This window comes from Hyaena hyaena, unplaced genomic scaffold (genome assembly GCF_003009895.1).
Source record: "Hyaena hyaena isolate Hyena2069 unplaced genomic scaffold, ASM300989v1 scaffold_1648, whole genome shotgun sequence".
NCBI classification, from domain to species: domain Eukaryota; kingdom Metazoa; phylum Chordata; class Mammalia; order Carnivora; family Hyaenidae; genus Hyaena; species Hyaena hyaena.
Genome location: NW_024082268.1, coordinates 7,114 through 78,710, shown reverse-complemented (window position 1 = coordinate 78,710; position 71,597 = coordinate 7,114). Strand labels below are relative to the sequence as shown.

At 45.1% G+C, this 71,597-nt stretch overlaps 2 protein-coding genes across 3 annotated transcripts in view; both read right to left on the bottom strand.

The window, feature by feature from the left end:
* The window catches only part of PYGB (glycogen phosphorylase B), a 65,205-nt gene extending 48,119 nt beyond the window's left edge, over positions 1-17,086 (bottom strand). Inside the window, exons 1-2 of the mRNA XM_039224427.1 lie at positions 16,736-17,086; positions 1,859-1,960 (exon numbers count right to left, since the gene is read on the bottom strand). Of these exons, the coding sequence (XP_039080358.1) occupies positions 1,859-1,960; positions 16,736-16,978 (345 nt within the window). The 5' untranslated portion in view covers positions 16,979-17,086. The remainder of the gene's footprint in view (positions 1-1,858; positions 1,961-16,735) is intronic.
* Positions 17,087-34,699: 17,613 nt separating this feature from the next.
* ENTPD6 (ectonucleoside triphosphate diphosphohydrolase 6) lies at positions 34,700-69,391 on the bottom strand. 2 transcript variants are annotated; one of them, XM_039224429.1, is made up of 15 exons: positions 69,249-69,391; positions 66,899-66,989; positions 60,778-61,098; positions 58,271-58,347; positions 56,290-56,433; positions 55,083-55,158; positions 54,397-54,432; positions 53,418-53,506; positions 52,646-52,725; positions 51,970-52,034; positions 41,592-41,693; positions 39,009-39,149; positions 37,308-37,364; positions 35,976-36,088; positions 34,700-35,864 (listed from the first exon to the last, which is right to left on the bottom strand). In XM_039224429.1, exons 3-15 carry the CDS (start codon positions 61,067-61,069, stop codon positions 35,766-35,768), a joined length of 1,371 nt encoding a protein of 456 aa, XP_039080360.1. In that variant the 5' UTR covers positions 61,070-61,098; positions 66,899-66,989; positions 69,249-69,391; the 3' UTR covers positions 34,700-35,765. The 2 variants fall into 2 exon arrangements, with proteins under 2 accessions (XP_039080360.1, XP_039080361.1); XM_039224430.1 differs by having other exon boundaries at positions 39,009-39,146.
* Positions 69,392-71,597: the final 2,206 nt, after the last annotated feature.

Genomic DNA, 71,597 nt, shown 5'->3' with positions numbered 1-71,597 from the left:
TGGGCCAGTCTTCTAGGGGAGAAGACTCACTGCCCCAGGACTGAGGCAAGCATGACTGGGAGGGGCGGTTCTACCAGGGTGTTGGGGGCAGGACTTGGTGCAAGCAAGTTACCTAGCGAGTGTTGGCACTGTGCTGGTTTCTGCAAGTGGCCCTGTGCTTATGCTGATGGGTAGGGGACAGAAATGGTGCCTGCCAGTTCCTTTGTTCTTAGAGGGGCTTCTGTGAACGCTATGCTCTCCAAAATGAGCAAATAACCTCCCCACTGTGTGTTACAGGTCCTCTTCAGATCATTATTTCCACACAGTATGTCTGCAGGTATTTGTCTGTTTTTTCTCCAAGAGCAATTCAATGCCTCTAGGTTTTATCCCAGCCAAGCACGTTGAACTTTAAAACTCCAGCCTTTAAGGGGTGCCGGGGTGGCTTAGCTGGTTAAGCATCCAATTCTTGGTTCGGCTCAGGCCATGATCTCACAGTTCATGAGTTCAAGCCCTGTGTCAGGCTCTATGCTGACAGTGCAGAGCCTGCTTGGGATTATCTCTCTCTCTCTTCTTTGCTCCACCCCTCAAAATAAAGAAATATTTTTAAAAATTCAGGCTTTAAGCCTCACCAGGCACAAGAAGTCATGAAATTGGGCCTCTCTCGCTTTCCAAGTCAACTGCTGTGGGGATTTGTCTTTCCCATGCACTCCCCTGTGTGCTAGTCTATCTCCTGTCCTTCTGCAACTGTGCCTCCCCTCCTCACCATAGTGGGCAAGATCTGATTCGTTTCTTTCTCAACCCACATCTCTGTGGCCTACCTTCTTCGATATGGCCTCTCCTCTTCCTTTAGTTGTGGAGTTCGTTCTGTCATTCTTCAGGTCCCTCTCTGGGGTGTTTAGGGTGATTTGACAGTTACCTAGTTGTGTTTGTAGGACAAGGCAAGCCTAGGGTCCTCCTCCTCCAACATCCTCTTTCCTTCCAGTCTCTTTATAGATACTTTTCAGCATACAATTTCCACTTTTGGGGAGTCCAATTTTTTTCCAAATGTTTATTGTATCATGCCTGAGACCCATGTGAGGTCCCCACCATGCCACTACCAACAGGGCCCCAGGGTGCCTCACACCCCAAAACTGAACCAAAGCAAAGGCAGTGGAAGGTGCTAGGGGAGGAAGACTCTGGTGAAGACCCTGCTATGTACGTGCAGGAGGGCAGGAGTGCTGCATAGTCACACCCTAGAAATTATACACTGAGTGTCCAGTATAGGAGGAAGGTGGTGTCCAGGGAGGTGGGAACAGAGCCGAAAACAGACACGATGGATTCCAGCTCTGCTCTAAAAACACAAATGAGCTGTGGAAGGAGTCAGCCTCCAAGTGACTAAGTGTTAATTAAGACTCCTTAAAGCAATGACAGTTTTTATTCTGACTGGGGAGAAGGGGCAATTTTATACTTGACAGTAAGATGAGCACAAAAGGTTGCCTGGGGCAGGAGAGGGGTCTGAGTGGGTTACTAGTTCAGTAGTTCAGTATGGCAACTACAAATGGGACAATACCAAACACTTCTACGCTGCGGTAAATCTGCTCCTGGGGTGGATGTGAGGAGTGCAATAGCTCCTAGAAGCCTTGAAACCTTAGCACCACAATGAAATGCCATGCTTGCACTCCCATGTATTAGCTTTCCATCCAATCCTTACTTTTTCCCCTTGAGAAAGGGTGTCGCTTCCCAACCCATTCTCCCCCACATAGGACAGACTATGCCGTTAAGTCACTACTGGCTCCAGATGGCAGCAAATCTCAACATCAGTGTTCACATCTGTGGGGCCTGGACTAAAACTCAGTGTGCCTCGAGAGGCTACCCAGCAGCCCAGCCCCAAGCCCTGTACCTGATAAATGGCTTCATCACAAGCATTTTGAAGGCCCAGGTTCACCATTGTGTTCTGCAGTGTGCGGCCCATGTAAAATTCCAGGGAAAGATAATAGATGCGCTGAGGAGACAAAAGAAAGCATCTTAGATGTCTTGTTCCATCCCCACACACAAGAAAGATTAGGGTGATGAACAGATTCATAAGAGTACCCATTTAGGGGTCTTATTTAGGCTACCACAATCCCCCCTAAATGCACTCACTCCTTTTGCCAAGTCTTGGCCAAACTCAGCTTTCTAAAGGCAGCCCACCTGGGAACTTTCTATAGCAAAGCTCTGCTCACTGCCTGGATATAAGCTGGCATCCCTAGACGGCAGGAGGCAGGGCAGGGCAGCAGTGGGGAACAAGTCTCCCAGAACAGATGGAGCCAGGTCTGAACTTAGCTTGGCCTCTTTCCCACCATGCACTCTTGAGCAAGTGACCTCTTCACATCTCTAACACAGGACAAAGCAACTCTGGGGAGGGGGGGGATATTTTCAAGTATTCACAGCTTCTGACACCCATGTTAAGTACTTGGTAAACACCACACAGTCAACACAACTGGATGGATGAATGGATGGACACAAGACAGGATAGTGCCTGCTTCCTACTGGCTGGCTCTGGGGGACTGGAATATGCAACATTCTATGTAAACAAGGAGGAATACTCTGGTTTCTCTTCAGATCCCATAAATCTTTCACCTTTTACTATGTAAACAAGGAGGAAGACCACCCACACTCACTGGGAGCTGAGTGGGGTTCAAAGCCCTTCCCTTGCATGGTACCATTTACTCCTCACAACCTGGCAGAGCCACAATCTGGCCCTCAGAGTCTTGCTCTTACACAGGACTCCATGCTGCTTCCTGCCATCAAAAGTAAAGCCTGGGAAAATAAGTGGGGAAGAAGGGAGAAATACTCCTCATAGATTAATTCCAATGAATGCATACAGATGGAATGAGCAAGACAGAAAATCAGCCTGAGAACAGCACAGTGTAATTGGTGCAGACAACAGCCACTGCTGAACGCTGAAGCCAGCAGACACAGCTTTTCTATCTGTGCAGCCTCGAATATTTCCCCCCAAATATTTATTCATTACCATGGTGGTTTTAACAAATGTCAAAAAATTCTGATATCCTTCACCCCAGCAGGTGGTGCTCAATCCCCTCCCCTGCAGGTGAGCTGACTGAGGTGACTCCGATCTACTACACAGAGCTGGGAGGGGAAACTGTAACTTCACAGGGGAGGAACCTGCTGATGCCACCTTCCCCTGGTGACAAGGATAACATCACCTGTGAGGGGTTGTGGTGATGTACTATGATGAGAAGGGGGATCCACTGCTGAGGTATTCTTTCCAACCTCCCTAGCCCACACTAATCTGGAGAAAACCTTGGATGGACCCCAACTAAGGGTCCTTCTAAGAACTGCCTGGCCAGTATTCATCAGACTGTCCAACACTGTGAAAGACAAGGAAAACCAACAACCATTGCAGATGGGAGGAGATTAAGGAGATTAAGATAATAACTAGGGGGCTCTGGATTTGATCCAGGGACAGAGACAATATTAGAGGAAAAACTGGTCAAAATGTGAAAAAAGTGCTGAGCCAGTGTTAGCTTACTTCGGTAACTATGTTGTGGTCATGCAAGACACTAATATTTGGGGAACTGAGGGAGGGCTACATGGTGCTCTACACTATCTTTGTGACCCTCTGCAAATCTAATGTCCCTCCTAAAGGAAAAGTTAAAAAAAAAAAAACAGATCTTGAAAAAGGGTGTGTCTGAGTGTGCACACAGCACAATGATGAGAATGTGTCTTAGATTCAGATGTGAGTCCACAGAGAAATAAATACTGACTGTACTATGGTTTTAACTTTCCTGCGGGTTAAAATGTTCAAAATACAATTTTAAAAAATCAGTTTCCCTACTGTTGCAGAATGCAGGGAGAGAATTCACTCTCCACAGACTGCAGGGAGGACCTGTCAGGCCAGGGCTTTACTGGGATGCCCACAGAGTGACCTGCCTGAGTGGCTTTGGGGCCCATGTTTCATGCAGTGACCCTCTTAAAGTGTCTTTTTCATACTCCGTTTAGAATTCTGACCAGTGGCTGACTAGAAACCTTTTGAGGAAACTCCATGGCCATCTGCCATCCACTTGCTGCTCTCTGGGTTTTTATAGCTGCATTCATACCATTACTTCACATTTTACTCCTCAGAACCATGAAGCAGCCATAGAGGGTGAGGCAGGTAGAAAGCAGCTCTACATTTGCAAAGTATACAGGCAAGGGAACTAAGATAATGGGGAGACACCCCATGTCAGTGGACTGCAAGGCTTAACATTGTTAAGATGGCAATACTCCCAAAATGGATCAACATATTCAACACAATCCCTGTCAGAATTCCAGCTGGCTTCCTTTCAGATTGACAAACTAATTCACTGGGTAGATTAGGTGGATCCATTAGATGGAAACGTGAGGGATCTGGACTAGTCAAAATAATCTTGAAAAAGAAGGACAGGGGCGCCCTGGTGGCTTAGTCGGTTAAGCGTCCGACTTTCGCTCAGGTCATGATCTCGCGGTTCGTGGGTTCGAGCCCCGCGTCGGGCTCTGTGCTGACTGCCAGCTCAGAGCCTGGAGCCTGTTTCAGAGTCTGTCACTCCCTCTCTCTCTGACCTTCCCCTGCTCACGCTGTCTCTCTCTCTCTCCTAGAAATAAATAAAAAATTTAAAAAAAAAAAAAAAAAAGAAGGACAAAGTTGGAGGACTCACACTTCCTAATCTCAAACCTTATTACAAAATTATAGTCAGCAAGACTGTGTGCTACTGGCATAAGTATGGACACGCAGCACAATGAAATATTGGGTCCAAAAATCAACCCTCAAATTTATGGTCAACTCAATTCAAAAAACATGCCCAGATCATTTAGTCAGAAGGATAATCTATTTGGGGCGCCTAGGTGGCTCAGTCGGTTGAGTGTCCGACTTCGGCTCAGGTCATCATCTCACAGTTCGTGGGTTCGAACCCTGCGTCAGTCTCTGTGCTAATTAATAGCTAGCTCAGAGCCTGGAGCCGGTCTTTGGATGCTGTATCTCCCTCTCTCTGGCCCTCCCCTGCTCATGCTGTCTCTCTCTGACTCTCAAAAATAAAAAAATAATTTTTTTTAATTTAAAAAAACAAACAAAAAAAGAATAATCTCTTTAACAGATGGTGCTGAGACAACCGGATATCCGCATGCAAAAGAATGAAGTTGGACTCCTACCTCACATCAAATACAAACATTAATTCAAAGAACATCAAAAATTTAAATGCAAGAGCCAAAACCATTCAATTTTAAGAAGAAAACAGAAGTTTGGGCGCCTGGGTGGCTTAGTCGGTTAAGAGTCCGACTTTCGCTTAGGTCATGATCTCGCAGTTCGTGGATCGAGCCCCACGTCGGGCTCTGTGCTGACTGCCAGCTCAGAGCCTGGAGCCTGTTTCAATCTGTGACTCCCTCTCTCTCTCTGACCCTCCCCTGCTCACGCTGTCTCTCTCTCTCTCTCTCCTAGAAATAAATAAAAAACATTAAAAATTAAAAAAAAAAAAAAGAAGAAAACAGAAGTAAATCTTCCTGACCTTGGATTAGACAATGGTTTCTTTTGTATGATACCAAAAGCACAACTAAGAAAAAACATTAGACTTCACTGAAGATTAGACTTTATTGAAGTTAAAAACTTTTGATAACATGAAGAAAGTAAAAAGGATAACCCATAGAATGGGAAAGAATATTTGCAAATCATACAACTGACGAGAGAAGTTGTATCTAGAGCACACGTACAACTTAGAGACAAGGTGGGGGCGCCCGGGTGGCTCAGTCGGTTAAGCATCCGACTTTGACTCAGGTCATGATATCATGGTTCGTGGGTTTGAGCCCCGCATTAGGCTCTGTGCTGACAGCCAGCTCACAGCCTGGAGCCTGCTTCAGATTCTGCGTCTCCCTCTCTCTCTGCCCCTCCCCTGCTCACTCTCTCTCTCTCTCTCTCAGAAATAAATAAAACATTAAAAAAAAATTTTTTTTAAAGACAAGGTGGTTGGACAAAGGATCTGAACAGACATTTTGGTAAAGAAAATACAGAGTGCCAACAGGCACATGAAAAGATGTCCAACATCACTGCTCATCAAGGAAATGCAAATCAAAACTACAATGAAACATCAATTCACATCCAGTACATGATGGCTATAATCAAAGTTATCAGATGAAAACAAATGTTAGCTAGAATTTGAAAAAAAATCAGAGTCTTCATACATGGGGTATGAAGGGAAGGTTGTAAAATGGTGTAGTGGCTGTGGAAACCAGTCTGGTAGGTCCTCAAAAAGTAAAAAGGGGGTTACCATGTGGTCCAGCAGCTCTCCTCCAAGGCATATATCCAGGAGAAACAAAAACCTATGTCTACTCAAAAACGTGTATGTCAGAGGATAGAAACCACTCAAATGCTCATCAATTGGTGGGATAAATATGTTGTATATTCATATCATGGAATATTATTCAGCCATAAAAAGGAATCAAGTACTAATACATGCTACAACAAGAAGGAACTGAGAAAGCATTACACTAGATGAAAGAAGCCAGTCACAAAGGACCATATATTATATGATTCCATTTATAAAATATAGGTTGCCTATGGGGCGCCTGGGTGGCTTAGTTGGTTAAGCATCCGACTTTCGCTTAGGTCATGATCTCGCGGTTCGTGGGTTCGAGCCCCGCATCAGGCTCTGTGCTGACTGCCGGCTCGGAGCCTGGAACCTGTTTCGGAGTCTGTAACTCCCTCTCTCTCTGACCCTCCCCTGCTCACGCTGTCTCTCTCTCTCTCCTAGAAATAAATAAAACATTAAAAATATTTTTTAAAAATATTAAAAATATATATATATATAGGTTGCCTAACAAGGTGGGGATAGGAAGTCTGCAGTGAGTGATAGCTATTTTAGCTGTGGGGTTTCTTTCTGGAATAATGAAAATGTTCTAAAATTGACTGTTTCTGTGAATATAACAAAGTCACTATATTATGCACTTTAAATGGGTAAATTGCATGGCATTTGAATTTTATCTTAAAGCTGTTACCAAAAAATATAAAATAGTAGACATAATGCACAAAATTTTGACTGATTACTGTAAAATAAATGTTGTAATTAAGTAGAATACTTGTAGTTGTGAAGATGGTGGAATAAAAGTCCCTCTGCTCACTTCTCCCAAAAACTCATGGACAGAAAGTTAGGACAGTTAGGACTAAATTAGAAAACTGGCCCTCACGCCTCTTCACCTCCAAGCTGCGGGGTGGGGGCAACAGTGGCTGTTCACTGCTGGTCTCTGCTTTTCTGAAACCAAGGAAAGAATAAAGTACATTATACTCATATGTATGCACGCACACACATGCACAACTACAGATGCACACACCTGTGTGCACAGCCACACATGTGCATACTTGCACATGCATGCATGCATTCACACCTGTACACAATTCACTAAATCGTACATGTGCACTCACATAAATGCACTCACATGTGTGCACACACAAACACATGCACACATTCATAAATCTAGGACTCAAGGAAGGGCTGCTGGCTCTAGGCTGCACACACAAGACCCTTCCTCCATTATCCACCTGCAAACGGCGGGTTCAGGAAGAATTCCCTCCACTCAAGGAAATGGAACTCAGCATCTACATCCTGAAATTTAAAACAGGAAATAAAAACAGGTAAAGAACACCTAGCACTTACCAAGGAGCAAATACAATTTGTTAATACAGACTAATTCAAGACATCAAGAAACACTAATAAAGTAACAAAAGAACCACACTCAGAACAGGGAAGTAAAATAAATAAGAGATAAAATCACTATAGAAACGGAGGCACCACTGAATGCAAAACGGGGAAAGCTGGCAACAAAAACCTGGCTGTAAAAGTGGACAAAATGGGGGGAAAGCATGAAAAGGATTGGAGAGGAAAATATCTATCTGAAAATTAGTGTCCCTGAAAAAAGAAACTGAATAAAACATTAAAAACATTTTTGGGATGCCTGGGCGGCTCAGTCAAGTTAAGCATCTGACTCCAGCGCAGGTCATGATCTCACAGTTTTTGAGTTGGAGCCCACATCTTGGGAGAGTGCTTGGGGGATTTTCTCTCTCTCTCAAAATACATAAATAAACCTAAAAAAAATAAAAACATTTTTCACTATATAACTGAAGAAAACTTTCTATACATAGTTACAAAGAACATGCATACATACAAGTTCAGTCTTTGACAGACTTTTCTCACTTTTTCAATCATTTGAATGTATGGCTTCTCAGTTACTGCCCAGATTCCAATGTCCTTTAAATCACAAACATGGCAGTGCAGTGAGTGAATCCACAGCCACTCTGAATACAGCTGCTGTCACCACTGCTCATGGCCCATTGCTTCTTTCTGGTCGCTATTTACTCTGCACTTGAACTGAGTTATTGTCATATGGGGTTTCCATAGCACTGTGCCGCCCCTCCCTCCACACAGGGCTTAGTAACCACTGAGAACACACTGAGCCCAACAAAACTCAGCTGTCTGAGAAGAGTGTAAGTGAAAGTTCCAAGCACAATCATGCACTTTTCCTATGTACACAAGAAGGCTCACTTCTTCCCCACATACCTACTTCTGGGGTTCTCCCCCAAGAGGTTGTATAACAAGTTAGAAACTCAGAAATATGATCAAAATGTTTTTATGTTGCCTTTAACTGGAACTTCAAATACACAGTATTTGAAAAAAATTTTTTTAAGGACAGAGACATAGCATGAGCATGGGTGGGGCAGAGGGAGAGGGAGACACAGAATCCGAAGGAGGCTCTAGGTTCTGAGATGTCAGCAGAGCCTAACGTGGGGCTCGAACTCACAAATCACGAGATCATGACCTGAGCCGAAGTCGGATGCTCAACCAACTGTGCCACTGAGGCGCCCCTGGAACTATGTATTTTTAAAGCTGTAGTTTGATCCCTGCTAAAGCTTTGAACTTTTAACTGGCACTATGAAAAGAGCTTGACTATCTTTTTGTAAGGCATAAAATGTTGGGTCTCATCTTAAGATCTTTCAGTCTTGGGGTACCTGGGCAGCTCAAATGGTTAAGCATCTGACTTCAACTCAGGTCATGATATCATGGTTCATGAGTTTGAGTCCTGCATTGGGTGAGCTCGAGCCCTGCTTCAGGTAAGCTCAAACCCCACTTTGGGCTCGGCACGCGCAAGTTGAGCACAAATGTCAAGGGCTCAGCAGTTTATTCAATTCTGTGAATAGTTTCAGGCAGCCTCCTAATGCACCTCTGCATACAAAGGGAGCAGAAGTGGTGGCATCAGGGCTCCCCTGGACAGTACCCACTCAGAGAAGCCTGGCTGTGGTTGGCTCTCAGTTAGGCACAGCTGCACACTTGCCCAGCCAGAGCCCTGCACTCTGGCCTGTGGTGTGTTTTCTGTTGTTGTTGTCTGTGTGATTTGTTACAAGAATTTTTATAACTATAAAAACATTTGAGGAAACGCTTCAAATGTGTTGAATTTCTTTTCCCCAGTTTCCTTAAGATGGTTCAGAGTAAAACCAAACTGAAGAAGGCTTGATGGCAGGGCTGCCCAAGATGATGCACACACTTTTGAACCTTGCACGCTGGGGTCTAATCCTGGTTCCTGGCCTGGCCAGCGGGGTGGCCTGGATCCCTTCACCTCTCTGAGAAATATAACGTCTACCTTGGGTTTTAACACAGGGCTAGCTATGGATTCAGTAAATGTTGGTCCCCTTGCTGGGCCAGATTTTTAGGGAGTGTAATGGAACCTAATTAGCAGGGTGGCAATTCTGGACAGAACTGCCTGAGGGCACAGGCTTGGTGCAAGAAAAAGCACAGGGGGCTCACCTGCAAAAGGCCAGCTCCTCTCTGTCCCCTTATTCTGCTGCTGCTGCAGGCCCAAGGCCAACCCAGGCCTTCCCCAGTCTCTTTCCACCCCTTTCACCCCACTCCCCAACTCCCCAGTCACCATCTGTGCAACTGTGGACAGGGTATCCCAGCTGAAGGAACTCTGGCCAAAGAACCTGATGCTCCCCTGCTTTAGCATCAGAGTGACAGGGATCCCTGTAACTCTTTACAGCAGTTTTGGGAACCTGTGGCCCTGAACCAAGATGCTGACCTGTCTTGTATGGTCCATTCTTGCAATATGACTGTTACACATTTAAGTGGCTTAGAGGCAGCCTTAATATTTTTTAATTCGGTTTATTACATGCAAAGTCTACACCAATAGGTAGCATCACAGAGAAGCAAAAAAGAAGCTTCTTCCTCAACGTGAAGAGATAAAAAGATGACCAACACAAATACACAACATAGTAGTTTCCTAAAGACATTTTAGGAGTTAAGGAACTTGAATTCTGGAACTGGTGCTTAAAAGCAACATGCAGAGCCTCATTTTGCTCTTTACACAATGGAGATTTGTGAACAGAACTGGACTTTTAGAGACCTCCAATTTCTTTTCCCTCTCCAAACAGGATGTTTAGAATCTTTGTTTAACTGAAATTGCTGAACACCCTGAAGGAAAAGAAATAACTCCAACAATCAGGGCAACAAAACACAGACTTGTGCAACTGTTTTCACCAAGAGATGAACCTGTTTCTACAGGCGGATCTGGCCAGAGATGTGTCATCCTGCACCCAGGAAAAGGCAGCAACACTCCCCCATCCATCAGATTCTGTCTGTACTATGTCTTAACATGCAGGCACAGTGGCCCCCACAGAAGACCACCAGCTCCCTGCCAGACAGAGCTGGTCTGGATAGGACACAGGGACAGAGACCACTGGTCCAACATAAGGCCACTTCTGGTGAGCTCCCCAGCCTTGCCAAAGGCACCAGGGGGCCCCTGTCCTTGCCAGCCCAGCGAAGGGACTGCTATGGGACAGTAGCCTTCTCACCTGCTAGACAGCTAAGGCTCATCCTCATCTTCACTGGCCATCCTGCTTCACATCCATTCTGCCATGTCTGAGAGGCTTTTGGAGGATCACACTGACAACAGCTTTATGAAACCACCACTGTGTTTGCCCTAAGGATGCTGAACATTTTCTACCCATCTCTTATACTCTTAGCCTATGAGGTCATCTCAAGCACATTCTTTTAGAATTAAGTACCAGGGAAACTTGGCTTCTGGTGAGTAACTGGCAGATTTCTGTCTCAACGTGGATCACAGATTTCCTTTTCTACTTTAGGTACTGGTACTGAGGATTAGAACACAGGTCTGTTTGCTCAAAGTCAATTTGGAAAGTGTAAAATATAATAAAATAATACAGTTTGAGAACTTACAGAGATCACAGAGATCACTCAGCTCTGCAGGGAACAAATTTATTTTGTACTCCATGACATTACTTTTTTATAATTCTCTACCTTCTACCTTCTGTGGTGTTATGCTCTACAAAATATCTCCTCTCTCTCATCCCCAAGCCAATCACAGAAGTCATCACTGCCAGAGAAGCCAGAGCCTAATCAATTTATGTTAAGTGACCTGGACTATATCAAAGTATATTTATAACTAGTGTGGTACTAGTAAGCATTTTCACCTTGAGCTTCTTTTACCATTTCAAGGCCAAGAAGACACTCAGCTAGAACTGAAATCACATATAATTCCTACTCCAGGAGATCCTGTCAAAGACACTATTAACCAAACTCTTCTGTGGTCTGATTACCTCGCTAACTTTATATTCATGTCTCTTCCCTTCACCAACCATGTCTTAAGAACCCCATTCTGTATAAGGTAGAAAACAAGCCAGCTATTGTTGCTTATTTGCTTCATGTCTCAGAATGTTTCTAAATGGCTCTAAGCTTTGGTCTGTTTAATGAAGAATTAGATACAACCCAAAAAGACATAAAGTTCTCCCAATTTTCTTATTTGTATTTCTTATCAGTGGGGCAATTGGCAGAGCTATACAAAATCTGTAGGTGACAGCACCATGTAGATGTGCATGTCCTGGGTTTAATGTTCACAGTGTTTGTCTAAGAGAGGCTACCTGATTTTTTGGAAGCACACACTCAAATATTTAAGGGAAAAGGAGCATCGAGTCTGCAACTTACTTTCAATGGTTCAGAGAAAAATGTACTAATATGTATATAAAGGGACAAATGTGTTAAAATGTTTAATGCTTGGGGAGTCTGCAGGAAGATTGGGAATTTATTGTATTATTCTTGCAACATTTAAGTCTGAAGTCATGTAAAATACAACTTTTTAAAAAGCCATTTACAAAGGCCAGGGGGCAGCTGGGGAGAACCGCATCCGACTTCAGCTCAGGTCCTGATCTGTTTGTGTGAGTTCGAGCCCAGCATCAGGCTCTGCACTGACAGCTCAAAGCCTGGAGGCTGCACTTCAGATTCTGTCTCCCTCTCTCTCTCTGTCCCTTCCCCGCTCACACTTTATCTCTCTCTCAAAAATTAACATTGAAAAAAAAAATTCAATGATTCAGAAGTGAGGTCAGTTACAATATTTCACAAACTGTATATACAAAGGGTCCCTGCAGCCTCCATAGCACTGGGATATTAGAGATCTCCAGAGAAACAGAATCAACAGGATATGTATATACAGATTTATTTTAAGGAACTGGTTCACACAGTTGTGGAGGTCTGAGACTAAACTCTCAAGATTTTCAGGCTGGCAAGCTGGAGACCCAAGGAAGAGTTGCATTTGGAGCCCCAAAGCAGTCAGCTGGCATAATCCCTTCCAGCTGGGGAGGGATGATGTGGGGGTGGGGGGTGGGGGTAATCAGTCTTTGTTCTATTAAGGTCTTCAACTAACAGGAGGCCCGCCCACATTACAAGGGTGATCTGCTTCACTCAAAGTCTGCTGATTTAAATGTTAATCTCATCTAAAAAACACCTTCACAGAAACATCCAGAATAGTATTTGATCAAATATCTGGGCACTATGGCCCAGCCAAGCTGACGCAGTAAATAAACCATCAGAGCACTTAAGAGTACAGGCCAAATTGTCTTCTATGAAAAATCATGGCTTACACTCTGAGAGGCTCCTTAATCTCATAAAGTGATGGCTTAACCCTACCTTCCACTTGGCGAGCTGTCAGATTAATCAGCAACACAAAACATCTGTTCTTCGTCAAGCTTCTAGCCAGGGAAAATAATTGAGCTATCTGGTGTCAGGGAAGCCTGCCCATGGGATACAAGGTCAACTTCACAAGACAAGTGGAAACAAACCAAAACTCGGTGTGTTAAAAAGATTCCAGTGGCTGGTCTCACCACCAATTAAAAGAAAGTCTTGTAAGTGGGGTGGTGGGCAGACAAAGCTGCAAAAACACTGCGCTAGATGTTCTTCAGGGTCTAGATCAACTCCAGGGTCCAGCTAAACCATAAGAGTAATTGTATTCATTATAATTATCTTATCTGAAATATTTGAGACTGCAGTTTGGGTTCCGTGGTGGTGGTGAACTATTACTTTCTTTAATCTACTATTGTGGCTATGTCCAGAGTTTATGGGAAAAAGCCATAGTAAACAGACTCTTCAATCCATTACAGGGATGCAGCAGGCCAGCTGTCCACATTGTACACTATCCACTTGAAAGTCCCACATAAGATATCTCACACCTGCCCCTTCTAGAAGCTATCACAGAGATCCTATGACTCCCATAAGTAGACATGAGCTGCCATTTGCTCTAGTTGCCAGAACTTACGTCTGCACTTTGTGTCCTGACACTGCTCTTGAACGCAACCTGTTTCCCTACCCTTACTCTCTGGCCCCAATTTTCTCTTTGAGATCTCCTATTAATCTGAACCTTCTGTGTCACGCCTTGCTTAGGCATTCTTCAATTCTTTTTGGACAGAGATGGAATTTCCAATTTATAATTTCCAATTATAATTCCGATTTATAATTTCCAATTATAAAATGGAAACATTTTATAAGCAAAGACAAAGCCACAACTTTTTAGAATGGCAAGCGACTTCAGAAATGGACTATCTCCCTCCACCCCTGTCATTTTAAAGGTGAAAAAACTGAGGCCAAGAAAGGTTAAGAAATCCAGCCAAGTCCAAAGTCTCATAGACTGCATGGTAAAGCCAGGACTAAAAGGAGCTTGGACTCATATGAGCCATCCCTCACCATCCATCTCTTTTCTGTTTCTGAATTCAGAGTGGGGCTTCCTCCCAGACTCCTGACCTTGCCATCACCTCAGAGAATCTTGGGACCATCTTTAGAACTAAGCGCTACCTCTTGCCAAGCACCAACCCCTCAGTTTTAGTCAGATTTTTTTAACTTGATTTGCCAGGCCAGTTGGTTGCCTGAAAGTTCTTTCCCTGAGCATTTGAGTTTCATTTGTTTCTGCTATTACCAAAAACAGAAGGCTAAAAAGGGTTCTGAAGCAACAGGTACAGCATACTATTTTCTGTAATGAAAAGTATTTCTATCTTGGTAGAAAAGATGTAAAACACAAATGTTTATATCATTTATCATGTTTTTCTAGGTATTGCAATAATTACAGTTCATTTTTTCCATCTGGCTTTTTGTTTTCCAATTTTTCTTCCATCATAAGAACTTCCATAGTTGTTTGAAAGACAAAAAATTAAGTAAACGCATTCTAAAGTATTAAATATAGATCTTCAGGCTCCCCCAGTCAGAGTGCAGTGGGACAAATCCCTGACGCCATTCCAGGCTGGGGTGCAGCTTTGCAGGGTTTTTATTAGAAGCCTACCTCCCATCAGGCTTGGACCCTTGTGGAGCTTGTTTCTGGTCCATTACAAGCAAACATATCACTTCTGCAGGAAAAAAAAAGCTTATTTTTCAACATGAATTAGCCAGACTGAAGCACTTAAATTATAATTTTCCATTTTAAAATGGCCTTCCTACCCAGAACAAACAACTTCCCACTTACAGGTTGTGTGGATTCTAATGAAATTTTCTCTAGACAGAAAATTTTCTGCCTGTAGCCACCACAGCAGGCAATCAAAACTCCTCTCAATGAGGACCAGGAAAGCAGTTTTGTTAGGATTGATTCTGTTCAGGAAAGGTCATTTCCGTAATCCCTGGGCCCATCACTGTCCTTTTCAGGATCTAATTATACATAAACACTCTAAGAGGAACCCCAAGGTATTGGGGTGTGTTCTGGTCCAGATCCAGGGAAATGTCCTTGAACGTGCACACAAAGCTGTACCCTTGTCATCCGCTACCCTGACAACAACACTGATGTTGCAAATCAGAGCTCTGCCATCAGCAGGGAATTCTGGGGGAGCCACTGCCTCTTGGCCAGTTTCCCTGGCAAAGTCATCCTAAACCCTTGCTGTAAAAACCTGTTTTAGCTACTTGGTGCCACTTCTATGCTGTCTTGCATACTAAGTGTGAAGCAGCTTAGCTGGTATTCTAACAATTTTGTCCTTGTTATCATCTCTATTTTAGAAAAAAACAGCGCTCCAGAGTAAGTTTGGAAAAGCAATGAATATCACTCTTAACAATTATTAAACATTTCTTAATGCCTCATGAAAACACTAAAATATTATCAACAAAGCAACTACACAGTGCCTATATGTATACTGCAAAACAAATCTTTGCAAACTGGCTTCAGGCCTGCAAGTGTGTCCTTTCTTCACCAGTCACTCTGCCTCAGTAGACAGGAAAAGACAAAAGTCTGTGGTTAAGAACAAGTAAAAAAACCCAAACAAACTGGTAGTAGGTGGGTGGCCAAAACTATGACAGGCCTACCCAACTACCAATGACACTGACTTGGAAAACTTGAAAAAGTTACAAATGTGATGAGAAACAGAAAAATCACAAAGTTGTATATACAATATACTTTTTTAAATGTATACATATATTTAGAATAGAAAATGATCTGAAAGGACATACACCTTCATTTTAATCTGGTTGAGAGAAACAGAGTCACATTAGTGACTTTCTTTTGTGTGTATTTTTCTTCCATAAGCATAAATTTCTGCAAAATATGAAAAAAAGTAACAATCTCCGTGATTAATCTCCGTGAACTTTACCCCAACAATGTTCTTCATGGGAGGTGTGGAAACCCCAAAGACAGAGCCTTCTTTTAGGGCCTCTTCTCTGAGCTCCTGACCCCTGCTTTAGCAGGCATCCTCAATGATTTTCTTCCGATCACTGCCTAGCCAAAAAGAGCCCCACAATCCCCTGCAGATGACTGAGCTCACCCCCTTCCAACACAAAACTACCCAGGCCTGGTTCCAGTCCCCTTTTCTCTCACACTCTGCTGCAAAAAAACAAAAGGTGGGGGGCAGGGGCAGGGGAGGAGGAAGTACCGACTCTGCAGCCATCACGGAAGCACACGGCTAGAAACAGGCTGGAAAATTCCGCCAGGACTCCAGAGCTCAGGAGACGCGAGAAACAGCGGACCCCTGCAAGACCAAGCTCCTTGCGCAAAGCGACTGCGGACTTGATCGGGCCTAAACAGAGGAAGCCGAGGCTAGGCCCCCCGGCCCCGAGTGTAGACAACACCCTATTCTGTCTGTTGTAGACTACAGACCGGATCATCCGCTTTGCGCCCGGGATGGTAGGGCGGGAAGTACCGGGCCAGGCCTGTGCAAAGCTGGCTGGCCCACCCGGGGGAAGGCGGTGGGGGAGACCTGACCCCAACCAAAGCCATTCTAATCGGCGTGGACCACCGATGAGCTGCGGGGGCTGACAGAGGGTGGCCGTGCTCAACTTAAAAGACAGTCCGCAAACATGGGCCCTACGTGCATCCTTTTGGGAGAGGTGCATCGCTCTGTCTCTTCACAGGGGCCCGTGACTCGAGAGACACGGTACAAGGGCTGCCATTTTCCGGGGTGGGGCAGCGGGCGCGGCAGGACGAGCGCAGGGACCCTGGGCAGGCGACCCCGGCCTGCCTCGGGCCGCCTCACCTTGGGGTCGCGCTCGTAGTAATGCTGCTGCGTGCGGATCCAGCGGCCCACCAGATGGTCGCGCACCGTGTGCGCCAGCGCGAAGAAGTAGTCGCGGGGCGTGGCCACATTGCGGTCCTTCACCAGCGTGAAGTGCAGGTGCCGATTGAAGCTCTTCCGCACCTCCGCCACGTCTCCCAGCCCCGCAATGCCGCGCACACTGATCTGCTTCCGCTTCTCGCTGTCAGTCAGCGTCTTCGCCATCGCGCGGGCAGAGAAGGAAGAAGACGAGATGCAGATCAGGGACGACACGCCAACACGGAGGATGCTGCGGCGGTCTGGCGCCCGGCACTGCGGCGCCGCGAGGCTAGCACGGGCCGCGCCTGCGCGCTGCGCCGGGGCGGGGCCAAGTGGAAAAGAGAGGCGGTGATACGGAGGGGGCGGGGCCGCAGGAGGGATGGGCTGGCCGGCAGGGGAGGGGCCTCCGGAGAGACTGGGCAGGGCCCGGGCAAAGGCTTTAGTACTTGGACGTTGGCAGAGGTGTGCCTTTTTATAGATGTGAAAGATGAAGTCACCTGCCCAGGCCACCCAAGAGCGGGTGTCTGTCCCCAAGATAGCCAAACCGGCCTGGGGAGACGCGACTGAAGGAGGACTGCGGAGTCGGAACGTCGGTCCTGCCTGCCCCTCTCGCTCCCCAGGATCATGAGGGGGGACCCTGCCATCGTGGCTTTCGAGATTTCTGGGGCTGGCGTCTCTCGCCCGGTCAGGGTCACCGGCTCCCCGAGCCAGGAGTTTCCTGGGTGCTGGGGTGCGGTCACGGCCTGGTAAACGGGAAGGAAAACCGGATGCATGCTAGAAATGCAGGCGTCAAGGCCTGGTGGGCTCAATCTCCTGAACTCGGGGTGGGGTGGTTCTGAAAACACCAGGTAAGGATGTAAAACTTTGTTTATACTGAGAAAGTGCCAGCCTGCCTGCTACCCTCCAACTGAGATGACAGGCATGGCTGATGAACAGGAGACAGCATTCCCCAGGGGCGCTGCAGCCCTTAAGGGGCACAACTACCCCTGTGAGAGACCACCGCTCCTTACTCAGAGAAACCTTGTTCTTTAAATCACAGGCCCTCACTTTGTCTTTAAAATTCCGTCAAAAAAAAAAAAAATAAAATTCCGTCAGAAGAAGGAAACATCCCACTCTGGCCCAGAATCTGGGTCACTATGACAGAGACGCAGCCTCCTCCACTCCACCTAGGTGAGAGCCTCACATAAGGGGTTTCTGGACACAGCTTCCCAACCTGCTTAACACAGGAGTTCCCAGGGAAACTGCGCCTAGGCCCACCTTGCACGCATCCCTGCTTTGCTCTGACCCTGTGAGAACACTGCTTCATTAGAGTTTCACTTTGACCCCTTTCCCCCACACCCCATAAACTGCCTTTTCCTGTGTTCTTGAAATGCCCCATGGTCCCATCACCTGCAGATATTTCGTTGCAGTGAGTCAGTAAACCCAATTTGAGCCACTTGCAGGTTTGTAGTCGGTGGTCTTAGACTGATGGAGCAGTAAAGATTCTTGATGTACATGAAGGTCAAATTCGCCTGCAAAGGATGTCATGAAAGTCTAGGTGCAGGAATTTTCCTTGTGTGATGCTTCCAAAATTATCTCCTTACCTGGACTCTCTTCTAGCTGCATACTTCTGGGGGGACAATAAATGTGGAATGCCCTATCTGCCCCACCTATCCACACACTCAACTGCTCTAGGTGGCCACTAATATCACTGGAATGGGTAAATGAACTCCATGGTCATCTCAGCCATTTTCAGATAAATAATTTTTAATTTTTTAAAAGTTTGTTTATTTTTGAGAGAGACAGAGTGTGAGTGGGGGAGGGGCAGAGAGAGACCAAGACATAGAATCCAAAGCAGGCTCCAGGCTCTGAGGTATAAGCACAGAGCCTGGAGCGGAGCTCTAACTCACCAGCTGTGATATCATGACCTGAGCTAAAGTCGGAGGCTTAACTGACTGAGCTGCCCAGGAGCCCTGAAATAAGTAATTTTTATATAGCTATAAGTGCTGTGAAGAAAAGCACATTAAGTAGCCAGTGACAGGAGATGATATCTGAGTTGAGACTAAAAAATATATATATTAATGAGTAATGAATCTGAGGGAGAAGCAAGTACAAAAGTCCCGAGGTAGTTAGGTACCCACTTGGACAGTTCACAGAATAGCAAGTCCAGTGTAGGTAGAGCAAAGAGAGCAGCTGAGGGGTATGAGAATGTGCCATCCCCCAAAATGCCTTTTTGGTCTATGCATTATCTCGAGTTAAAAACCACAGAGAAAGAACAAAAACAGGAAAAGCTCTTAAAACAGGGCAGAAGTTTTCCTTTAATAAAGGAAATTCACATTTAAAAGTGTACTTCCATTTGTAGGGACCTTTCCTCTCCTGACAGGTCTGACTATAAGAGTTTACTAAACAACTTTTGTTCACTATACTCTGGTCACCTTCCCATAACTTGCCTTCCTGGCTAGAAGCCCCAAACCCTTTCCTTGTTTTAGCCTAGGATGATATATAAACGCAAGCTCTAACCACCCCTTTGCGTCACTCATCTCTGGGTACTTTCAGGTGTATGAGCTGCACATGCTAATAAACTTATGCGGTTTTTTTTCTCTCTAGTTAATCTGTCTTTGACCAGCCAAATTTACAAGGCCCCATGTGAAGAACTTGAGATGGATAGAGGAAAATATTTTTTCCTTGCCAACACAACCAGTACGTAGATTCAGATTAGAGGTAGGGAGCCAGGTCAAGGGGCCAAGTCAGAGTTGATGAAGAACCTGGATCTTCCAACAAAACTGTAGGCTTCTGAACAGACAAAATAGAAAGAAAGTGGGCTCATCTTTGCCCCTCCAAGGAAAAGGACTGTTTTTCTGGCAGCCTGGTCTTAGCTATCACCTGCCCTCCTAATGGGAGAAGGTCAAGAGGCCAGTCAGCTCACCTTGTCTGTCAGGTACTCTATTTTTGGGAGACCACTTTAAATATTCATTTACTAAGAAGTGATGGATATTGATCCAGGTTCAGTTATTTTTTTGTAATGAGCTATTCTGTATGTTGGAGATAAATTACCTTTTCAGTGCTTTCAAGCAGTTATTTAAGACGGTCTATATCTAGTTCCCTCCTTTGGAAACAGAGACAAAGGATGTCTTTGTGTGTGGAATGAAATGTTTTGGAAGTTAGAAGAAATTGGGTGTGGAAAACAAATTTTTGGTCTACTTAAGCTTCTGAGTGTCTCAACCAATAAATGTTTGTTAATTGAGTGTCTTGGAAGCTTCGCCAGCCCTTGTTGAGACTACTCAAGCCAAGGGTAAAGACTGCCAGGGATCCCAGAAACACCACTGGCCAATTTGTGATGGTTAATTAAATATTTGCAAATGAACAAAGACCTGGAATTTCAGGAAACGGGAAGCAAACAATAAATGCATTTTTTTGAGAGGTCAGTAATTGTAAACCTCAGTACAGTTAAGACCATCAGCTAGAATGGTGTTGTGGAATTGAGGCTCTCCTTTCACTGGGGTATGTAACAGATGCTCACAGTGACATTAATGTATTGGATTTTAAAAAGAAATCTATGACACCGGAGTGATATGAAAAGGAAATAAAATGGAGGTGAGGAGAAAGAAAGGAAGCTCTTCTCTATAAAATACCAAATAAATGTAGGCATGGATGCTAGGGCTATCAGTCAAAGGCTGTAAGGGAACAAGATATTCACACAGTCTCAAAGTATCACCCCACAGATTACCTTAATAGTTACAATACAGAGAAGGCACTTTTACAGTGAAGAAAGCTTCATGAATTGATCCAACCTGGCATGGCAAATAAAGGGACAAAATGATACTATGTACTTTCTGATTCAATGCACTAAGAAGGACACAGTATCACTTATAGAATATAATATAGTATACTATGAATACCATGGTAATATAGTAGAAAACCTAAGACTCAAGTAACAGAGGCACAGATAACAGCTAAGGCAGTTTCCCAGACTTGCTGACCATAACTCTCTCTAAGCACATTCCCAAAACCCCAAATCCAGAATTTCAACTGCCTAACTTCTAAGGCATTTTTTAAATTGTGCAAATGTGGGGATCTCTTCCCCAGGCAGCCTTTCTAATCCAGCACCCAGGACTCTGTCCTAGTAGGAATGCCATTAAGGGACTGTGGAGTCCTCCAGTGTGTGCTAGAAACGCTGGGCTTTCAGGTGTGTTCAGGCAGGACACTGTCTCATGCTCAGCTGGGCCTAGACTCCGCTACTCCTTTTATTATTTTTTTTTAACATATATGTGTTATATTAGTTTCAGGTGTACAATATAGTGATTCAACAACTCTATACATTACTCAGTGCTCATCATGATGTGTAGTATTCATCGCTTTCACCTATTTCATTCATCCTCCCACCAACCTCCCTCTGGTCAAGCACCAGTTTGTTTTCTGTATTTAAGAGTCTTTCTATATTGTTTGTTTTGTTGTGTTTCTTAAATTCGACAGATGAGTGAAATCATATGATATTTGTCTTTCTCTGTCTTTATTTCACTTAGCACTAGACTTTCTAGATCCATCCATGTTGTTGCAAAATGGCAAAATTTCATTCTTTTTTATGGCTAATATTCCTTGTATATATATATATATATATATATACCATAATTTGGCTATCATAAATAATGCTACAATAAACACAGGGCTGCATACATCCTTTTGAATTGCTGCTTTAATATATTCCTTGGGTAAATATCCAGTAATTACTGGATCATACGGTGGTTCTAATTTCAACCTTTTGAGAAACCTCCATACTGTCTTCTACAGTGTCTGCACCAGTTTGCATTCCTACCAACAGCACATGAGGGTTCCTTTTTCTCCACATCCTTGCCAATACTCGTTGTTTCTTGTGTTGTTGATTTCACCCATTCTGACAGGTGTGAGGTGATATCTTATTGTAGTTTTCATTTGTATTTCCCTGATGATGAGTGATGTTGAGCATCTTTTCATGTGTCTGTTGGCCATCTGGATATCTTATTTGGAGAAATGTCTGTTCATGTCTTCTGCCCATTTCTTCCCTGGATTCTTTGTTTTTGGGTGTTGCTACTAACTGTCTATCAGATATGTCATTTGCAAATAGCTTCTCCTATTCAGTAGGTTGTCTTTTAGTTTTGATTGTTTCCTTCCTTGTGCAGAAGCTTTTTATTTTAATGTAGGCTCAATAGTTTGTTTTTGCTTTTGTTTCCCTTGTCTCAGAAAACCTATTTAGAAAAATGTTGCTACAGCCGATGACCTTACTGCCTGTACTCTCTTCTAGGATTTTTATGGTTTGAGGTTTCACATTTAGGACTTTAATCCATTTTGAATTTACTTTGGTGTCCGGTATAAGAGAGTGGTCCAGTTTCATTCTTTTGCATGTAGCTGTCCAGCTTTAAGATCTGTTACTTAAGTGATTATGAGATGGGCTCTAAAGCCAGCAAGAGTTGCCTTGGGATGTTCCCCTTATTCTGCAGACCGGCCCCTGTAAGGGAGGGTAGCACAGACAGGGGGTGGTGAGAGACAGGGGTGAACATGTTAAAGAGAGGAAACTGGTCACACTCCAGGGCCATTGCCCTGCCATCCTCCAAGCCAGAAACATTACCCTATTTTGAGGGGGTTGAACAAGACAAGTCTTTGCAGTTTTGGGGATTAGCTTGGAATTGAGTACTAGATGGGCTTTCTGGTGTACTGGAATGAGCTGGGGGACCATGGTTTCAGCCATGGGGCTAGGTGAACCATCAACCTGAGGGCTCAGAGGGCCAGATGTGAGGAGAGCGAGTCTCAAGTGCACACCTGCACGCACCAACTCCTGCTCATTCAGGGGCAGACCCCCATGAGAAAATTAGCACTTAGAGAATCAGGGTCTTCAGTATCACTCCTGTCACTTACCACAGACCTCCTGGCATTGCATGGAGTGGAAGGTTCTGGTACACAGGCAGGTCTGGTTGTTGCATTACCTGTCTTTCCAGGGAATATGTTAAGCTCACAGTGAGAAAGTCTCTGCACAGTCTCAATTAATGTAAAATGAGAAATAACTGTGAAAGTCACCCTGAAAAACAAGAGGTCCTATGAATCCATGTGCTGCCCTTGGAGTGGCGGTGGGGGGGGAGGGAAGGGAGGCTGAGTAGAAGCCAGACTCAAGACAGGGCTGGGCTAAGCCCCTCAGGCTGCAAGAGGAGGGTGCCTGGTCTCTTGCACCAACTCCACCACTGGGTGAACTTCCTAAAGTCTCCAGCACTTCTAACACCTGCTGTGCACAACTCAGGCCACTGGCTGGTGTGTTCCACACCCATAGAAAACGCAAAGATGGGGGGTGGGGGACGGAGAAGGGGGCTGGAAGGAGACTGGGAGCTAGCTAAAGCAGAATTTCAAGATGCTTTCTGTGGGATGAACTGTATAAAAATCCCACAAGAGGACAGGGTAAAGGGCTCCATCATTCTTTAGGGCTCCTTGAGTCAGATCTCCACATTGTCATGTGGGGGCACACCTCTAGGAGGCCTGCCTCGCCTGGGTAACAGGTATGGCAGGCTCCTCAGGTGGTGCTTCCTGGAAGGTACATAAGAATCACCTGGGGGATCATCTCAGGTCTGGGGTGTTGCTGCAGTCTACATTTCAAACAGGCCCCCAGGTTCTGGGAATGCACCCCAAGAGGCAAGTCTTTAAGGCATAAGTGCTGCTCAGAGTTTTTAATGATGGAAATTACTGGAAAGGGGGTTCTGAAGAATCACAATTTTCCACACTCCCTGCTGCTATCCTGAGCAGGAAGGCGAGAAGAGCAGTTCCTCAGGGCAGCTGGGGTGGATACAAGTGACTCTCCAGGCTATTTTCTGACTTGGAGTTTCTAGGCTGTGCTGTGACTCTGAGTGAGCACACCTGTCGGGCTGCTAGGGACAACCAGTACCTTTTGGGCGCCCAGGTATGCCACACCATAAATACATCAAATTATTTGTTTCTTAACTGGCATTTCCTAAGACTTGCTACATCACTATTTACTACTGTCTTCTTACCCCTGGATGAATGAATTAGCTGAGTTTCTTGACATGCAGAGCTGAGGATTGAGGTCCTGGACTTGGGGTCTGAACTCCTGCTGGCATTTCTTCTCTTCTCTAGGCCATGAGACTGTCTCACTACCCGTCTGCTCTTGTTCCTCCTTCCCGAAGCCAGAGTCATCTGGTTCCTATGGGCAGACCCTGGGCTTGGGGACGCCTTGCTCACTATTACCGGCAACCTCAGTTCTGCACCCACTAACATCACTGCTGGTGTTCCTCAGGGCCATATCGGGGCCCTGGCTTCAGCCATGATCCCACTGACCCTCATCTCATCTCATTGGCTTCTGTAGTTTCTACATTGACAAGAGCACTTTAGGTTGGTACTTTGAAAAACTAGTAGTATTCTTTTTTTGTTATTAAGTTTATTTATTTAAGTAATCTCTATACCCAGCATGGGGCTCAAACTCATGAGCCCAAGATCAAGAGTAGCATCCTCTTCGGACTGAGCCACCCAAGCATCCTAGTAGTATTCCTGAAAGTTAATTAAGCTCTGAGCCAGCTCTGAACCTGCACTGAACCCGCTATTCTAGTCCAAAGAAGATATCCAACAGAAGTGAGTGCTTATGCTGATCAAAAGACATGCACAAAAATGTTTGAAACAGCCCTATTCAAAACAGTCTAAACTTGAAACCATGTAAATATCCATTAACTCTGGGGTAAATACTTTGTAGCATATTCCCACAGCTGAACAGTCTGCAGCCCAGCCCTTGATAATGATCAGCCATGCCCAGCCCTAAGAATGGGGGTTGAATTTTAGGGGTGGATACAACTAGGGATGATGTGAGTCTGTGGGATCTGAAAAAGCTATTGCAGGGGCGCCTGGGTGGCTTAGTCGGTTAAGCGTCCAACTTTTGCTTAGGTCATAATCTCGCGGTTCGTGGGTTCGGGCCCCGCGTCGGGCTCTGTGCTGACTGCCAGCTCAGAGCCTGGAGCCTGTTTCGGAGTCTGTGTCTCCCTCTCTCTCTGACCCTCCCCTGCTCACGCTGTCTCTCTCTCCTAGAAATAAAAAAAAAAAATTAGAAAAAAAAAGAAAAAAAAAGCTATTGTACTGTGGTGTGAACAAGTGTAAAAGTTCATTGTGTGTTCACTAGAAGCCAGCCCTAAGTGGGGAATATCTGGGTGTGGTGAACACCACAGACTTGGGGTAGGGCCTCAGGGGCTTACACTCTGCTGCCCATGGCCTTCTACCATCTTCTTCCTGAGCTTATCCTGTTTCCTTGTCCTCCCTGCACAAACCAGTAGGGCTCCAGATCCTTAGACCAGGGGATTCCTGCCTGCTTCCAAAGCAGGCAGCAATGCCACATAGGTCTGGTGGGCACATTTTCCCCTAAGCTCCCAAGGACTGTCTCAGGAACTGGTCCTCCAAGAGGAAGTTTGAGGCCTCCAGCTGTGTTGTTCCCTGTGGTTCTAGACTTCCTTTTTTTTTTTTTTTTTTAATTTCTGAGAGAGAGAGAGACAGCACAAGCAGGGGAGGGTCAGAGAGAGAGGGAGACACAGAATCTGAAACAGGCTTCAGGTTCTGAGCTGGCTGTCAGCACAGAGCCCGACGCGGGGCTCGAACCCACGAACCGTGAGATAGTGACCTAAGCCGAAGTCGGACGCTTAACCGACTGAGCCACCCAGGCGCCCCTAGACTTCCTTTTAACCATCCTCAGTTGCTCTTTTGGGTTCTCTTGCTAGGATTCCTGCTGTAGTTTCCTAATGGGCTTCCCTGTCTTCCAGTTGCTCCCCAGAACAGTCCTACACAGGCTGCAGAATTAGACACTTTCTTAGGGGAGGCCTGAGCCCAGAACTGCTCCTATAAACCCCAGCCCCAACTGAGCAACTTTCCTAGGCCAGTCTCAGCCACTCCCTGGCAGGTCTTCGGGTGGTCATGGGGCTAGCCTAAAGGAGGACCTGATGGACAGGCAGGTGATGGGAGGCACCAGACTGCAGGGGGGTGGGTATTCTGACATGTCTGATTCCAAAGGGCCCAGGCAGAAGCAGGAGCGTCATAACTGAGGTGAGGGTGGGGAGGAGCCCCAGAACTGTGGAGCGTGGGGCTGCCTTTGTTGTTGTGAGGGTCTGTGAAGGACACACAGCCTGGCTTTACAGGTTTTCCCATCTGGAAGTTGCTCTGCTGCCCCTTTCAGCCTTTCCCTTAGTGGAAGGCATCCCAGCCCCTCACCCTCAGGGTCCCTGACTAGAGGAATGGGATGCTGCCCCTCTATCCCATGGGCACTGGGCCCTAGGTGAGTCTCCTGCCTGGTTTAGGCCTGCACCTGAGCTGGCTGCCTCTGCTTACCTAGAGCAGGAGCAGCAAACTGCGGTCCTCAGCCACTGTATGGCCCTCAAGGTAAGATTACCTTTTACATTTTTAAATGATTGAAACAAATCAAAAGAATAATAATGCATGATATATGAAAACTATATGAAATTCAAATTTCAGCATCCATAAATCAAGTTTGATTGGAACCCAACTGTAGTCATTCATTTACATTTCATCTAAGGCTGCTTTCACATTTCCACAGCAGAGCTGAGCAAATGGGACAGAGACCATATGTTCTGCAAAGCCTGAAGCATCAGCCCCTAACAGGAATTTGCTGCCCTGACCTCGAGTGTGTCCTCAGTACTGCCTTACACTTGTGGATCCCAGTGGATCGATGTGCAGCGTGGCAGCCAAAGTGGACTGGGGGTAGGGGTGGGGTGGCTGGCCTAGGCAAGATTCTTGAAGCCTCTTTAAAATTCATTACATCACAGGGAAATGCATGTTAAAACCACAGTGGGGTGGGGCACTTGGGTGGCTTAGTCAGTTAATCATCTGACTTCACCTCAGGTCATGATCTCATTGTTCCTGAGTTCAAGCCCCACATCTGGTTCTCTGCTGTCAATGCAAAGCCTGCTTCGGATCCTCTGTCTCCCTCTCTCTCTGCCTCCCCTCCATCCTCCTTTTCACCCTCTCAAAAATAAATATTAAAAAAACAAACCACAGAGGGTACCAGAACTCACCAGTTAGAATGGCTAACATTAAAATGACTAACAGACAAGTGAGGATGGGGAACGCTGCTAGTGGGAGTGTAATGGTAATTCACATTGGAAAACAGTCTGGCAGGTTTTTATAATTAAACACACACTTACCATATGACCCAGCCATCCCACTTTGAGTACAGGTATATCTTGAGGATATTGTAGGTTTGGATTCAGACCACAATAAAGAGAATATTGCAGTAAAGCAAGTCAAATGAATTGTTTGGTTTCCCAATGCATATAAAAGTTATGCTTAGACTACAATAGCATGATGTCTAAGAAAATGTATGTACCTCAATTAAAAAATGCTAGCCCTCATCTGAGCTGTCAGTGAGTCACAATCACTGATCATAGATCATAACAACAAATTTAATAATAAAAAATTTTGAATTATTGTGAGAATTACCAAAATGTGACATAAAGTGAGCAAGTGCTATCAGAAAAATGGTACCAATGGACTTGCTCAATGCAGGGTTGTCACACACCTTCAGTTTGTTAGCGCGCGCACACACACACACACACGGAAATGCATTGTCTTTGAGGTACGATAAAGCAAAGCACAATAAAATGAGGCATGCTTGTATTCAACCAAGAGAAGTAAAAACATATGTTCACAAAATAACTTGTGCAAGAATGTTCACAGAAACCTTATCATTAACTCCCACATTGGAAACAGCCCAGGTGACTATCAACAGGGAAAGGAGGATACAAAGTGTTGTAAATCAAAATAATGGACTACTACTCAACAATAAAAAGAAATAAACTGTTGATTCACATGTCGATATGGGTGAATCTCACAAATATGTTGAGCTGAAAGCCAGACCCAAAAGATCACATACTATATGATTCCATTTATATGAAGTTCCAGAACTGGCGAAAGTTATGTATTGTGATGGAAATCTGAACAGTGGTTGCCAGGGGCCAAGGGTGGGGGGACTGTCTAGGGACTTTCTGTGGTGACAGAATAAGGGTATGGGCCACATATTTTTTGCCAAAATTGTTTGAACTGTAACTAAAGATCTGTACATTCTACTATATGAAAATGCCTCAACAAAAATATTCTTTAAAAATTCACTAGGTCAGCAATAAAAGTTTAAAACATCTTAAGTACCAAACACAGCTTCCATCACACCAGCAGCCTTTTGCAAATCTAGGCCTCAAGGAAGCAGCACCAAATTCTTTCTGAAATTCACTTTGTGTAGAGGAATTCCAGCTGAAGCTTTTGAGCCAACTGTGAAGATTGTATCTAAGAGGGAAGTGAAGTCTTCTTGCAGAAAGCCTATTTGCTTTGTTCACAGTTTAACTTCACTGTTTGGCTTGGGTGGAGTTCTGGCCAGGCACTCCCACTGAGTAAACAAGAGGATGGCTGGCTCCACAAGGAAATTTGGAGGATGGGAAGGGAAGGTCAGTGTCCCTATTCTCAGGGTTTTTCAATTCTCCTGCTTTCTTTCAGGCAGCCTTTCATTATTCAGTAGGCAGTTAAGAGACCCTTCCCAGGAGCTCACCAGATATCTGGGAGCAAACCTGACCCCTCCCCAGGGAGGATTTTCTCTTAGCCCATTGGTCTACGGGGCAGCCATGACAAGACAGGAGAAAGTCTAAGAGTCCATTTTGTTGAGGATTGTTTGCTATGCAGCAGCTGCTTAGTTTGATTAGCCTCATTTGCTTTTGTTGCCTTTGCTTCTGGAATCAGATCCAAAAAAATCATTGCCAAGGCCCATGCCAAGGAGCTGACCACCTAGTTTTCTGGTTTCAGGTCTTCTGTCCAACTCTTTAACCCACTTTGAGTTAATTTTTGTGTATGGTGTGAAATAATCGTCCAGTTTCTTTCTTCTGCACATGGTTGTCCAGTTTTCCCAGCACCACTTATTGATGAGACTGTCCTTTCTCCATTGTATATTCTTGTCTCCTTTGTGATGGTTTAATTGACGATATAATTGTGGGTTTATTCCACGTGTCTGTTTTTATGCCAATACCAAACTGTTTTGATCACTACAGCTTTGTAATACAGTTTGAAATCAGGGCTTTGTTCTCCAGCTTTGTTTTTCTTTCCCAAGATTGCTTTGGTTGTTTGGGATCTTGTGTGTTTCTGTACAAATTTTAGGAGTGTTTGTTCTATATCTGTGAGGAATTTTTATAGGCCTTGCATTGAATCTGTACATTGATTTGGGTAGTATGGACATTTTAACAATATTGATTCTTCTAACCCATAAATATGGAATAGCTTTCCATTTATTTGTGTTTTCTTCATTTTCACTCTTCAGTGTATAATTACAGTATACTGGTCTTTCCAAACCTTCTGCACAGCAAAGGAAATCATCAACAAAACAAAAAGACAACCTACTAAATGGGAGATATTATTTGTAAATCACCGATAAGAGGTTAATATCCAAAATATATTAAAAAAACCATAAAACCCCATAGCAAAAAAGACAAATATTCCAAATAAAAAATGGGTAGAGGATCTGAATTGACATTTTCCCAAAGACATGCAGATGGTCAAAAGACACATGAAGATGCTCACCAGTCATCATCAGGAAAATGCATATCAAAACCACAATGAAACATCACCTCAAATCTGTCAGAACGGCTATTATCAAAAAGACAAGAAATAAGAGTATAGGAGAGAACATGGAGAAAAGGAACCATTTTGCACTACTGGTGGGAATGTAAACTGGTGCAGCCACTGATGCTCCACAGTATGGAGGCTCCTCAAAAAGTTAAAAATAGAACTACTAGACAACTCAGCAATTCCACTTCTGGGTATTTATCTAAGAAAACAGAGACATTAACTCAAAAAGATATATATACCCCCAGATTCCCTGCAGCATTATTTACAATAGGCAAGATCTGGTAACAACCTGTGTCCATCAACAGATGAATGGATAAAGAAGATGTGGTGTGTACATGTGTTTGTGCATATATCTATAATGGAATACTATTCATCCATAAAAAAGAATGGACTCTTGCCACTGTGACAACATGGGTTTTGAGAGTATTATGCTAAGTAAGTCGGACAACGACAGCTACCACATGATCTGACTTAAAGGTAGAATCTAAAAAACAGAACAAAACAGCCCAAGCTCATAGATACAGAGAACAGATAAGTGGTTGCCAGAGGCTGGGGGTAGGAGATGGGCAAAATGGGCAAGGATGGTCAAGAAATTATAAAATAATTAAGTTATGGGGATGTGATGTACAGCATGGTGACTACAGTTAGTAATACTGCATTGTATTTGCAAGTTGCTAAGAGAATAAATCTTAAAAGTCCTCACTGCAAGAAAGAAAAATTTATAACTATGTATGATGACAGATCATGACTAGACTTACCATGGTGATCATTTTGCAATGTTTACAAATCCTGCTTGCCATACTATGGTGCTGCCTATTCTGGACATTTTACATAAGCAGAATCATGCAACATGTGATCTCTGTATCTAGTTTCTTTCACTCATTAGCCTAATGTTTTCCATGTTCATTTGTGTTGCAGCATGTGTCAGTACTTCGTTTTTACTGCCAAATAATATTTCAATGTATGGAGAGTCCTAGAAATCTCTTCATCCTCAGAAAGCTGAAAACCCTGGTTTATATTCCCACTTCTCCTTGTTGCTTTAGGATGAGCACTGTAGGCCTCGGAGTGTTGGCATTTTTACTCGCAAAACCGTCTGATCCTTAGCTGACCTCTGGATGGATCTGGGGAATCACGCAGCTGTTTTGAGCACCTCACACCTTGGAAGTTGTTTGGAGCCATCCCACTGCTGTGTTCCATGCCTTAAAATGAGGCTCTGGAGCTCTGCTGACCTTTAGAGGCTTCTCAAGACAAGATGCCATATAGGGGGATGTCTGCTCTGTGCTATGTAAATCCTGAGGCACATGTGAAGATTTACAGAGCTGCACTTAAGTTCTTAAGCGGAAATCTTTATCCACCAATCCAGAAAACAGAAAAGTAATCAGGGTGTCAAAATGATAAAGAGGCAGTTAGGCCTGGATCTAGTTTTGTGTTTTTTTTTTTTTTTACTGTTTAACTACTTTTCTAAATATTACAAAACACATTATTACCCTGATAACTGATTCCTTAGTGGAGAGAGATGCTTTTGATAAATATTTTCATGCAAGGCTGGATGTAAGGAGGAAAAATTCATCTTCTACCACCTCTAACTTTGGAGGCAATGTGGCACACTAATTTGGGGTTTGGAAGCCTCCAGATCTGGGTCTGAGTGCGGCCCTTCACTCCTCACTTGCTGACCTTGAGCTCCTTAGGGACCCTTGACCAGTAGCTGCTCTGTGGGCTGCCATGAAAGTGCAATCATTGGCTATGTGAAAAAGCAGTCGGCTCCATGTCTCACATAAGCACTACACAACACAGGCCATTGTTGTTATTTCAACTCAAAACTGAGGGACATTGTGTGTAAGCATGTCACCTGCTCATAACTTTCAAGATAATTTTCAAGGTAACTTTTCAAGAGTAAAGAGGCCTTGGAAGTGCCTGATTATGACCTCTTATCTTGACAGGGATCCCTTCTTGAGTATCCTTGAGTGCTGGCAAGGGCAGGGATGTATGTGACTGAGAGCCTGTCTTCTTTCCTTTTCCTAAGACATCTTTCCTTGTTCGAAACCTGAAAATGCTCTGTAACTTGTGTCCATGTGTCTAAGCTCTGGCCTCTGTAGCAACACAGGCAAGTCCAGGGTCTCACAATCCTTACAATGTTGAAGATGATGTCAGATTTCCATCTGCTTTCTTTCCAGAACTGTGATGTTGTGATTTGTAATAGGAAACACAGATTTGGCCTTTATCCCTGCTGTTGGCCCTACAGTTCACAAACCCTGGAGGATTTCCTAAGTCATAAAAGCAATGGGAGCATCTTTTGTTATAACATTTGGTCTTTGGTCCCAGGTCCCATAAGCTCATTCAACCACACCTGACTCTGTTAATGAGGTTATTTCTGGAGAGCCCCTAGGTGGCCACGGGATGAGGGACAATTGCTAAGGGGAACCAGCCATACAATCAGAAGGTTGGATCTTTCACCCTCCCCAACCCTGACCTCTGGGAGGGGAGAGTGGCTGGAGGTTGACCTAATCACTAGCGGTCAATAATTTAATCAATCCTATATAATAAAAGCTCCATAAAATATCCCAAGTAGGAGTTTAGAATCCTGAGATCAAGAGATGCTTGCTTTAATTAAACTTCTGGCTTAATCAACATGTGGGGATGCTAGGTGTCATGCCCAAGAGGACATGGAAGCTCTGGACCCTTCCCCCATGTCTTGCCCTACATGTCTCTTCCATCTATCCTCTGCAATAAATCAACAAGAGTAAGTAAACTGTTTTCCCTGAATTCTGTGAGGCTCTTTGGCAAATTATAACATCTGAGGATGAGTCATGGAAACCACTGCCTTAGAGTTAGCTGTTCAGAAGCACAGGTGACAACCTGGATTTGTGACTGGCATCTAAGGCAGGGGTGGAGGTAGTCTTGTAAGACTGAGCCCTTCACCCCTGTGGTCTGCACAGACTTCAGGTAGTGTCAGAACTGAGTTGTAGGCCACCCAGTTGGTATGGGAGCACTGCTGATATATCTGATGTCAGAGAAAGGTACCAAGAGGAGAAGGAGGAGTGGAGGGCAGAGGAGGACAGTTTTCTTCCACAAGAATGAACTGCTCCAGGGACTTCAATCATTCCTCCAAACAAGTATTTAAAACCACCTTACCAGAAACTGCACACACAGTGTGGCTTCCCTGGGAGACTGTTCCTGACACTGCTATGATTCTGCACACTTCTGGAATTGCTCATTACTTTATTGCCAGCCTTGATATTATCCAAAAATGGTATCACCCTGGTTTGAACATCACATTTGCCTTTCAGGGACTCTGAAATGGTTCTAAAAATGAAATCCACCTTGAAACAATGATTCACTGTGCCTGACGGTTTTCATAAGCATGTATTAGGAGTTCTTAAAGTAATAAAATCAAAACCATAAAAAACAAAAACACTGTTGGTTAACTTTGAAAACTATCCCAGTGGGGTAGCCTTTCTAATTATGATACAAAACCTGGAAGTCATCATGATAAGTCTGTATAAAAATATAAATTAAGTTTAAATACATAAAAATAGTAAAATTGTGCATTGAAAAGAACACCATAAAGTCAAAAAGTAATAAAATGGGAAAAACTTTCCACACATTTTATCATAATGGCTAATTTCCCTAATGTATAAACATTCTAAACAAGAGAATGACCACAATCAGAAAAATTGGCACAGGACATGGACAGATGTTTCATAGAAAAGGAAAAGCTCTTAGACATACATGAGATGAATTAGGCCAGTGCATAAGAAAATTACTATCTGACAACATGGTCACAATTTAAAACATTCCTGCCTTTGGACCTGGCAATGTCAGCATGGCTCACATACATGGATGTGGTATTGGAAACAACCTGTGCTGGGTCCTGTCATCCAGACACGGGAACGCCACCAGCCACTGCAGGACTGGGCAGCTCAGCACCAACAATGTAGCTGTTCTGAGAAAAGGAGAGCACAGAACATGTGGGTGGGAGGTGGTATGTGGGACGTGCGAGGAAGATCTGAGCACAGAGATGCACATGGCTTTTGTGAGGTGGGGCACACCAGAGAGAACAAAATTCTTACTGTATCCCTAGTTTGCATTTTTTACATATTAGGATGTGCATATGTAGTTACTTCTTTTTTAAAAAACAAGAGCCTTTTATAATCACAAAAGACACAGCAAAATGACTTGCATACTTTGCTGGGCCTAAAAATATTCCATGACTTATTTGGTGATCTTTTGGGACACTTCCAGTTGTTGCCACTTTTTCAAATGTGAGATCACTAACCTATAAATGGACCAAATCAATTTTCACTTTTACCTTCATGCACATTTGATTCTTGGCCTCTGGAGTTCCTTAAATATTTAAACTTAGATATTACAGAAGGAAAAGGCTGGGGAAACCATGCCAAGGCAGGGGTGGTGAGGTGCTGGTAGTTGGATTTTCTTGCCCTTGTCAAACGAAGGTTTCCTGGATGTAGTCCAAATGTGGCTTTTATTTAGGGAAAACACCTTTCCTGCTTTGTCTTTTTCTGCTTATGTCATATGCACACCTCTAGACCTCTGCCCCAGGGTTTAAGTTCTGGGGAAACCACTGGGCAGAGGGTGATTAACCTCATCTTGTAAGTGAGGTTTTTTGTCCTGGAATCTCCCTTCAGCCTTCTGAAGTTGGGGCAGTAACAATCAGACCACAGGATCAAGACCCTCAGAAAAGGGGGGAACCACTTCCCTGTCCCATGGGCACAGCACTTCAACATCAAAGGTTTTATAGTTGGATCCCTCCATGACTCCACCCATGGCGACGGAGGGCTCTTGGAGGTGAGGAGTGAAACTAACCTGCAGCTCTCTGCAGAGCCCTTTCCCCTACACAGGCCTCTGTTTATGAGGCCTGGTCTGGCCATGGCCCTAGGCAGTCGAGCGGCCAGACCCTGTGCTCACACCCAGTCTTTGTCTGGCATGCAACCCCTTTCCAGCTGTCCCAGATTACAGCCAGATACTCACAGAACACACTGCAAGCTGGGGCATAGCATCTGCTTGAGAACTCCATACCACATGTGCCAGGGAGGAGAGGAGCTCTACTGGGAAGGCAAGGGGCTCCCCTATAACCACAGGGATGCATGATGGCGCGAGGACGGCCTCCATAGGCTGTTGTCTCCTTCTGAGGCATACTGACAAGAGTTAATGTGCCACCTGTCACCCAGCTTGGACAGTTCTTTGTTTCAACTATAGTAAACAAAACAGGGATCTCAGGGGCTTTCCCACCAGGGGATGACCATTGCTGATGCTCACCTAGAAGAGTCACTGGAGAAAAAACCCTTGTAAACTCTTTATTTTGAGTGGAACACATGAGATTCAGCTTATTCCACATACCATACATTCATTGCAGGAACAACTGTGGCCCTGGGGCCCATGTCTCACAGACTTCACACCCCGATGCAGGAGGGCCCAGGGCCAGTGTCCTGCAGAGCCTCCAGACGATGGGCATGGCCCTGCACCCCAGGAGAGCCTCAAGAAGACAGTTCTGGGGACTGTAGCCCGCATGACCCTCAGGGGGATGGTGTGTGTCTTCAATACAGCTCAGCTGCAAATGGCTCATGGTAGTGATACATTCACTGGGGCTCAGAACACAGTTGCTACACAAACACTCAGGACCACACAACAGAAACATCACTCACACAGCACAGCCATAAATATTGTAAGCAGGTCACGATCACTTTCGGACCTCCTCTGAAGAGCTGGGATATACAGAGGTATTTTCCCCAGCCCTCTTCTTCTCACAGGGCCAACTCCATCATTTAGCCCCAAGCCATCCAAGAACCTGAGTAAACAGACCTCTGGATGATCTCATATGTCCATAACCAAGGAGGAGGCCAATGTATTCAAGTCCACCCGATTCACTGTCCCAGAGGACACAGTGGTTGCCACTTGGCCCACCCTGAGAGCAGCCAGGACAGCCTATACACCGCCCCCCCAATCAAGTCTCTGGGGAGAAGGTGGAGGTCCGCTCTGGGGATAAGAGGAGGGACCAGACAGGGGCAGGGAGACAAAACAAGACTCCTGTCACAGAGACATGTTAAGGCCACCCCAACCCTGCAGACAGGGGAGGGTTGGGGGATGGCATGCCTGTGTCAACCTAAACTTGACATGTGCCCTTTGCCCTGTCTGGTTTACTGTCCACCTGGGGCTGAGGCAGGAGGAGATGCTGGGCCTTGGTCATGTTCCAGCCCTCTGCCTGTCCAGGGGCAGGTCTGCAAGGCCAAAGGGAGAGGGGTGGCAGCCTGAGCAGTGGCTTTCTCCCAACACATCGAGGGGTTCCACACAGGTCTGTTCTCATGGAGACGGAGCCGCTTCTGTGAGGATGGCCGGGGTAGCTTGGCCACTATGAGGCTGGACTCTTCTGTCTGCTCAGGGAGTCGATGTAATGAAAAATGGCCCCCAGAGCCCAGCTGGTCTCAACATTGTTGATTTTCCGAGTCAGCTTGAAAACACAAAGGGAAGGACAGAGTAGGCATAGATGGGAGGCTGGAAGCAGTGCCCCAAGCCCTTGAGGCCATAAAAGGCACAGGAGCACCCCAGAGACTGTCCTTACCTTCAGCACTTTGTTCTCTGGGAAGCCAAACTCGTGGAGCAGCAGGCTGATGTAGGTGAGGTCCATGCACAGAAAGGGATTGCCAGGAGGATGGGTCTCCGCCGTCCTGCACACTGGGGGTGAGAGAGCCCTTTCCCAATCAGATTCCAAGAGTTTCACTCCTGGGTGGTGTGGGGGTTGGGGGGTCGTGCAGACTAGACTCCACTCATCCCAGGTGCCCACCCTGCGTGGGGCTCTATGTTGGCCCCAGGTTCTCTGATTTAGAAAAGGCTGTAGCCCAGAGCAGGAAGGCAATCTGCCAGGAGCACACCAAAGGGTAGGGTCTCAAAGCCAATCAGCCTCCCCTGGGCCTGGCCTCTAAGACCAAGAGGGACTTGTGTGTCTTGTCTTGGTGTCATTGGCTGAAGGCCAAAGTCTCACAGGGTCTCCCTATCTCTGCACCTGTGATATCTGGACACCTCTCTTAGGGTGGATATGGGCTTTCGGGGGGAATAAAAACACCAACAAATCTGGCTCAGAACATTCTACTCTTATTCTCAAGGGGGATGAACAAACCTGCCAATATCCTTCCCAGAATTCTACTCAGAACCTTTTCCTGTTGAAGATTCATCAACAAACCCATAAGTGACCAGAAAACTTGGAAAAAAAAAAAAAAGCCACTTTGGAGGGGAAGGGGAGAAAGGACTTTCTATAGAGAAACATATGAAGTTTAACTCTTTTGATATGCAATTGACAAAAGCAACCAAAGAGCAGAGTATTTAGAGCCAGCCTTCATTTCACACCCCAGCCGGCCAGATTGAGTGTGGTGGGCAAAGAAGGAGAGGAAGGGGGGCTGCTGGGTCAGCCACCTGCAAACTCAAAGGGAATAGCTCTTCACTCCTCACATGCTGGGCTCTGCTGTGCAGGGGTTGTTCATGTGACAATTATGAGTTTGCTGGCACAATTTCAGGAAATTGAATTGTTACCTAATCAGGAAATGTCCCTGTTACCTGAACTGCAGTGAAGAGGTGTCAGAAAAAGTGAAATCAAGGGAGCCTGTTCCTTATAACCTAGGACTAGAAATATACCCTTTCACAGCCAGGGACACTGAGGCTCCCTTCTCCCCCTGCCATGGCCACACAGGATGTGGCTGACCTGTGGTCTGGGCACAGCACGGTGACCCCAAGCCCCTCTCCCACCTCTGAACACTCATCTGCCTGGCTGAATCAGGAACCAAGTCCAGAAGTTCCCAGTACTGCCTCACAAGCACCAAGGTACATCTGCCACATGGAGGGACAGGGTCCCTGCCTCCCGCCCTGGCTCTTCTTACCCAGGAAGTGCAGTACCACTCACCATACTTGGCTGCGATATCAAAGTCTCCCACGACGAGGCTGCCTCCCTTCTCCACATCTGTGGGACAAGACCAAGCATCTGGGCTGCACCAGCACCCCTGGAGCAGTGATGCCACCAACACCCTGAGGCCGGCCCCCATGAGAGGATGATGCAAGGTGGCGTATCCAGGCTGACTGCAAGTCTGGGTGTAAGCAGGACAGTGTCCCCCCCCACCCCCCCACACTGATCATTTGTCTGAAGTGACGTGGCTGGGGGTGGGTGGTTGTTCCATACAGGACACCACATGGAGATGATTAGCACAATCATGGGGCTTAGAGGGTCCCTCAGAGGAAAGGTACCAGACCCCTGGACCCCAGAGACTGAGCAATCTCTTAAGTTAAAAAAAAAAAAAAAAAAAAAAGCAAAGAATTAGATACATTTCCTCAAGCTGTGGCTGATTTCAGCAATGGGATTCTGGTATTAATTTTCTGAATGTGAAAAAAAAATTCTATTAAAAAAGCCAAGAAGTGGTTTGTCAGGTCTTAGATCAAATGGTCAGAGCCTTTACAGGGCTCTAGAGAAGGGAATGGCCCCAGCTTCTGTGACATTCCTAGGGAGGGAGGGGGGCATGAAAGCTGTGCCTCCCAACTCTCAAGAATGGTGACTATTTTTTCAATGTACCCCAAAACCTCTATTTTTGAGATGTCCACACACTTATGTATGTTTCATAGGAAGCAGCTGCTCCACAAACTGAATTTTCTTTGACTCTGGGCATTTGCTAGGTTGGCAAATGTCAACATTGAAGATGGATATCATTTCTGAAAACAGACTTAAGCAGCTCTTTCAGAGCAATGTGTGACCACAAAATGAAGTTGGAAGAGCTTTTCTGAACAGCCCAGCATCTCCTGAGATCACTCTGGGAGCCTGTTGGTCCCCTAGGGAAAGGGCAGCCTGCAGCCAGTGATGAGGTAATGCTGGGGAGGGGTCTCTTCAAGCCAGCCTGAGAGGGTGGAGCCCCCAGTGTGCTGCCAGGCCAAGTTTGTGTGTGGTAGGCCCTGAGCATCATGATGTCCTCAGCCAGTAGCATAGTCAGGACAGTGTGGATCAATAACCTTGCTCCAGGTATGGGGAGCCTGCAGAGGTCCTCAGGCCTGGCAGGCCAAGTAGCCACAGGGCCAGCTACTGAGAGGTACCCTAAGGAGCTTGTTTTATGCCAGAGAGACCTAGGGCCCGAGCAAAGGCTGAATAGAGGTCACCTTCCACCTGGATTACCCACCTCTGGATGGATGTGTTCTACACTGGGTCCAGGCAGCAGGTGGCTCAGGGAGCCTGGAGACACCACAGTGCTCATAAGCTCCTGAGGCTGGTCTGTGGAGTGGGCTGACCCCTCCATGCCAGCCTGGGTGCCAGATGGGGAAAGATGGCCATGTCACAAAGGGCTCCCTCATCTAGAGACCTGGGGGCCAGGCAGGAATGGCTGAGGGTCTGAGTTACACAGGCGAGTCAGTTCTGCCTTAAAGCAGAACAACTCAACAGCAAGTAACTGTTTCTGCACTGACAATGTAACTTTACTAAGTGGCTCAAAACCCTGCTTTATTTTTGAAAAAGGGGCTTACCACTTGCCCTCCTATCTACTTCTAGCTGTGAGGGTCACTGATGACATGATTACTCTCTACTGTGGGCCCTCTGCCCAGCGGATCCACACCTCAGCCCCACCCTTACCTATGAGGCCAACATTTGCTGCAAGGTCATAATAGTAGGAAAAAGCATAAAAATCCACATCCTTCACTTCTTCTGTTCTGTGCACTTTGTTGCGAAGGATTTCCGACACTCTGCTGGCACACAGCTCATGGAGGTTCACTGCTGGGGAAAAGGAAAAGCACAAAGAGAGCCCCTGAGGCTCTTCCCAGTGATTTGAGGCCCTGACCTGAAAGGTGAAGCAGGGCACAAAGCCTGCACAGCACCTACCCCAAGCCAGGGCGCTCATCAACACCACACACATCAACAGCAAACTTTTAGGAGCCATAGCACTGCAAGTACAGGTCAAGGGAGAGAAACCCAAAGCATGAAGGTGGCCAGAGATGGTGTGGTTCTCAACCCTGAAGGACACTCGCCCTTGGCTCGGCATACACAGCTGTCCTAATGCAGCCCAGTGGGTTCAAGTTCACACTGTTTACTCTATGCTAGCCCTTATTGAGCTCTGAACATGCAGGGTATCCCATCAGCCACTGTGGAGGGGGGGGGCCTGCACCCTCCTTGTATCACAGATAAGGAAACTGAGGCCTAACAGGCAGCTTGTCAAGCTCACACAGCTGGTAATTAACCCCCTGCTTGGAAGAAGGGGAACAGAGAGCCCCAAAGGTAATCAAATGTGGGTATCCCACAGTCCACCCCTGGACTCAGCTTCTCATCTGCCCCAGCAGACCTGCCCATGGCCTGAAGGCAGCTCCAGCCAGTTGTCCCCTTGTCCTTGCCCGCTGGATCTCATTTCCTTCCACGGTCCCTTGTCAGGACAGACAGACCTTCTCTTCCTCATTCCTAAACATGGCAGCCATCCCAGGGCTTTTATATGTGCTGCTCCTCTGGCTTGGAGAACTGCTGCTTTAGATCTGTGTGCCTTATTCTTCATCTCTTTGTGTTTTGGTTCAAACATCACCCCATGAAGCCATCATGTTTAAAATAGTGATCTTCGTCTCAGCACCCCAACCCCTTCTGTTTCTTTCAAGTTACTTTCTTGTCTATTGACTCCTCCCACTGAAATGTCAGCCGTATGCCAGTGGCTGCAGCAGGGCCTGATGTATAGGATGTGCATGAGCAGCCAGCTGAGTCAGTGATCTTGGTCAATGATAAGAAACATATATTTGGTCTTTGTTCTGAGTTCTGGACACAGCTTCTAAAACCCTTGGGATTTCCTGAGTGATGGAGATGAGAGGAAGATCTTCTAATATTCAGGATAAGCCCCTTTTTCTCAAGTATACCTGAGTTTATGTCAATGAGTGGACTCTTGTTGGTGGCTCCTTGGGTGGCTTCAGGATGCGAACTGGTTGTCAGAGGAGCCAGCCATGTGATTAGAAGTTTGGAACTTTCAGCCCGCCTTTCAACCTCCAGGGAGGGCAGGGGGTTGGGACTTGAGTTAATCACCAGCAGCCAATGATTTAAGGACCTATGCCTGTGTAGTGAAGCTTCCTAGAACCCTAAACAGTGGGTTCAGTGAGCTTCCTGGGTGGCGAACACATGGAGGTGCTGGCAGGTGGTGGCCCCAAGGAGTGCATGGAGGCTCCACATCCCTTCCCCAAAACATTGCCCAATGCATCTCTTCCATTTGGCTGTTCCAGACTTGTATCTTTTACAATAAAACAGTGATATTATGTAAAGTGCCTGTCTGAGTTCTGTGAGCTATTTTGGCAAATTATTTGGCGGGGGGGGAGGGGGTCATGGGAACCCCTAATTTGTAGCCAGCTGGTCAGAAGTATAGGAAGCCCAGAACTTGCTCTTTGCATCTGAAGTAAAGGGAAGTGAGGGGAGCCTGTGGGTCTGAGCCCTTAACCTCTGTGGTCTGCACTAACTCTGGGGTGAGTGTGAACAGAATTATTCGTGTGTGAAGAACTGGCTGGTGTGGGGAATTCCCACACCATATTTGGTGTCAGAAATGTTGTGAGTAGAAACAGCTCTGTCACCAAAGGCAGAGAAACCTCATGTCCATATGTCCAGCCTGGGAACAGTGGTTCATTGTTTCTTTTAGCAAAAACTAAAGAAAGCGCAAAGCAACCAAAGACCATGTGGGGCAAGAGGTGTCAGGCTGTTGGGGCAGCACACCCCATGTCACAGGCTGGGGGCTATGCCACCTGGAGCAGACTCTCCTGGGCTCACCAGGCAGCCTGAGGTGATACGTGGAGGGAGGCTGATTCCACTGAAGAAGATATTTCTCCCACTTTTCAGAGATAAACTCACATTGCTGCTGGGCCAACAGCCCCAACTTGGCCATTTGTCTTAGAGTGGCAGAATGTTCAGGTCCTTCCTCACTAGAGGCTTGTTAGGAAGTGCAGTCTTTTGGAAGAAAGCATGTGGCGACAGACAAGGGAGCCTTGTGCAGAGACCTCATGGGAGCCAACAGTTCCCAGTGTGTTCCTGAACCCCAGACAATTCAGAGCTGCTTCCATTTCACGGGCAAGTGTGGGCTTGTCTGTGAATGAGGTTTGGCAACAGCCTCCCTGCTTCTGAGAGGTATCTGGAAGGAACAGGAGAGATGGCAGGCTGCAGATCTCAACCCTTATAAACCACTGATGAACAAGAACTCCACCATACCTGCCTTCTGTCCTGAAATTCTGTATGTTATTTCAGCATGTTCCCACTCTCCTGTGAAACCTGGAGACAAACAAGGGCTGACCAATTCCTTTCCATTCTCAGCTGAAATAAAGAAATAAGAAGAAAGGCACGTTATCACAGTAAGAATGGGACACAAGTGGATTCTGCTGAGGGGAGGCTTGTAGCACAGAGGATTGTAGGCTAGTGAGAAGATTTTTACCTCTCCTTTAACTACCTAGAAGAATTTAGATAGGGTATCTAGCCCAGAAACAGGGCTGTTAGCAGAAATAAGTTTTAAAAAAAAATTTTTTTAGTCTTTATTTATTTTTGAAGGAGAGAGAGCATGAGAGAGGTAAGGGCAGAGAGAGGGAGACAAGAATCTGAAGCAGGCTCCAGGCTCTGAGCTGTCAGCACAGAGCCCAACGTGGGGCTCGAACTCATAAACTGTAAGATTGTAACTTGAGCCGAAGTCAGACACTTAACCAACTGAGCCACCCAGGTGCCTGGAGATAAGTTTTAATCTAAATGACCTCTGTATGGATGGGCAAACATCTAATGACCAAACATCTGTTCTTCCTGTGTCCTGTGAATTACCTTCTTCCCTTCTGAAGTTCACAGGCCCCTAGCCTATTCTTTAGCTCAGGATGAGCTCAACTGCCCAACTTGTCCTTGGGTGTCATATTCTTCTGGGGCTCCCATACATTTATAATTAAATTTATTTTTCTCCTATTAATCTGTCCTATGTCAATTTAATTAATAGCCAGAAAAAACTAGAAGGGCAGGATAAAAATTTTTCCTCCCCAACAGATGGTGAGCCAGCCAGGAAAAACTTCACTGGCTGTATAGTGCCTGTTCCGGGGCTGCTGCAGCTGAGAGATCCTGAGACTTCTGACAAGTGTGACACACGGTAAGAATTTTTACCATGTCAGCCTCCTGAACCTCTGCCTGGAAGGTCCAGTTGAAGTGAGTGCAGAGAATCTTTTTCTTCCCTCTTCTAAATTTAGATTAGCAGGAGAAAATATTTATATTCTTGGGTTCCTTGGGTATAGTGAATTTAGTAAAGATTTATTATGAACACTCTTGGCTTTTTTATTGATCCTTTTTTGTTGTAGAGATGGCCACTGCTTTTCTGTTGTCTGTTGTCATTTGTCATCAGAAGGAAGACCAAAGGGTAGAACACAAGCCTAGGTCCCATGAACCTGCTGTTCAGGCTGGACTCACACAGACTGGAGAGTTCAGCTCCCACCAGATTGTGGCTATTTAGACAAATGTTGCTGTGGGTCAATGTGCACACAATGTAAAGGCAGTTGCTAGGGGACATCTTGGAAGCCAAAGCCACAAAACAGGTAGGCATAGGTCAAGCACTTAAAAGCTGTCCGAGTGCTCCCTATCTAACCCAAAGACTCCTGTTTTAGAATGAGTTAGTCACCAAACAGGCCAGAATGACACTAGGTCACCTGTGAACCTTGAGAAAACTGTCACCCAAGGTACTCTGTAAAACACTTGACAATCTCCAACCCAGCAACACATCCCTCTTAGGTACAGTTTGGTCAAGACACCAAAGGCTCAACTAAAGCTGTTATTGTGTCTATAAGAGGTTTTCCTTTAGTTTTGTTTATGTCTGGAGAGCTTTTCTTTATGACCAGTGAGAATATCCTCTCTGCACACATCACACGAATCTTGGTGGCTAGTTGAGTAGTCTACAGTTCTGAGACTTAAAGTCACTCTTTGTCTGACCAGGCCAGCTCTCAGAAGAGTTTGTCACAAGGGTCCTGGTCCATATGGGGTTTTTGTCATTTCAACCTTCATTGTTTTGTCAGTGCTGGAAAAGTCCCATTCTAGCAGTGCCTGCCTGGTGTCATAGATTAGCAGCTATGTGACTGGAGGTGCCTCATGTTCTCATGCGGAACTGGAAAGTGTTTTCATGACACCATTCTTACTGCCTGTAACAACAAAGGGCTTCACTTTTTTAACTATTGCTGGGAGTAAATTTTTCTGGATCTTATAAGGGCTCCATCCTCTTTTGGGACACTTCTTGAGTTCATGGTTAAGCCACAGAAAGGCTATTGGTTTGAGTCACTATTGAGATTAATATAAAAATCCTGCTCACCAATGGCCAATGAATCTTTTGAATTGATAGTATTTGAAAGAAAGAAAAATATTTTTGAGAACTTCTCAATTATTATCCTAAATAATTGTCTTATTGGTACCTATGGAAAGACCAAGTTAAAAAAAATAACAACAAAACACACATGAAGAGATATAACTGCTAAGCTTTAGGGACTCCTTTAATAAGACTGGGGTGGGGGGAAGAACAGAAATTAGACTTAAAAACAAAAATTAAAGTCCCCATTCAACATAAATTTCTCAAAATCTGGCCCGGTCTCCTCAGTAAATTCCCTGAACTCCCAAATTCTTTCTTCTTCCCCAGAAAATCCCTTAAACACCGAACTGCTTACTTTGGCTTCCCTTTCCCTGTAACATTTATAGACAGCACTCTGGCCTGAGCTCTAAGCCCAGGGTATATAAGTTATTCATGTAAATACTAAAAGCCAAAGAGCAAATTTAACAGAAGCACCCAAGGTAGATAATAAGGCTCCTTTTGCCGGGCTCTATAATCAGGCTCTGCCAGCTTTAGGCCTTCCTGTGCAATGTCCTTTGCAGCTATATCCTAGACTCCCACCGAAATAATTCACGTCCCCTAGGTAGCAGCAGATTTTTAAAATTATAAAGCCCGTAAAGGACCTTAAAAGCCTTGACTTTCATTGGATCTTACCAAATTAAAAGAAAACCTGAGATTAATGTCCATTTACAACTCTACTCCTAGGGACCCTGTTTGGCTGCTAAGGGGTTTTCTTTCCATCCATGGTTATACTATAGTTATCAGACAAGCCAGAAAGCTTCCTGAAAGCAGCCCCTCCACCCCCCAATGGAGGAAACAGATGACTAGCATTTCTCCTAGGACATCCTACAAATGATCAGCTGAAGGTTGATGTTAGGAACTGATAGACAGGCTTTTCTTCCTAAGATGACAGTCTAAGGTTGAAATGTGCACTCAGAAAGGAAGCCTTTGTTAAAATGCTATATATAGACCTTACAAAGGCATACTGCATTAATCCTGGAAAACATCTGCTGTTTGTCCAGACTGAAAACTGACAAGACATTTAAAAGATTTTTTTAAATAGCTCTGTGGGCTGGAGACCTGCCAGACTGGAAGCTGATACTGAGACTGATAGGATTTTTTTAGGTCTTTTCCCCTAAGTTAAAATGAAACTGTGTTCCCAGAGGAAAAGAAAAATCTTCTGAAGGCTCTGTAAAAGGTTTTACTAAAACACTCTAAAGCTCTCACTATAAAGCCGATATAAAAAAAAAAAAAACATTTTAATGTGGTTGGATGGGTGGATCAAACTATGATATCATTTAGGCTGCAACCCAATTCTTTTAAGGAATTGAGAACAATTCTTTAAAAAGTAAACTCTTAAAGGATAAAAAATTAAAGGATAAAATATTTTATCTATCTATCTATCTATCTATTTGAGAGAGAGAGAGAACATGTGTGCCTGTGAGTGGGGAAGAGGGGCAGAGGGAGACAGAGAAAGAATCTTAAGCGACTCCATGCTCAGCATGGAGCCAGACACAGGGCTCGATCTCAAGACCCTGGGATCATGACTGGAGCCGAAATCAAGAGTCAGTCACTCAACTGACTGAGCCACCCAGACACCCCAAAGACAAAATCTTAAAAAAAAAGAAACTAACCAAAATGTTCTCAAGTACATATGATCTAGTGTTAACCTTTACAGAAGAACTAAAAGGTATTTGGATCATGAGTTAACATATCTTATGCCATACTGAAAAAATATGTGCTGAGGAAGCAGATGTCTCTAGAATTTATTGTTTATTTATTTTTGAGACAGAGAGACAGGAAGACAGTGTGAGTGGGGGGAGGGACAGAGAGAGAGGGAGACACAGAATCTGAAGCAGGCTCCAGGCTCTGAGCTGTCGGCACAGAGCCTGACACGGGGCTCGAACTCACGAACCATGAGATCATGACTTGAGCGGAAGTCAGAAGCTTAACCGATTGAGCCACCCAGGTGCCCCTAGAAATTATTAAATATATTCATAAGTTTGCCAGTCTAAACAATGCTGGTGTGACACAGTTCATAACTGCTAACTCTTAGTCCAGGGTTCTAAGGGTTAATTCTAATCAATATATGTAACTAAAATTACTAGAAATAATAAGAGAAACAATTCTGTATGCAAGTAAAGTAAAATATGTTTTTAGTAAGAAGCGGTATGAGGTATGAAGATGCACTTGTTAAGGGGAAAGAAAGTAAATCTGTCCCATGTAAAATTGGTTATTTCCAAATGGGAAAGAGGAGAATAAAGACAAATTAAATGGAAAGCTGGAAAGACAGAGAAAATCTTACCTTGTGTGGTTAAGTTGGCTAAAACTGAATGAATTTATTTAGGTTATAAAATGAAACTGTAAAATCAGTAGTGTACTTATGTGAAACCAAAAGTGAGTGTTCTTTCACCTACTGAAAGGACAAAGTTTTCTGGGACTAGTAACTGGCTTGCTCCTGATAAGCCTGTGGAAGTCTTTTTGTTACCTTTTAAGTAACCAGACTACAAAAAGCAAAGATTATCTATTATCAAAATAATTTTGTTTTATCAAGTGCTTGATCAGTTTTGCTCACAACTATGTAATCTTCTCTATTTGCCCTTAAAATCTTTTGTCACTTTGGTTAAACAGATAAGTAATGTTTCATAATGATCTGTAATTTGTATTAGTCAAGTGTACAAATCTTGTGTTTTTTTGACAAATTTCCAAAATCAAATTCTAAATGAAATCTTTTTTGGCCTCTAACTAAGTATGAGATCTTTAAGAGGGCACCTAAAACATCTTAAAAGATATGCTCTCTCTACAAAAAGAGATGTTACACTGAGTTTGTTATGTTAAATTATGTGGGAAGCATATAAACTATGTGATGAAAAGCCTTCTTAGATTATACTATGTGGGTAAATGTTACTAACATAAGTATTATAGAAATTGTTAAGAAATTCCTAAAATTCTGGTATGTCCTGGTATAATATTATATCATAATTCTCTGTTACCTTAAAATATTGCACACCACAGAAATAACCAGACCTCTTTGTCAATTCCACAATGAACCCTCATCAGATCTTTGACAATGGGTATTTTAAGTCTCTTGTCACTTACAGTTACTGTTTCACTCTGATGCTTTGCAAAAGTGTTCTTACAAAAGTACTTCCCTTCAAAGAGATTCAAGAAAAGGACTTTTGCCAAGTCCAGGTTTCTGATAACTTTATGATCATAAAACCGGGCTGGGTAAGAATTTCCAGAGCTAAAGGGAAAACTTGATTTAAGGGAAACAAGTACTAATTATATGGAACTGAATAAATTGAGAAGGATTATAATTTTTAGAAGTTTTTCTTTGAAACATTGCCTGTTCTTTTATGTTTTGCTTTTCCAGATTAAAAAAAAAATTTTTTTAATATTTATTTTTGAGAGAGAGAGAGAGTGCAAATGGGGGAGGAGCAGAGAGATGGAGACAGAAACTCTCGAACCATGAGATCATGGCCTGAACTGAAACCAAGAGCTGTATGCTTAACCAACTGAGCCACTCAGGTGCCCCTGGTTTTCCAGATTTAAGGAAACTTTTTTCTCTTTTTTCTTAAGCTATCAACAACTTGGTAAGATATACCTTCGTGAACAAAGATGAAACAATTATTTTTTCTCCCTATCTGATACTTCCAGAATGTGGAAACTTACTGAATATTCTTATTTTCATGGCAATATAGTTATGTGTGTAAGTTCAGTGAGAATCTATTCTCCTGTGTCTCCAGAACACAACTGGAAACACTGGCTATATTACAAAGGTTTTGACTGGAATGTCATATTTGAGAACAATGTGTGTCAGCTCAGACATGACCAGACAGTTTTAAGGAACTAAGACTGGCGTTATGAAGCCAATGAAGCCTCCTGAAAAAACTGGCCTGATACCTTGCTTGAAGAGTTCCCAGTATGCTTACCAGGCGAGTAAATGTCATTTTCTGGCAGGTGCAGGAACCTCATGATATTTTAGGAACCTCGAGAGGAATTAACCTAAACTATAGGTATTGCAAATTAAGTCTGATGATGGTCTTGGCTTGACATTCTGGCTTCAAGAGGCTATTTTAAAAACTTCAGTCTGAGATTTCTTAGGAAAGTTCCAGCAAAGAGGATTAAAAGAGCCTATACAGTCAATCCGTATTCTTGCTGCACTTATGCAAGTAATCAGACCAAATTTATTGAAAATAAACTTAATCTGCAAACAAATTAGGCTTGCTGGATTTATCTTGGTAGAAATGTAGTGACTAGTAGAAACCACAGTATACATTTGTGGGTATGAGATTCTATTCCTCCTGTCTTTGAGGTTTTATTTACTGCCTATAAGTTGGACTGGAGCCTCATTATTCTACTTTTCTCTGATAGCTGACTATAACTCTCCAAGTTAACAATTCCAGTTTTTCTTCCACACCTCTGACTTAGAATCACTGAGAACTAAAACTGTCTTTTTTTTGAAGCCATGCAACCTAGGCTGCACAACTGGATATAAACTTCAGAGAAATCACTGCAACAGCTCATGTATGGATACTCTTTATGCCTGCTATTGCATGGACTACTCAGAAAGATCACCAAAGACATTCAAACTGCAACAGGAAAGCCTATCAGTTTGCCACTGACTGTCCCTCACTCTGTCTGAAGGTGCTTCAAGCTAGACATCTAGAAATCTCTTCACATGGCTGCCTTCAGAACAGAAACTAGAATTACAATCTGCTCCAATATCATTAATCACTGTGTTTACTTCCACAGAAACGCCTTTTACTTAAAAACCTGATTTGCACCACAGGCCTAATTTTAGGAGCCCACCTGAATCACTGAGTCTTGAAATGAAACACAATTATCTAACTGAAGCCATCTATTATCAGGACTAAGAGCCTGGTGCAGGGAGATGGAAAAATCTGTTAGCTTGAGTTCTGGACTGTGAAACTTCATAGAGAAATTTCAAAGGCAGAACTAACATGGAGCCGAATAGATGACCCCAAAATATGCCACTTTGGCATGTGGAGTGTTGTGAGCTAAGAATCAAGATCCAGAAGATACAAGAAAAACTTTTACCTTTCTTTTAAATACCTAAAAGAATTTAGATAGGGCATCTAGCCCAGAAAGAGAGCTGTTACCAGAGTTAAGTTTTTAAGAATGACCTCTGTATGGGAGGGCAACCACAGCTAATGACCAAACATCTAGTCTTCTTATTGTCCTGTGAATCCCCCTCCCCCTCCCCTTTTTAAACTGTACTATTATTATATTGTTAAGGAATCCACTTCTGTGATTGTCATAAGCCTAGGCTGGGTTAACAGTAGAGTCCTAGAGGTAACTATAGCCAACTTTGGACTTTCTGGGTATAAGCACTGTCTTCCCTCTCTACCTCAGCTGAAAAACCAGACTCAGGAGACCTCAATCCCTGCCTCTCTACTCTTGGAAGATGCCAAAGCCAACTATATAGGAGGCTTTTTCAGAGAAGACAACTTCATCCTCCCAGAAGACAAATCCTCTACTTTGCTTTATGAGGTAGACAGCAACCCCAAACCCCAAGCAGGTTGGGACCTGTGCAGACCTCGTTATGACCTTCTCCTCTTTAGAGCCCCAGGCCTCTATCCTATTCCTTAGCTCAGGATGGCACATAAGCCTCAATTGCCTGACTTGTCCTTGGGTGTCATATTCTTATGAAAGTCCTGTGCATACGTAATTAAATTTTTCTCCTATTAATCTGTCTTATGTCAATTTAACTAATAGGCCAAAAGAAAACATTTTCCTCCCCAATTCTAGTAATGAAGGCATTGGAGGGCCAAAGGAACATGCTTCTTTTTGACAGATTAGACCTGACCTGTGGAAGCATTCCAGGTCAACTAGGAGAGGGAAAGCCTTTCTCTATTACAGAAGCTGCCGCAAAACCTCATCAGTTCTGGAAACATAGCCACCCTCAGCTTACATGCACTGAGGGGCTTCAGGGTTCCAGGCACTGAGCCAAGTGCTATATTCAGTCAATTGTCACAACCATCCTAATAGAAGGGGAGCCAATGCTATCCGATTTTATGGACAAATGAGGCAGCAAGTAACCTGGTAGGGCCAGAACAATGCCACCATGCCACGCATCTGTGCTGCCCCACAACATAAAACCTGGGCCCCATAAATAGCACAGGAAGCATGGTGGTTGGCCTCCAAGACTGGCCCCACGATGCCACCCCTTAAGGATGTGCGTGCTGAGAAGTGAGTCCCTATGACTGCCCTTGATTCTGGACTGGGCCTGCTTTCATCCATGGAATGTGTAGGACACGATGACATGTGACTTCAGGGCAGTTTTCTTTCCTGATCTGCCAGGGAGAAGTGCAGGCTACTCTGCTGGGGGAGGCCACATGGAAGAGCGCTGAGATGCAAGACATTCACCCAGACACCCCAGGTGTCACCACACAAGACCCCAGGGATCCTAGAAGAGGTGCTGCCCCCCTCAAGCCTGTGCAATCAGAAGACACAAGAATAAAATGACTGCTGTTTGCTTGTTTCTACCACTCAGTTTGGTGTGTACTTGTTGTGCAGCAACAGACAACACAATAGGGAGAGGATTCCTCTGGGGCAGGAGCTGTCCACCTCCTTCATGGCAGGTGTTACAGCCTCATGTGTCCTAAATGGGCACTTCATGCAGATAATGGGACTCCAAGGCTAGCCACCAACACGCTAATGGACACCTGCCCTTTTTCTTTTTAAATGTTTTCTTTTTTCTTTTTTTTTTTTTTTATTTATTTCTAGGAGAGAGAGAGAGACAGTGTGAGCAGGGGAGGGTCAGAGAGAGAGGGAGTCACAGACTGAAACAGGCTCCAGGCTCTGAGCTGGCAGTCAGCACAGAGCCCGACGCGGGGCTCGAACCCACGAAATGCGAGATCATGACCTAAGCGAAAGCTGGACGCTCAACCGACTAAGCCACCCAGGCGCCCCGACACCTGCCTTTTTCTTGTTGGCTAAATAGGTGTTTTCTGGCCCCAGAACAAAGGTTGCAGGTATGTCTGAGACATGGACATGTTTCTGATTTGCAACCACAGGTTAATGAGATTAAACACTAGGATTTCAAATAAGTGAACTGAAATAAGATGTATGTGAATAACAAAAATTCCAGCTAAACATTACCACTCTGTCAGAAAACCAGGCCCTTAAAAGAAGTGCAGAGAAGTGCTAGGCCTATGGAGGAGAGCAGGTGTGAGGCAAGGAGAGGCAGGGCTGAGGAAATGGCTTGTGGCTGGAGCACAGGTATGGCCTCATGCACACATGTCTGGACCAGAGGCATGAGTCAAGCCCTTTGGGCCTTGATCAATGCCATCAGAAAACAGAGGCCAATGCCAGCATCAGAGCAGTGTCCCCAAAATCAGAACATGGTAATTCCCTAAGACTTCATAAGAGGTCATGTACCAGGCTTCTCTTCAGCCAGGCCAGTCAGGGAAGATAGAGAAGGCTTGGGAGGAAACATCCTGACCTGACATAGGCTCCGTCCCTAGTCCAATGCCATGTCTGTAGGAAGGGCTAAGCCTGTGTTTAATGGTCCTTCATAGAGCAACAGAAGATGGAGGGATGTTCTCACAAGACTAGAATTGTTGGGAATGAGGGAAAAACTCTCCCAAGTCCAAGGCAGCAGACCCAAAATCACTTCCTCACGGCCCCTCCTGTACTGTTATGAAGAAGAAGGTTCCCTTCAGATCATTTTTTAATGTTTTTTATTTATTTCTGAGAGAGAGAGAGTATGTGAGCAGGGGAGGGTCAGAGAGAGAGGGAGACACAGAATCTGAAGCAGACTCCAGGCTCTGAGCTAGCTGTCAGCACAGAGCCCGACGTGGGGCTTGAACCCATCAACTGCGAGATCATGACCTGAGCCAAAGTTGGACACTTAACCGACTGAGCCACCCAGGCACCCCAGTTCCCTTCAGATCCTTAAAAACCAGTCCCTTCCAAACACAGGTGACAATTATACAGTTTCTTGGTGGCTAAAATCTCCCAGCTTGGTGTTTGAGAAATGACTTCACTAGCATCTTTTCATTTCGAAAAATAACTTAGCATGTGCACAGTTAAAACACAAAACCATTCATCACCATCAGACTGCCTACTGACAAGATGCAGGGTATGTTCTTCCACATGCATCCCTCCTGGGCTCTCCCAGTCCCCCAGGGCCCAGTGGGCTACTGTGAGGGTGGGGAGTGGAAGTACTTTTCCTGAAGGGCCCCTCAAGCCTGTTGAGCAAGAAGGGCTCTGAATTCTCATTCCACTCACCAGGTTTCCCCTCCATGCCACCCAGAATTGCTAGGCGCGCCGACATCAATCCGAGGCCCAGGTAGCTGTGGAAAGAAAATCCTAGGTGAGGGGCTGGCCACAGGAAGCACTTGGTGCCATCTTCAACTTCACCTCCAGTATGGTCACCCAGCCTGGATCCAAATCAAGTGGGAGAGGGAGGAACCTGTGCTGAGGCAGCAGACTTTCTGCTCCTAGAAGCCTCTCTTTGTGGAGTTCAGGGCATTCAATTCAATAAATGGCTGAGCCTGTTAACTGACAAGAGCTTGCTTAGGAGCTGTGGACACTAGTGAACGACACAGATGTGCCATAATCTTTATGGAGTACATATGCCAAGAATCTACTAAAGATGGCTCAGAAAATTCCTGCACAATCCATGGGCTCTTCACACCTTTTGGAAACCTCCTCCAAAGCAGAGCAGAATAAGCACAAAAAAGAGAAATGTGATTTTACTGTAGGTGAATTGAAAAATGAAGTAGGGAGAAGGCAGAAGGGAGGAATAGCAGGGAGGAAGAAAAGGAGGAAGGAGAGCCTCCGGCAGGGCCTCCAGCAGGGGTTTCCAGGGCCAGTTTGTGACTGGGTGCTCTGGCCACTGCACAGGGCTGGCTGAGCCCCACTTCTGGACAGGCAGCCCTCCACCCCCACTCCTGAAACAAACCTGTAGGAATAGAGCTTGTAGGTCCGATTAAACATCTGGAGTGACGCCAGGTAGCCAGGTGGGGAGGTCTGGAGGGTGTCCTGAGGAAGAATGTGAGGATTACTATCCTTCCTGCTGGTCTTTCACTTGAAAAGACTGGGGTATTGACAGATGTATTCAATTAAATTAGTTTTTCATTAAGTCACATGTTATGAAAAGGTTTGGAACAAGCAATGAAAAATAAAATGCCCAAAATGAAAAACTATATTTTTCCTCCTTATAATATTTACCATTCTGACAAATATGGCCCAGTCAAGACAATTATGAGTAAATTTAAAAGTTCTTCCACTGAAAACTAAAAATAATAATAAAAAAACTGGTGGGTGAGGAAGGCACTGTAGTTAACTTATGGTCTTGACTGAGGGCATTTTGATCTTCTTTATAAGGTCTTTCATACAGGGTTTGAGCTCTATCAATCTCTAATGGCCCCTTAACTAATGGCCCTTCTCTGGCTGACCTGGGTGGAAGGGGGAGCATCTCACATTCTATGGCCAGGGTTCCAGGTAATATCTAATTTATTACCTCACTGAAGACCAAATTTCCATTTTTTTCCTCAGAGTTAAAATCAAGTGAAGAAGCACTAACTGTGAATAACTCTGGCCTTCAGGACAGGAATGGACTTCATAGGCCCAGAGGCCCCAGTTCTATGGGCCTCCCCTGTGGGGCTGCAACTCCTAGGGGCGGGAGGCCTTTGGCGGGTACGGGCCACAGTGAGGTGGCAGGGACCAGTTACCTCGACTCTTGGAAGGAAGGTGATCTGAGTGGACCCTCCACCCAAATCCAGCATGCCCACACTGCTCCTTCCTGGGGTTTTCAAACTGCCTGGAGCACAGTGAATAGAAACCAACACAGCATTGTTGCATTAGTAATTAGAATGCGACCAGCCAAAAAAGTAAGAAGAATTTAGGAGCTAGGTTCCTCATTGGAAAGAAAAACAGAGAAACAGCTGTATTTAACAATCTCTATGAAAGGGTGTACTACATGTTTAAGGGACACGAACATGACTCCACTGGCTGTGGCTTTAACAATATAGGATGACACTGACCTTCAGCAGAGAAGTGGTGCCTGCCTTTAACTACTGCTCACTCCTCAGAGACAGACTTCCATGATGTCCCTTCATGCCCAGAGGCATGCCTTCCCCCAGCTCAGCACTCCCAATCTGTCCCCTCACATGGCTCTCTATCCCCAAGGGGCAAATTCTGCCACAAAGCTTCTTTTTTTTCATACATGTGTCACACATGCTAGTCTTTGCCATAATTATAATAAAGAGACAAAAATCAACGTACTGAGAATAAGAATAACGAATCCTTGCCACCTCGTTCCAAGAACTAATGTTTTTGTTCCCTGTTCTACCTACAGCACAGGAATTCAATTCTAAGGTGATGAGCATGAAAACCACCTTTATTATTTGAAAACATGACTGGTTTTATTCATGATTTCCTCAGAAATGAGAGGACAGAGTCCCAGGCAGGTGTGGCTGCAGAAGAGGCCGGAGCCATGCTGGTGAAAACCAAGCCTGCAGAGAAGCTGCTTTTCCTAGCCTTTTTATTTGCAAGATCCATGTTCGCCCTGATGAGCCCCCAACCCACTCAATAACCTACTTTGGGTAGTAACACAGGATCCCTAAGGGGTTAAAGAGTAGAAATGAGACTGCTGCTGTCAAGAATAGCATCTGCGGACTGTCAGCTTCGAGCGGGTGGGGAAGAATGTACCTGTTAGGAAGTTGACGGTGATCCATGCTGAAACGCCTACAAGAGAGGATCACAGCATGTGAATCACCTGAGATGCTATAAACAACACATGCACTCAAATGACCACTTTTCAGATTCCAGGAGCTCAAAGTGAGCAACACTCACTACTCAGCCTCCAGACCAACCACAGGAAAAGGCATCAGTCATCAAGTCACCATCGGCTTCTGGAAGACTGTTCCAGAAGAAACCATACTAAAACACTACAGTACTCTATCAAATGTCACATCTCTCCCTCCTATTCTTTATCATCAATTTCCTCTTTTTGGAAGAGAACCAAATGTTGCTTTCCCCTCCCCTGGTGAGGAACCTGATGGTGCTGGTGAGGAATCTGTTTCTCTGTTAGCATTAACAATGTAACAGCAAACTTCTAAATATGATAGCAATCGGGGATTCTCTCTAAATGTTCTTAAACTGGAAAGAGGATTTGTTTTCAGAAACTTCATCTGTGCCCAGTTCAGAGCTGGTCAAGATGAGAACCCATCTCTAACACTGGCCCACAAAGACCCTGAGACAGCTGAACTGTGAATTGAGTGGGACTGCCACTTTCATTTGCCCACATCTGACCAAGGAGAAAGCTCCCACTTGGAAGCCAAAAGCAGCCCTGCACACAGCCTATCTCCTGGGACAGAGTACTTTGGAGACCCTACCTTCATCAGTTCCATTCATGATGGAAACACAGTCATCTCCTACGAGGAAAGGCGATGCCTTAAACACTTCTTTCACCTAAATGTAAAGAGACATGTCTTTATCCTTCAGAATCTAAACTCAAAGTTCCCAAATATGCTGTGCTTCAGCCGGTGGTGACAAAACAGCAGAGGGCGTCTGCTGGTGCTATGAAGTAATAAAGTTTGTGTTTTGTTTTAAATTTCTCTAATCCTCTGCAAGTGGTATCCCTCCTTAATCTACTCCCTGGGCTGGCAGAGGCAGACACCACCACGAAGAGCCCTGTCTTCAAGCCACTTTGGGCTAGAATTGCTCAGGGGCACCTTGAGCCCCCTAGGCCCCCAAACACTGACCTTATTTAGGACTAGAGATGAGGGGTAAGAAGCCCCTCAAGGCAGAGTTTAGCGTGGGACTCAGGAGACAGTCTCACAGAAGGGAGGTGAAGGCAGAGAGCAGCTGCATTTGGGCGTATTTCCTTCTCAATTTTTTTTTTTTAACCAAGTATTAACACACAGAAACTTCAGTACTCTGCAAATTCTAACTACACTTGTGGCCCACCATCCAACTTGAGCATGTAAAGGTAATTTTTATAAGGGACTTTGAAAAATGTGCAACAATTCATCATTTAGCAGTTGCATAGTTTAGAAACAGTAGAAAATGAGGGACCATGTTGTCGAGAGCAGTTTCTCTAATGTGCCTGACAATATGAACCGTCCAGGCACTTGTTAGAGACAGGGTCCAGAGCCCCTTTACAGGGCTGCTGTTGGGCCTGGGGACAATCCCGGCCATGTAAGAAACAGAACAGGGCAGGAGAAGGCTAAAGGCCTCCTCAGCAGTTAAATCTGTGGATAAGACCAAGAGGGGAATTAGCAGTTTCCACAAGAACAAGTAGGCTGAAGATGAAGTGTCAGGAACTCAGCTTCCACAGCCCTCTACCTGGAGCAAGTCTGCATGGAAGGAAGCCCTTCAAAAGGCTTCAATATATTTTTAAAACAAAGTTGGTGTTACCACACAACAGATTCATTCTAGGAAACACAAACAGATAAAGGTGATACTATTAACATTTTGATGTGTTTTCCTCTTCAGGAAGCTTCTACATAGCCCTTCTGACTGCTTGAACAATGGCTGAATATTTGGTGTTTCTAGCTATCATAAGCTATCCACCCCCCAGGGGTAAATGGGTAAGATCACCTTTTGCAGTAACTTCTGAGCCTTTTCTCCTGGTAACAGACGTAAACCAGCTGTGGCCTTGAGAACCAAGGGGGTAGCCTTCCAGAAGTCAAAAGGAATGTCTTTTTTAGCAACATCCAGTAACTCCTGAATTCCTGAAGTGCTCTGCGAATGTGGTAAAAGTAGAGTCTGTCAAAGCTCAGCATACCAGGTCCCAGATGCTCCCCCAACTGTTTTGGTTTTATTAACTCATAAATACGTTTACTTCTAATTTACCAAATCAGCAGAACATGACGTAAGTGGTGCTGGCAGGTGTGGTGGGCAACAGGGACTAAGTGAGCACAGAGAAACACTTGTGGCAGTGGAGCATGGCCAGATAAGGACACACACAAGAAGGGTCTTGCTGTTTTACACTCTGGCAACCCAAATCCCACCCAACCCTGGCACCAACCCCCAGTGGGTGACATCCTATCAGCTGTGATTCCCCTGGACATCATGAATGAATTCCGGGGTTCCTCATGGGGCTAAAACCCCATGAATAACTACACAGAGGAATCATTTATACCTGCCAAAATGCTTGAGACCTAAAAGTTAGCAAGGGTCCCGTGTCAGTGCAGAGGCGGCACAACAGCTTTGGTAAAGTATTGCTGGGTATTATCAACAGGTACAGTGCTGTGGGTGGCAATCTGACAATGTCTGTCCAAGGAGAAAACATACATTCCTTTTCCTCAGAAATCCCACTGTAAGAATTCATCTGACATGAATGCCTTTGGATATGTGGGTAATTGAGTTCATATCAAGTGACAAACTACAGCCTTATACTGTTAAGAGTAAAACATTAGACATTATTCAAATGTCCTTCAGGAGGGTTCTGTAATTTAATGTGCCCACAAATACTGCAATACCATTGCCAGAAAAATCAAGAAAGCTCTTCATATTCTGATAGTAAATGTTCTCCATGTTATACTGCTGAGTGACAAAAACAAAGTATGTAACAATGTGAATGCCATTCTATTGTACAAATAGGAGATGGGGAAGAATACAGATTTGCTCATACGTGTTTCACCTAGCCCTTGAAGGACACATAAGAAACCAGGGACACCAGCCCTCCTGGAGGGGACAGGAGAAGGAGGGGGGGGTTCTCACTGTCTGTCCTGTGAAGCTGTGAAATATGTCCCACTTGAACATGTGCTGCCTACTAAAAACAAGTAAGAGGTTAAAAGTCCTATGAGTTTATTCTGAAGACACCTAATTTAATCATGTGTAACCTCATGGTTACTCTAGTATCACTCATTTCAATCTCGTTTTCAATTTTAACCAAGCCACAGGAAAGCAGGGCTATAACTTCACTGAGATCAAGACACACTTGTGGGCAAGAATGATATATTAGCTTTTAAGACATGCTTGAGCCAAAAGACATATATAGCTATACCACTAACTGGTCCATTTCATCAGTGCCTTGGTGGAAATACAGGTGTCCAGCATTAGTGCAAAAGCAGTAAAAGCTATAAGCTTTAAGGACTCAAAAAAATATAAAAGCTACAAACTTAAAAAAAAATCATTGTTTGTTTAAGCAAATCTTTTACATTTATTTGGTTTTGTGGATTTTACATAATACATTTTTAACTTCAATTTTTTGTGTTAGTCACCTATGGTCTTCCTCATCAGAGGAACTGCAAAAAAACTCCCAAATATTGCTTTCTGTCAAGTTTGTAGCCTTTGTGCTTTTGAACTAAGACTTCTGGGTGGCACATGTGCTGGTTGGGGGAAGGGCCTAGGAAGCTGGGGAGGTGGGGCAATGGCCCTCCTTCGGCCTCATGTGCAATACCAGTTTCCTCCTACTGACCATCCTAAACGGCTGATGACCAGGTTAGCACGTCAGAGATGCTTTTTTCTCTGTGAAGAAGACCTACTGTACTCAACAGAAAGGGAGCTGGCTTTAACAAATTGCACAGTTGGAAGACAAATGTGAAGAACAATAAATATGAGAAAAAATCATTACCTTTTCAACATCATCAGCATAAGCAGAAAGACCTGGCTTCAGTGCTTTGAAGGTCTCATGGGTCAAAGTGGGAGTTTCTAAGGCGGAAACATGTTTAAAAAGGTACACTGCAAATATATACATGAATATATAAATATATACAACCATGGCTTCCTGCCCTTTTCAAAGGCAGACGTCTGAAATCAGACCAATCCCAGAGTGACTGGGATGCTGCCTCAGATAAACAAGATGAGTGTTAACACCTGATGCTTTGGTCAGAACTTTTTTTTTTAAATCAACTTTACTGAGGTATAATTTATATACAAAACTGTATCCATCTGAAGTGCTAAATTTTAACATGCTTTATGTGAAATTAACAGAGGAGCAGAGCAGATAATTCCAAACCACAAATATGAAAATCATTTTTCTGTTCTGGGATGGATGTAGTGCATCCCAGATGTAGTTCTGAAAGAACATCTATTTTTTCCCTTCTTTTAAAAAAAGTGTGTTTTAAATTATAAGGGGCCTTGACCCATGAGCATACACAGCAAGTGTGCAGGGGCGCACTGGTGGCCAAGGGTTGCTGGTCCAAATTTGGACATGAAGACCCAGGAGGAAAAATCAGGGACAGAACTTTTTGAAAGGATGTCCCTCCAGAGATAAGATACTGGAATACGGCTACTGAAGAATTACATTCTGAACACAAATGGTCTTAAAAGCTTCAAATCTGTTTTTGGAGATACGGAGGTCTGGCATATAAAACCTTACTGAAATGAGTTAATTAATGAAGCAGATAAAGAGTAGAGAAAAAAATGCCATGACAGTTTTGGAGAGAACTACTAATGGTGTCTGTTGCCACCAGTTCAAAAACAGTATCTACTCAACAGGTTTTGAGGGTCAGCAAAGATCCAGATGCAACCAGCAGACCTACTGGGCAGCCAAGGGGAAAACTTTCATTGGCTAGAAGCTGGAGGATGACCCTCAGAGCTAGAGGCTACAAGAGGTGCTGGGGAAGGAGATCAAAGGGAGGAGGTAAAGAGTGCAGAGCTAGGCAGTGGCTGTATCTCTCCACAGGAGCAGCTAGGGGGTAAACATATACAAACTCCCTGCTCCCTCTTGCCAGAAGCCTGGGGCCCCCACCCTCTCAAGCAAAGCTGATGAGGCTCAGGCTCCAGCTCCCTCCACACTGCTGAGGCCACTCTTGTCTGTCACCCCCCTCTCCTCCTTGATCCACTGGGCAGCACTACATAAGCCTGAGCCCCAGGTCTTGCTAGTTCATGACTTACCCAGACTCTGGCCTCATACTAGACTGAGTCTGGGGCAACTTCCTGCCTTAACCTCTCCCAATGCAGCTTCTTAAGTCATGGTCCTAACCACCTGACCTGCTGGTGAATGCTGGGATAGGCCAGGCCACACAATACCCTTAGGGATCTCAGCTGCCCTTAGGTAGCTTAGATCACCAGATGCTAGTGTGTGAGGAGCCATTCCTGAACTCACGAGTTGAGAAAACTCCTTGTGAGGTTAAGGCAAGCTTGCAAGGCTCTTGCCGTCAGATGGTGGCAGAGATCCACCCCCACTCAATTGTTTCTGCTTGAGCACTGACCTCCAAGGCACCTTGTTTATTTATTGGGAGTGACTTATTCTGGCCCTGGTATGATGATTGCACCTTGTGAAGGAAATTGTTGTAGCTTGGGAAAACGCTGATGCTCAGTAATCTGGAAATAGTGATCAAGACTGAGTAATCGATGACACAAAAAGGTCAGCTATTGCTTCTGGGTTTACATTAATAAAATAATAACTTTGGTACAGACTGATATACTATTCCTGGGCATGGATGACATTATAGGAACTATAAGCCCTGTGGCTAACATTTAGATGTCTTCTTTTGTGGTTATGGGAGCAACATTGTGTTTCCTGAAAAACCTGCTTAATACTTCCCACTAAGCGATAAATAGGCTATTGACCCCTGCTCTCAAAGAACTAACTTTTGTCTTTACTATGCTAAAAACTTCCTGTTTATATTTGAATGCCACTTCTGGGCTGTCCCCCATACACCTACGCATATCAATGCTCTGCAAAGTTTTTACTGATCAAAGAATTTATCATCAGAATGCCACTTTTGTGCCATCCCCCCAAACACTTAATCATAAAATAAAGTTGAGTCTCAGACAGTGCTGAGACGCCTGGCTGGTGACCAGAAAGAATCTCGGGGCGCTCTCATCCCTCTCTCGCCGACACCATCCATCCTTCAGGGACCCCCTGGACCTGCCGGAGCGGGACTCCGGCACTAGTGTTGAGTACGGATAGTCTGAGGCTCTGGGGAAATTTAGATTCCTGGGCCCCAAACCACACCTGAGCCAGCTTGTCCAGGAACCTGCACTTTTGACAAGTTCCCAGATGAGCTTGAGGCAGGGCATCCAGCCCACATGCTGAAAAACCACTGTCTCTAAGTGGAAGAGATCCCAAGAGCTCTGATGCGAGCACAGAGAACCATGCAGTGAATGGCCAGGGCCCTCTGTTCGGCATACCTCCAGGCTGCCGGGCAAACTGGAATATGTGGACACGGGTGCCAGTGCTTCCCGCATCAAACATGATGCCATAGAAAACCTCATGACCGTGTGCAGCCGTTCCCGGGAGACTGTGAGCTTGCTGGCCCCTCCGGGCCCCAGAGGCTACCTCAGTGATGCTGAAGAAGGCCTGGGTGGCGGAGGCCCAGTGCCACTTGATGTAGGCGACATAGATGAACAGGCAAACGAACAGCCCCAGAGGGTACGCCACCTTCGTCATCTTCAGGTTCCCATTATTTGGTATTTTTCTCATGTCTCTATCTGCTGAGGACTGTGCTGCAGCTGTTGGTGGAAAGGGAGGAGAAGCAGAAAAAACATGTTAGGCTGTAAGCTTCCAGGGGAAGTCAGAAGTGCCTGTGCTCGGGGACAAAACATTCAGCCAGAAACTGGTCTGCATTTTTACTGGAATGAGAAGCTTCATTTGGTCTTCAAAGTGCTTCTAAAAGGTATGAGCCCACTTTATAGAAGAGAAGAGGAACTGGGGCTTAAAAAGATTAGATAGCCTGCTTGAGGTAGGTGCTGCAGAGGCTGACTCGGGGCACAGATCCACAGTTGCCGGCTCTACGGTCTGAGCCTGGTCCTGAGCAAGTGCTGTTTCAGACAAGTGGCTTTTGGACTTGTGGCCACTTTAAAAAGCCACATGTAAATGGTATCCCCACACCTTTCAAGGTACAGGAATATGTGCCCAATCCATTCTTTCAATTCTTCCTCTTCTATATAGGCGTTTACTTCTTAGAAGACTTAAAGTCCCATCCCTTGGGGACTACAGAGAGCCCCAGCCATGTCTGAGAAATACAGCTCATTTTCCTGGAAGTTTCATAGGAGATGCCTCTTTTTACTCATGCAGCACACTCCGCCAAGGAGGAAATAATGCCTATGTGCTTTCCACATCTATGAAATTCTACCTGAACAGCAAAAGAAACTAACTCTGCACCACTGTCTTTGGTTCAATACCCTTCAGTCCCTCAAATGAAAGCATTAGTTTAAGCTTTCTTAGCAGCTTCTGGTATAAGAAACCATGCGGGAAGGAACATAAGGCTTCAAAAGACAAGAAGCAGGGTGCTTGATTCTCAGGGCTCCCTGCCCCTGGGGAATGTCCATCCCTCACTCTGTCAGTTGTGGTAAGTGTAGTGGACTCTCCTAGGAGTAGGGAGATAGGGAAGCACAAGGTTGAAAGCAGGACATGGACTTGTGCTCTGCCCATTGCAGCAAGTGACTGCAGGCAAGTTAATCTTCATGGGAGCTGGTCTCCTCATCTGTAAGGTGGAAAACTGCTGCGTGACACTGTTTGGGGATACTATGAGATGTGTGATGTGCTCAGAAGAGGACACAGAGAACACATACTGAGTGCTAGCTTATAGCAGGATAGCAGAAGGTAACATCCCCCTTGGGACAAGGGACAGTGACAGGCAGGAGTGCTGGAAGACAGTGTGACTGCACTGTCTGGGGAGGAGAAAAGCAGAGGCCAGAGTTAAAAATACAGGGGGCAAGCCTGTGGTGGTCTTCACACCAACCTTGAGGTTGTCTGGGCAGAGGAGAAATTGTATGAAAGTGGCCCTTAGGGTGGTGGGGAAGGGAGTCCAGGCCTTTTGTAGCCAAACCTTTCCAGGATCTAGCCCCGCAGCCATACCTGGATGCCCTCAGATCCAAGAGCACTGCTCAAACCTTTGGCTGTCTCTGTGCTCCTGCTTAAGGGGACACCAGTGGCCCACCACCCAAGCTTAGGCAGGGGGCAGGACAAATTACCCCCACTGAGCATCTGCTGTACACAGGGCTCAGGGAAAGTCTATGCTGGCAGGACCAAGGAGCAAACCTCCCTCCCCAACCCCTGCTCCTGCCTAACTTTGGGCCTCTCTTGGATCTCACGTGGGAGCTTCCTACTGTTCTTAGAATCATGGTGCACACCCTGGCTCCTCACCAGCCTTTGCAGCTTTCTCTCATCCTCTCTTGCCTTTGCTCACAGTGTTCTAAGAACCCAGTGCCTCCTTCTATCCCTAGAACTCAGCTCTTCTCTGCCTCAGGCCCTTTCCACACACTGTTACTGGTTCCCAGAATGCTTGTGCAATAACCTGGACAACCTTGTTCTTATACTCAAGCCTTAGCTGAAATGTTATTGTCCCCACCTTCCCTGACCACCCTTAACTTGGAAGGCCCCCACCCCTATTATGCTCTCTCTGTACTCCCTGCCCCCTCTGGCCTGGTACCATCATAATCTGTAACAATGCCAGGGTCTATGGGATTAATTCCTAAAGGTCCATGTCACCCTCTAGGCCAGCAGCTTCAAGGTCAGGGACAGAGTGTGGTTATGCCACTGCTGCTCAGTCGAGAATATAAGTCCTTATCTAGAAGGGTGGAAGATGCTCCTCTATCCCTGTCTACCTCCCATACTGTCACCAGACACACAAGAGTCCCTGTTTTGGGGTGCATGGGTGGCTCAGTCAGTTAAGCATCTGACTTTGGCTCAGGTCATGATCTCACGGTTTGTGACTTCAAGCTCCACATTGGGCTTTCTGCAGTCAGTGCGCAGCTTGCTTCAGATCTTCTGTCTCCCTCTGTCATGTGCATGTGTTCTCTCTCTCTCTCTCTCTCTGTCATGTTCATGTGTTCTCTCTCTCTCTCAAAAATAAACATTTTAAAAAAATAAAAAGAGTCCGGGGGCGCCTGGGTGGCTTAGTCGGTTAAGTGTCCGACTTTCACTTAGGTCATGATCTCGCGGTTCTTGGGTTCGAGCCCCTCTTCGGGCTCTGTGCTGACTGCCAGCTCAGAGCCTGGAGCCTGTTTCAGTCTGTGACTCCCTCTCTCTCTGACCCTCCCCTGCTCACGCTCTCTCTTTCTCTCCTAGAAATAAAAATAAATAAATAAATAAAAATAAAAATAAAAATAAAAAGAGTCCGTTTCAAATCCTTTAACGAGGAGAGGAACATCAGCAAGATGGTAGAATAGGGAGCCCAAAGCCCTTGTTCCCCCACAGAAATATTTTAAAAAATTGGGACTGGCTAACATGTTTTATAGGCATTCTGAAAAACAGTCAAAGATCCATAGATCTATAAGCCCAATCAAGAAGTCACATTCAGAATGGTCGTAAGTTCAGGGTTGTTTACTCACCCTGGCCCCCACCCCTCCCTGTACAGTGTGGTCTAAAGGAAGCAGCAGCCCAGAGTTTACTTATCTTCTTCCCTCAAACTGGAGGGAGCAGAGCAACACCCTAACCTATCTTCAGGCTGCCCAAGAGACAGGTCTCTGTTTTGCCTGAGTTGGAGCTCAGAGCTCAGATGGGGGAAAACTGTGGAAGGTAGCTGTGGGTACTTCTTATGAAAGTCACAGGGTGACAGAAGACCCACACATGCTTGGGGTAAGAGGCCAGGGGTGGGTGGGTGGGTGTGTGTGTGTGTGTGTGTGTGTGTAAGAAACAACAGAACATCGAACACCTAAGAAGTAGTGTGGATGAAACTGTTTAAGAAATTAAGACATTTAAAAGCAGCCATAATATATGGGAGAATTGAAACTAACACACAGGCCCAGGTAACAATCCTGAGAAGACCTTAAGCCTTTGCCCTGGACTGACTCCAAGGCTCAGACACATTCTATTAGTCAAGGTCTTTCATGGGACAGAACCAGTCTGCAAAGATTGGTAAAGATGGCTATTTTCTTAAATGCTCCATTTTTCAACAACAAAAATCAGAAGGCATACCAAGATACAGGAAAACATGGCCCATTCAAAGGAAGAAGAGGTGACAGAAACTATCCCTGAAAAAACACAGGCATTGGATATACCAGATAAAGACTTAAAACAACTGTCTTAAATATGCTGAAAGCTAAAGAAAACACAAGAACTGAAAGAAATAAGAATATGATATGACAACAAAATGAAAAAACTAATGAAAAAATAGAAATTATAAAAAGCAACCTAACAAACTGTGGGGCTAAATAGTATAGTAACTGTATTGAAAAATTCACAAGAGGGGTTTAACAGCAAATTTGAGCAGGCCGAAAAACCAATGAACTTGAACATGGACATTAAATTTATTGAGTCAGAGGAGTAAAAGAAAAAAAAGACATAAGAAAAGTGAACAGAGCCCAAGGGATTTATGAGACACCCAAGCGACCAACAGGCACATTTCAGGAGTCTCACAAGAGAAGACAGAGAGAGAGAGGGGGACAGAAATAATGGCTGGACTCCAAGGAGGATAAACCCATGCTTATCCTCATGCTGAGACACATTACAATCACACCACTAAGAGCCAGAAAATAGAAGAGAGAATCTTGAAAGCAGCAAGACAAAAGCAATTCATCATGTACAAAGGATCCTTAAATAGTAAGATTATCAGGCCATTTCTCAACAGAAACTTTGGCAGTCAGAAAACAGTGGAATGATATATTCAAACTGCTGAAAGAAAAAATCTGTCAGCTGAGACTTTCCTATTCAGCAAACCTGTCCTTCAAAAATGAAGGTGAAATAAGGTAGTCCCAGATAAATGAAAGTTGAGGGAGTTCTTTACCAGAAGACCTGCCCTACAACAAATGCTAAAAGTTGACATGAAGGGATGCTAAACAGTAACAGAAATCCATAAGAAAATATAAAGATCTCCAGTGTAGTTAAATATGTGGACAAATACAACAACTGGTATTAGTGTATACTGGTTTGTAACTCCACTTTTTATTTTCTTCAGCATTTAGAAAACAAACATTGAGGAGTGTGTGGGTGGCTCAGTTGGTTAAGCATCTGACTTCAGCTCAGGTCATGATCTCAGAGTTTTTGAGTTCAGGCCTCGCATTGGGCTTCGTGCTGACAATGTGAAGCCTGCTTGGGAGTCTCTCTCTCTCTCTCTCTGCCCCTTCCGCACTCGTGCTCTCTTTCTCTCTCTCTCAAAATAAATAAAAGTAAAACAAGCAAAACAAATGCTGTGACATCAAAAACATAAATTAGGAAGATGTATGATATAAAGGAGAAGAGTTATATGTAATTCAAGCTAAGCTGGAATAAAATTTAGAATAGACTGTTATAATTTTAGGATATTATATGTAATCTCTGTGGTAACCACAAAGAAAATATCTAGAAAATATATATAAAAGGAAATGAGAAGGGAATAAATACTGTCCCTACAAAAGAATCAATTATACCCAAAGGAAGGCAATAATGGAGGAAATGGGGGACAAAAAAGCTGTAAGACCTACACAAAATAAAACGGCAAAAGTAGTATTGTTGGCCACCAACAGAAGCAGACCATTTGGGAAGGGCTGTTTGGGCAGAGACAACAGTGACCAGGTTTTCTACAAGTGTGAAATGACAGCAGGGCATGGGCAGAAATGACCCTCATGAGACAGCAGGTTTGGGATTGTGACCTGGGGAACCATGTGCCTTAAGGAGATGTTCACTAAGATCAGGAGTGAAGAAATTAATGACAGAGAGAAGACCCAGCAACAAACAAGGCTGAGATGTGACCTGGAGAATGCCCATCCCCAGGCAGCCAGAACTCACTCTACAACTGGCCCTCTCACACGGTTCGTTTCGTTAGGTCACTTTAACCCAGAGTTTTTCATTGCTAAGAGATTAAACGAAATGATCTTTTTTTTTTTTTTTTTTTTTAAAGAGAAAGCTCTAAAACAACTATTTCTAAGGATGAACAGTAAGGACACAAAATACTAACATCTTCCAATTTTGATAGGTTTTTTAATAAGACTCTTTCTTGCTTTTCTTTATCTCTCTCTCTCTCTCTCTCTCTCTCTCTCTCTCTGTCTCTCTTTCTTTCTGTACACTCTCTCTCCTCCTTTGCAACCAGAAGGTTGGCACCATACTGGCCTGCCTGAGTCGCACAGGCAGAAGACCATTTTTCATCTTATCATGTCCCATGTTACTCTGCAAACCATGTCCTACATGATCAGGTTAACAGGTGGCACACCAAATTTTGAGGCAAAGGTTGCTCTTTAATATCTTTGTTTACCCATTAAAAAAATACCCTTTACATATGCTATATTCTGTTAGCAGAGGCCCACAAGGCTGGCACTTACACCACATAATATATGACAACTTATTTCCATACGACAGCACCAAGGCCCAGGAAATGTTTGAAAACAGACTTGCCTGGAATCACACAGCTGGCACGTGGTGAGGCACAGACCAGACTTTCTGGCTTCCGTCTCGAAATCAAATATGCTCCATCACTTCACTTTCCCTGTTAATGTAAGACTCTACTTTAGACAACTAAAAAATACTCTCATGAAATTACACATACATAATCATTAAAGTTACATACCAACAAGCTCAGCATGAGATAAACAGAGTCTAAATAGAAAATAACATTTAGAGAGCATAGAGCCCAGAACAGCCTGGTCCACAGGCACCTCCATGTCCTGGAGACCCCAAACTTAAAAGCCAGTTTCATTCCATTGGGTTGTTCTGTGATACTAGTACTATGAGACAATTTCTGGAGGGGCAAATTGCATTTCCATGGGCACCACTAACACCATAATGTAAATGTGTTGACCAGGCTCTCCCTAGAAGTCCACTTAGGAAAACAATTCAAATTTAGCTTTGTCCTTTAAAGGAAGAGAGAATCTAGAACAAGGCTATAAGGTAGGTAAGCCAGGTGGGAAATAAAGAGTAGGCTGGGAGTAGGGTGGGGCAGGATGTAAGGTGTACAAAGGCAAAAAGAGGTTTGGCTTAGCAAATCTTGCTCCCAGCTGTCTCCAGCTGGTGGCTACCCTCTGTCAGATGGAGGCTGGGTCAGTGCTGCCAGAGGCAGGTGCCTGCCCCATCCCTTGGCTAAACGTTCTAGGAGCTAGGGAAGGCAAGGATAGAGCTGGAAATACAAGCTCTATCTGATTTGGATCAGTGGCCACACAATCTGTTGGCCAGTTTCTTCAAGGTTTTCAGTTAAAGTACACAAAAGGGCCATGTGTGCAAATGACTGCCACATACGCTAAAAACCTATCCAAAATTAAATGACATTAACAAACTGCTACTTATTCTCCTGGTAGGTTTAAATGGATTTTTCTCCACTTCACTGAAAAAAAAGCATATGTACATGAGTCAGCCCTGTTAACATCACCCGTTGTTTCCTTTTCACAAGACAGAGTGAGAGAGGAGGCTCCTCCAGATCTCCTTACATGGTTGTCCACCTCTCTGGTTTTTCATATGAGGTTCCACCAAGGAGAGAGACACATACCTTATTAGCCACCTGATACTTATGAGGGTGGAGGGAGACAGAAACAGTTTCCAGATTTATAACATGATGCTTTTCTCCCCCATGAACCTTCTTAATATACTGGTAACAGAAACACAAGAACCTCCCCCAGACAAACCCTAATCCCCCACCCATCATGGCTCCTGCATAGTGGGTCAGAAAGCCCTCGTAATCACAATTGCTATCCACCTATCTCCAAGCAACCTCCTTCCTAGAAGTTTCAGATTCCTTCACTGGGTGGCTATGGGTTAGGACTTCCATGGCATCCTGAAGGATATAGGATTCCAGGCTTGATGATCCTGGAATACAGGTGTCTGGAGAGACAGCTGAAGCTACCCAGGCACTTCTGGGTGACTGATTCCTTTGGGTGGATGCCCAGGATATGGGGTCTGTGCCTACCATAATCTACAAAACAATTCAGGCTTTCCCTCAACCCTTAAAACCATTCTATAGCTTCTAATTTAAGGTTAAAAAACACCCTTCCTTCCATGGTCCCCTGCCCATCTCTCCCTCTCCCTTCTCTTCTACCTTCCTGACTCTTCAGGGCTTTCCACTGAGGGGAGTCCAGCTTGGTATCCAGCTCTATCCACCTCAGGGCCTGCCTCCCCCTCCCTCCCTCCCTCTCTCGTAGCCTAGAGCACTCCTGGCTCATTCCTCAGCTTAGGCATAACCGCCTGACCACTCTATGAGCTCTATTCCTGGTCACCACAGCAATGCCAGAGTTTATTGTCCTCACATGCGCAGTAGTCAGAATGACATGATCTTGTCCGTTACCTGGGCTTCCCACCTGGGCTGTGAGGCCCAGAGGCAATGGGCCTGCCAGTCCTTCCCCTACAGGATCTCCTGCAACTGGCACAGCTCTAGGAAGCGGGTCAGTAAATGCTGCTGAATGAATGAATGCAGCAGAGCCCCAGCTTCCTGGGGGCAGAGACCCCTGCTATCTGGCCCACCCAGTTTCCAGACCACGAATCGCTCCCCTCACGGGTCAGAGGAGCCCAGAGTTCAAGGAAGACTAATGGAACCAGGACGTTAAGGCAGTAGGAGGGAAAAGCCGGATGCGAATGACCCTGAGGTCGCCTGCAGGCTCCGCCGCTGGAGCCCGAGGAGCTGGCAGGCGCGTGAGTCTGGACCCCTGAAACCCCAAGCCTCCTCCATTCCGCGCCCCCGCTCCGGGCGGCCCACGTGCAGACCCCCGGGTCCGGCAGACCCCACCAGCCCTATGCGCGTCCCCGGCCCGCCTGCCCTTACCCTGTAGGATCCCCTCTGCTCCACCACGGAGGGAGGTTCTGATTCGAGAGAGCTGGCGGGCTACCGAGGAAGCTTCCCGGCTCTCCTCTACGACCGGCGTTACCAGGACCACCACCCACAGGCCGAGAGCCGGCGGATCCCGGGAGCCTAGGCTCCGCCCACGTGCACGTCGCGTCACTGGCTGGGCGGAGCGGGACGTTGAGGATCCAGCGCGTAGGAGCGGCGTATGGGCGGGGCCTAGTTGGATCCGTTGCGCGGTGCGGCAATATTTTCCTCTTGGGTAGGTCTTTGTGGTTCCCTCCAGGCGGTGGTTTGGCTAATGGTGGCCTTGAATGGCCACCTTGAATGGTGGCCTGCCTGGCTTCCAGCGCCCAAGTGCGGCGCTTGCCGGCCGACTTCGGCTCCTACCCTGGCTTGTAGGGGTTCCTCTGTGTGGCAGAGCCGGCCCCGTGGTGCTGGCTGAGGAATTACCACCACCTCACAACCTTGACCTTAACTAGCCTGTGGAAGTTTTTAATCTTCCTTGGGTCCCTCCACAGCTAAAGCCCCCTCTCTTTTTTTAAGGTAGTATGTGGTAGAAAATGCAACAGAATAGGCAGAGCGATAAATCTATTCTTGCTCGCCATTTTCTAAACTTCCTAGAAGCCGCCATGATTACCAGCCCCTGACTTGGGTTAGTCATCCACACAGGCCCTCAGTTTATTTGAGGATCATTGTGGTAGGGGCTGCCCACACGTCCCTTCTGTGGGTCCCCGTGTGTTCCCGCCAGAGCTGGAGCCACCTTCCCAGCTTCCCTTGCTGCTGGGCTGCCCACATGATAGCGTCTGGCCAATGAGCTGTGCATGTGCTCCTTCTGGGCCTGGCGCAGAAACCCATTCCATCTCCACGTTGCTTGGGGGATACCGCGGGAGGGCCCTGAGTGGGTTCCTGAAGCACACGGTGCTCCTAAGTCTGTAGTCAAGAGGTGGCACTCTTGAGAGTGAGTGGGTGCTAACCAGACGGTATGTAGGGACAATGTGCATAGAGTAGGACTGGGCACAGGGCATGTCATCATCGTGAGCACCTGGTTGGACGCTGCCCTCCTTCACCAGGTCAAACCGCTGGGACTTCGTTGTTTATACAGCAGTTAGCCCATATGGTCCCTTGTTCCAGACGCTTGCTATTTTGAATAATGCTAGAGTCCTGAGGACTATTTTTGTGTGCATGTGTGAGTACATCTATAGGAAAAATTCTTAGAAGAATTGCTATGGTAAATGATATGTAAACTCTCCCTCTTTTCTTTTGAACATTAGATACATATGGCTAAATTGCTCCTTATATATTGTAAACTGATAGTCCCACAGTTACGTATAGTAGTGTGGGTTTCCCCACGTTTTCCCCAGTGGAGTCTTCACAAACCTTTGGATCTTTGCCAATCCAACTGTTACAAAATTCTATCTCACATATAGTTTCCATTTACATTTATTCTAATATTTTGAATTCTCTATTCATGGAACTGTGATGACCTTGCTTCTGTCCACCTCACTCATAACATTACCTTCACCATATTTCATTCTTAGAGCTTCTAGAATTTGTCAGTTTTACTGACATGTGTGTTTGCATATGCTGTTCACTGCTTGGAAAGCTCTTCCCCCAGGTATTTCCTTAGTAAACTGCTATGGTTTGAATGTACCCCCCAAATTCATGTGTTCATATCATAACCTTCAAGGTGATGGTATTAGGGGGTGGGGCCTTTGGAAGATAAATGTGATTAGTACTCTTGTAAAAGAGGCCTACTGACAATGCTCAATAAATATTTGTTGAAGGAGTGCATAGATTAATTATAGTGTTTGTGCAGTTTTCACTGGTCAGCCGGAGCAGCAGCTCAGTCCTGCAGGTAGAAAATGATGGAAGCCGATGACACCTATTGTGGACATGCAGGAAATGGGACAGATAATTACCATATGGCTGTGGCAGAAAATGTGTGCAAATGCTGACAGCAGGGAGGCGTAACTGGTCCTGATTTGGGGAGGTGAAAGTTTTAGAAGAGGTAGATGAGTTATTAAATTGCCTCAGTTTATCCAGTGTGGCTAAGGACAGAGTGGAGGATGCCCACTGTTTTGTGCAGGTGCCTGCACAGATTTGTTCACCTACTCACATCAGTCCAGAAGGACACCTGCAAATCTGTTACATGGAACAGTATAACAAGGACTCCACAGTGGCCTGATAGCAGATGGTACCGCAGTCTCCCTTACCATATCCTTCCTACTGCAAGTACCAGTGATTCTCCCCATGACAGCTTTCTTTTGGCCCAGGCATGCCCAACAACTGGAAGTGCCAGGAAGCTAATGCTATGCCTCAGCCAATGAC

Excerpts from the sequence above, each read along its gene's own strand:
- ENTPD6 (XM_039224429.1), bottom strand. The coding sequence starts at position 61,069 with ATGAGAAAAATACCAAATAATGGGAACCTGAAGATGACGAAGGTGGCG. Across the intron at positions 39,150-41,591 it reads AATTTCAGGACAGAAGGCAG|CAGTGAACCTCCATGAGCTG; the intron begins GTATGGTGGAGT and ends CCTTTTCCCCAG. Across the intron at positions 35,865-35,975 it reads CAGAGAACAAAGTGCTGAAG|CTGACTCGGAAAATCAACAA; the intron begins GTAAGGACAGTC and ends TGTGTTTTCAAG.